The sequence below is a fragment of the Thalassophryne amazonica genome, chromosome 1, assembly GCF_902500255.1.
Source record: "Thalassophryne amazonica chromosome 1, fThaAma1.1, whole genome shotgun sequence".
NCBI lineage: Eukaryota > Metazoa > Chordata > Actinopteri > Batrachoidiformes > Batrachoididae > Thalassophryne > Thalassophryne amazonica.
Window position 1 is genome coordinate 150,316,048 of NC_047103.1, and position 72,089 is coordinate 150,388,136.

Consider the following 72,089-nt stretch of genomic DNA (forward strand, 5'->3'; position numbering starts at 1 on the left):
ACTGAACATAGCCAGTACAGCAATTTGAAATGTGAAAAAGAAAGAAACCACTGGTGTGTTGACCAACAGACAATAAATGGGTCAACCAAGGTAAACAACAACAACTACTGACAGAGAGATCTTGAGAGCTGTAAAGATAAAACATGAGTACAAGAAATCAGGGACCACATCACCGATCCACCAGTCAAAGGAATCTTCAGGAGTGCAAATACTGAGGCCATATCGCATGATGTAAGCCACTGATCAGCAGCCCCAATTGGAAAGCCGGTGTCGCAGACCGAACAGTCTTCCCCTAAAAAATTGGTCCGCCTTTTGCATCTGCGCATGTGTCATTTCGGACCACAGCAGCATTTCTGAGACGGAGGCTCTTCACCCAAAGCAATCAGATGGATTAATGTGATTATTAACCATCAGATGATAAAGGTAAAACCACTTAAATCAGATTTAAGCAGAAACAAGGCCGTTTTAAGCAGAAATGAGGCAAAATTCCGTGACGCTTTGAAATGACTGATGCACAGTGAACACATCAGCTAGCAGCTCATTTAGCTGCGGTGCTCTGATTGCTTCATCTGTCCTTTGTGATGAAATAATGCTGAATTTATGTGGAAATGATTGTTGTACAAAAGCTTCAGATATCTGTCGCTGAGATAGATGATGACGGGAGTGTAGTTTTAAGCAGAAACGGGGTTTTAATCCATGAACCGCAGCTAATGACGCATGCGCAGATGCAAAAAGCGGGGGACTGTTCGGTCAGTGACAATGGATTGGAATTTGCAAAGTATTCGAGATGAGAGTCCAAAGTGAGGAGGAAGCAAGTATTTCCTCATAAGCCAAAACAAGCTCATCTGTGAGACACGGTGGAGGTCGCACCATGGCTGCTTCTGGAAGAAGCTCATTAGTCTTTATTGGTGATGTTGGCAGCAACTCATGTTGGTAGTAGCAGAATTAATTTAGGAATATTTTTAGAGAAATGTGTCCAAAGTAGTCTGGAGGAGCTTCATCACACAACAAGATAATGATCCAGAACACACTGCCAATTCAACAAAAGGCATCATCAGGAGGGGGAAGTAGAAGGATCTAGACTGACCAAACCAGTCACTAGACCTTAACTGAGCATGTATTTCATCTGAAAAGAAGACTGAGGGGGAAAAACAACTACCCTGAAACACAATTGAATGTTTGCTGGAAACGCATAAAAAAAATTATTTGGTGAAACTTCTCTATTGCAAGCAAGCGCTATGCAACCAAATTATTTATTTTATTTCCTCAAATTTAAGAATCTTCTGTTGCAGTATTTTTGTTATCTTTTATGTCTAGTAGATGTAAATACCAGGAAATAAAAGATGAAATTCTAAATTGTATTTTCATATTCTTCCATTAATCTCAAACCCGAAAGTTTTCAGAATAGCATAAACACAACTCAGCCATGTTGTTCTAATATTTTGGGGGTATGAGTTCTTCACAGAAGTGGTCTCCAATTTACTTTTATCATAATTCCAGTTTTAGATGTCTAATGTTTTTACTTAGTTTTGGATGATTGAAAATATACTGGGCTTCTTGCAAACAGGCTGTCTTTGTCATCTTCTTCGTTTTGTTTAGTTCTCAGGCGTCCGTCTTGGCCAACACACCCAGTTCCATGAGGACAGGTCCGAGTACACCGGTGACTCCCTGCAGACTGAGTCTGGGTGATTCCTTCCCTCCTCGACGCACCCCTGCTCCTCCCTGTGGCCTGGCCAAGCTGATACTGGAAAAGGGCATTTCTGCACAAGTCTCCACTGAGAGTCCTCCTCCTTCACCTAGACCCACCCACCGGAAACCCCTCTTCTGCCTACTTCCAAGCACACCTCCCAACTCCCCCTCCCACACACCCGCTCCTTCCCCAGTGCCCCCAGAGACCCGCCAGCAGCCAGCTGACAACTTCCTAGCCTCGCGTCCCGCAGAGCTCTTCCTCCAGGATGTTTATGGCTTGAACCTGGGCCGAGCCCCGCATCCTGACCTACCAAGTCCCACACAAGATACTCCATCATTCACCTCATCCTCCAAATCTGGCCATCCTAAGGCCGACCCAGTCAGCATCAGCTTGGTGGAGAGGCTGCACCGACTGGGGTTCACTAAAGTGCTGCAGGGTCCAGACTGTGAAGCTTCACCACCACGTCAGGATTCTTCCACTTTTGTGTCAGCAGGTGGAGGAAGCCTTTTGGATGGTCTCAGGCGTAACCAGAGCCTCCCGGCCATGATTGGTGCCCGAGCAGGGAGGCTACACACTGCAGCGCCGCCTCCTCACCCCACATCCCTGGATCTTCCTCCATCATCGTGGGGAAATGTCAAAGAACGACGCCGTCGACTTGCCTCTGTCTGCAACGCCCTGCCAAATTCAGCTCAACGCTGAGGAGACGGGGTGGATGAACCGGGTGAGCGCCAACCTCTTCTCTCTGCTCCTTATCCTCCTCCCTCTTTGCACCCTTCTACGTCTGACAAGAGGAGTCTGAGCAGAACAAGCCCTCCTTTTATGACTTCATTTTAAAGCACAAATAGACTGAACTGTTTTTAGACATATGGCTGTGTTCTTTGTGTCTATGTAATAATGCTCGACATGAAGGCCTTAGCCTGTAAATCCATTGCTCACCTCTCACATTCTGCTTGAAAACCTTATTTAGGTTCTGTATGTTTCCTATAAGGCTCTGGATGCTCAAGCACAGGCAGCTGGTGAAGAAGAAATGACAACATGGAAGTGAACGAGGGTTTGTGGAGGTTCTCATAAGAGTGTTACGACTCGTTTGGTGTGTAAATGGAAGAAAAAGCACGGACTGTGCGTGGATAATTGTGCAAGAATAGAAAGGAAATGTTTGACTGGAGAAAAGAGGGAAAATGAGTGTACAGAGTCTTTGAGTGTCGAGGACTTGTTCTGTAGTGTTGCAATAAAGCTTTAGTCTTTGGCCATATACCATGATGCTACCCATATGTTTGTCATCATGGACCACCAGGAGCACAGCGGAAGGTTTTGGGACATAAACTGAAGAGAGGGTTCTCTTCGCTTTAATTTTTTTTTTTTTTTTTGAGTGTAAGACAAACAGCAAACACATAAGCACCATACTGCCAGGTTCCTTTGTGGACTGATTGTCAGTATTGCAATGACTGTAGTGACCAGGCCAGAGTTTTGTGTCTCTCCGTGTGCATGATGTGTTAATATTGACGTGCTAGTTGACTTGCTTTCAAATCCCAGCATGCACCTATCAGTAGGTGTAAAGGCAGGTTCAAACCTGGATACCAGGCACGGCCAGATCTGCCTTTTGTGTGTATTGTTTAATGTTGAGGCCTTACACAGAATCAGCTTTTTTGCTTGCTTGTTTTGTTTGTTTGTTTTTTTTTTTGGGGGGGGGGGATGTTATTTGCACTCTTTGGAATTTTAAGTTTGTGTTATATGAGGATTACAGAGGCTCATCGGGCTGTTTATAGGAAAATAACAGCACAAAAGTGATGCCGCTGTTTTCAGACAAAAACCTGATCTCAGGCCTGTGGGAACGTCAAAATCAAATGTTAAGGGGCAAAGTCACTGCTGTGTCATTTGAAACTGTCATATTCAGGTTTATCTGATTACAATAATTTTTGTGTGTATGTTTTCTCTCAGGGACATACAGTGTTGTGCAAACATTTTACGGTATATGTCTGTTGGAAATCATTAAATTAATAAAAAAAAACTGCTGTCATTTATAAATAAAAGGAAATGTGTAACCACTTTTCAGCTTTTAATGAATAATTTTGTTTGCGTGGTTTCCTGTAATAAGCAAATCTGTATTTAATTTTACTGTAACATTCATATTAATAATGCGTTTTCAATCTATTGGAATCGTATGCCTCAGGCTAAAACAATTGATCAAATTAATCTCCCACATTTTGTTAATCAAATAATCACTGAGTTTATGTCCAAATTTTCTGATTTCATGTTCTTAAATCTAAATACTTACTTTGGTTTCGATTGGATATTGGATTGTGGATAAAACAAGACCATTGAGGGCATCTTCCTGAGCTTTGCTAAACAGTGATAGGGAATCAGTTAATCAATAGACTAAAAAAAAAAAAGTTAGAAATTCCTCTAATCAGTGCTGCCATGTTTTGTCTGACAACTCGATGTTAGAAAAACATGCACATCATGACGGAAAACTGTATTGAGCAACATGGAAAATAGCTGTGCTGATGCTGAAAACCTGTGCAGATTACTTTTCCTCACACAGAAAATTGATAAGGAATCCATAAAAAAAGATTACAGCAATAATCTGACTTGATAACACCATTGACTGATTAAAATCTCATGGGTTTATTTTTTGAATGGGTGTAGTAACCTGTTTTGTTTTTGAAGAGTTTGTGTCCGTCCGTCCATCTGTGCTCAGCATAACTCCAGTCCCATTACTGCCAGGGTCTTTAAATTCACAGGGAGCATTCTTGGGACACAGACCATGGACAAGTTCAAACATGGCTAACCTTGACCTATTTTAAGAGGTCAAAAGGTCACATTGTTTCCTATTTTTATGCTCATCTGGCCGATGGTATTTTAGCATTGCGTTACATTTTAATGTTTAAACACTTATATTTTCTGTAATCCCAAAGATGAGGTGGAATCAAATATTTAATTTTCACAAAGAGGTGCCTAAAATGTTTGCACAGTGCTGTATGTGGCTCACACATTGCTCATTGAGCAAAGAAATATTTAGAATGAAGGAAGTTTGGGCATTTGTTTTTGCCATTGATTTGTAAGCTTATTTTACCCCGTGACCTTTTTGCTAATAATAATAATATATATATATCATGTTCTTCCTTATTGCACTTTTGCTTTATGAAAAAGGATAATTATGTAGATGCGTATTTAATGATGAACACGCTTAGCATTATATATACAGTAGTGTTCAGAATAATAGTAGTGCTATGTGACTAAAAAGATTAATCCAGGTTTTGAGTATATTTCTTATTGTTACATGGGAAACAAGGTACCAGTAGATTCTCACAAATCCAACAAGACCAAGTATTCATGATATGCACACTCTTAAGGCTATGAAATTGTGCTATTAGTAAAAAAGTAGAAAAGGGGGTGTTCACAATAATAGCAGCATCTGCTGTTGATGCTACAAACTCAACTCTGTTAAATAAAAGACGTGCAGAAGAGGTTACAATTTGCCAAAGAACACATCAACTGGCCTAAAGAGAAATGGAGGAATATTTTGTGGACTGATGAGTAAAATTGTTCTTTTTGGGTCCAAGGGCCGCAGACAGTTTGTGAGACAACCCCCAAACTCTGAATTCACGCCACAGTTCACAGTGAAGACAGTGAAGCATGATGGTGCAAGCATCATGATATGGGCATGTTTCTCCTACTATGGTGTTGGGCCTATATATCGCGGATATGTCAGAATATTTGAAGAGGTCATGTTGCCTTATGCTGAAGAGGACATGCCCTTGAAATGGGTGTTTCAACAGGACAATGACCCCAAGCACACTAGTAAACCAGCAAAATCTTGGTTCCAAACCAACAAAATTAATGCCTCGCAGATGTGAAGAAATCATGAAAAACTGTGGTTATACAACTAAATACTAGTTTAGTGATTCACAGGATTGCTAAAAAAGCAGTTTGAACATAATAGTTTTGAGTTTGTAGCGTCAACAGCAGATGCTACTATTATTGTTAACACCCCCTTTTTCTTTTTTTTTTCTTTTTTTACTAATAGCCCAATTTCATAGCCTTAAGAGTGTACATGTCATGAATGCTTGGTCTTGTTGGATTTGTGAGAATCTACTGGTACCTTGTTTCCCATGTACCAATAAGAAATATACTCAAAACCTGGATTAATCTTTTTAGTCACATAGCACTACTATTATTCTGAACACTACTGTACCTGCCAATAAAGGCTGCAGCTTATTTAATATTTAAATTTATGTAGGAGGTAGTTTTTTTTAAGTTGTCAACACCCACAAAAATGGAATCCAAATCTGTTAACACTATTTATTTATATTTGGGGCATTTTTTATGGTGGTTGGGGGGGGGAATCACCACTCTGCATGTGATGCAATTTGTAGAATTTTAGACTTCATGTTTAACAAAACTGACTGATATCTTGGACTGTAAAGGCTTTTTTTCTCCTGTCATCATATAGTTTAAGGATCATTTAGCAGGAACTATAAAACATCCTGTGTTGCCTCTTCATGCCTCTCTTATAACGTAAACTACTCATGGCTTTTATGCTGTTGCCTCATTAAAAACATAAACTAATGAACTTGATGGTTTATTAATAATGCTTTATATCCTGATATAATGTGCAGAATTTTGTGATTGAACAAACTTCAACATCAAGAAACATGTTTATTTCCTAAATTTCATCATTAAAAACCTTTTAAAGATGTGTCAGACAAATTAAAAAAAAAGGCATTCATGTTTAAACTGCCCCACAACACATCTGAAACTACAAGGTTTATCTGCTGCTCTGCTTTCAGCTGGTGAAACATCTCAGGAAGCTCATCAGTAGGTGACAAGTACTTTGTGAAACTTAAATGAAAAATTACATGTAGAATATAAAATCAGTTGAGGATTAGTACAGTGTGTAGATGCGTTTCTTTCTTACACTGAACAGAAATGTGTCATTAAGTGCAAATAGGGTATGAAAAACAACATCAGGTGTGATCAGACTGTGCAGAAAACTTCAGTCACAAACTCTTACTGACAGATCTTGATACTGTCTGAACCTGAGCTGAACTTCCCAAGAGCGAAGTCCAGGCCCACACCGATCCCGCTGCCCACCCCAAAGGCAGCGTACAGTGGCTGCGTGAAGTTTGCGCGAAAGGTGTGAAGGTGTGTCATGCTGTCTGCCACGCTGTAAAAGGCCAGCGTTCCCGCTGACATGTCCACGTAGATGCCCACACGGGGGGAGTAGGTGACCGGTATGTCCTTCTTCTTGTTGTCGTACATGGCAGAGCAGCAAGTGTCTGACAGCTCCAGGGTCCAAGACTGGCAGTTGTAGCCGAGCCCCGCCCTGCTGTCTGAGCACTTCCTATTCAATGAGCCATAAGCCACACCCATAGAGGAGCCCCGCCCTCTCCACTCCACCTCCCAGTAACAGCGACCGGCGCTGAGGGGACCCTGACACATCACCTGGGTCCAGCACTCAAAACGCTGAGGAGTGTCAGGGTAGGGCTGCGCTGCCACCTGCAGGGTGGCTTTGGTGTTATCCTCGGAGAGAACTAGCCGTTTGTGGGCTGAGTTCGTGTCAAGGCACAAGGGCACAGAGTCTGGGGGAGAGAGAGAGGGTGTGTGCGTGGACAGTTATTCACATCATAGACTTCTCAAAATGTAGTTAACATGAGCAGTCAAAGCCAACATCACCGAGCATTAGCGTGCCACTCAAAAATAAAGTTTCTAATCTTTATTGTCCCTCCCTCCAGATTTGTTCATAATGTGAAAAGAAAAAAGCTGACAAAATTTGGATGTATTATAATATTTACTGGTGATGCAGCCGGTCTGCTCTGTGTAAGCCTGATTCCAACAGATCTCAGAAGCTAAGCAGTGCAGGATCTGGTTAGTGCTTGGATGGGAGACCTCTTAGGAACTTAGCAGTATGTCAAAGATCCTGAAATGTGCAGGGAATGAAGACATCATTACACTCAGAGCTGAAGACAATGCTGTGTGACAAGACAAACTGTGTGTGTTTCTCCAGGTAAAACTGGAGTTGTGTCAGGAAGGGCATCCAGCATAAATCTTGTGCCAAAATACCAGTGCAGATCTGAGTGCATCTGCTGTGCTGACCCGGGGCAAAAGGGGAGCAGGCGAATGGACAGCAACAATAATAATAATATTTACTGGTAGCTCAACAGCATCAAAGTTTTGTAATTTTTGAAAAAAATTTGGATATGATAAATAACAGTTGTTTTAACATAAACATAAAAATATAGTAGAAATAGTTAAAACAGTGAACTCATCCCATCTGCTCAAAGTGACGTAATCAGTGAAATCACATGCTGGAGTCAGTGTTTGCAAAGAAAACCTGCACCCTCTTGGCCCTTTCTGGAACACTTTGGACACCACTGACTTAAAATGGAGACTAGTGGCTCCTAGCAGTTACTTCAAAACTTTAGTGCTTTTTGAACAAAAACAGATGAACACAAAAAAATGACTGAAAATGCCGCAAAGCACTGTCCAGAGAATGAGTTTACTGCAGCTTTAGCAATAGCTTAATTTGTCCTCTTTTAGCTGTCCAGCTCACGTAGTAGCTGCAGATCATTTTGTGGAGCAGATGACGCACACATACATGCATGTGAACCAAGCCGGACCTTTATCACAAATGTGTAGAATTGGCCAAAAGACAAGAGTTCACGTGGCAGTCAGTCGGAACTAGGGATGGAAAGATTGAGTATCTTCAGAGCTGCATATGAGCTTGCCATCATCTAGCTCGATGTGAATGCCAAAGGAGCCTAAATGTGTACATCACCATTGCAATCAGCTCCTCAAAACAGCAGTGACAAGTGCAGGAGCTCATGGTAATCATCTCAGGAATGAAACTCTGTTAATGTTGCCAAATGAAGTGAATGAAATGACCCTTAACTGGATTGACAGCTAATGCTATGAATCTACATCTCGTCCACTGTAGCGAACATGGCCTCATTTAGACTTAATCCTAATAAAGTACATTAATTCGCTTTCCAAATTTCTTTTGTCTCAAGCTGAAAAGACTGGTGTTTACACTTTTGACCTGACATCCTGGTTCCAAGTGGGGATGTCTCCTGAATACTCCCCATCAGCCACATTCCAGCAGAGTGATAATTTAGTTTTCTTCAAAGGTGTTCCTGAAACTAGCTATATGTGAAATTCCAGTCAGAGTAAGTTATCAGACATTTTAACAGCCAAGCACAATAACAACGTCTATAAACCCAGAGAATATATTCACAAGAGTTTAGGCACAATATACAAAGGGTTTAATGCCGTGTCCGTGTGGAGCCTGATCAGAGCATCTCAAATGCATTTCTCCTGTTGTGAATGTACTGAGATTACCCATAATGCACTTTGTGAAAACAGCATGTCCACACTAAAACCTTCAAAATTAGTGCATTACTTTAAAACTAAAACATATATCTGATATTTTCACTTTATAAAACTTCAGACGTGACGTTAATTTAATAACTTGTCCAAATTAGTTTGGTTAAAATGTTAACCATAAGTTAAAACTGTATCCCTCTGGATGACTTGGTGATATTGCCAGCAAGTTAGCATGGGGTCAAAAGAAAATTTTTTTTTTTTCCTGTTTTCTTTCTTTTCTGTGACCAGTTCTCCTTTGCCTGCAGAGGATAGAGCAGTTTCTCCTGGAACTAGCTCTCCTCTGTTTGCAGAGGATAGAACTGTACATCTACTACAAAAGATTTAACAGGTAGGTACTCAAATCTTTGATATCAGACTTCATAAATGTTTGTAGCTGTTAAGCTTTGTTCACCACACTAAAAAATTATCGGACCAAAATTTATCGGAAGATAATTAGTCTGCTGATGGTTTTCAAAATTATCTGAAAAGCTAATCTGATAATGAAAACATTAGCTTCGATAATTAGCGGAACTGTGTCCACCACTGGCAACGCACCAGCTTTGATAATTCTTTTTAGGCTTGTCAGGTTTTTCACGTTTATAGACAACTTCCACCACAGTTTTTCAGAATAAGAGCAAATTTACAGAAAATATATATATATTTTTTTCTTTTTCCTTTAATTTTTCAACATCATTTTCAAGCCTTTAACTTTTTCTAAGTTTACAAAGACTTTTAATCTGGTCCCACAAGTTTTTGAGGACACCGGACTACCATTTTTAACAAACACCTAAACCTTCATCCGTGGGTCAAGTGAACCAAGACGGATCTGCAGAACCACTGGTCTGTCCTGCCAGCAAACCAAGCCGAAACCATGTCTGGTATCACTGGGGAAAACCAGAGGTTCAACACCAGAACCAGTTAAGCTCAGGCCGAACCCGGCCCATCAACCACCAAAGCTGATCGGAGCGTTATCATCTTCAAAGGGAGCTAAGTGACCCATCAAAGGTTCAGCAGGGCTTTGTTAAGTGGTACAAGGTGGCTTCATACAGATTTGTTGATTTGATAATTTTCTTAATAATAATACTTAGCAAACCAAATTTCATCACTAAATTCGAATCGGATTTAATCACTTAATTCCTTAAACTTCTTACACTGCTTTCACTTTCAACATCTCATGAATAACAAAATGTGTCCATAATATAACTATTTAATCATTGTTCATATCCTCAAAATGCTGATAACCTGTTCATCTCTTGTATATTTGTAAATACATGGTATGTAAATATCCCTGCAGTGATTTTATTGTGTTCAGGTGGAAACAGTGTTGGTCAATCGTATTGTAGAAATTATGACTTTTAGATTTGAGACTGATTAATGATCTGAGACTGATTAATGTTTAAAGTTCCTGGTCTTTAAAAACTAGGTAGTCCCCTTACAACTTTGAGGTAATTAAATATCATTCCAATTAAATATTGCTTTACTAATGAGGCATGACTTACCTTGGTCCCCACAAGGACATTTCAATATTAAAGATTAATAAATGTAAAAATTCAAATTCATTACATTTTTAGTCCGCCCATTTGATCCAACTAATTATTAAATCTTAAAATTGTTAATTATGTTGGTGCCCCACTGGTGAGGCCTCTTACAATTTTGGATCTTAATAATTACTAAATATTTAAACTTGCTACATCTTATGTTGCCGCCGTGTGTGGCCAAAGTTTAATAACAACTGCAAATTATTTTAATTCCGCTACACCACTTTCATAGCCAGACGGATCAATTGAGCCCCAATTATATTACGTGATATAGGAAACACTTCAGATCATTGCGCTACCAGTAAATATCCATATATCTGAATAAAAGTTGTAGCAGTTAATATGCTTCATAAAAGGAAGAAAAAATAGGGAGTGGGACCTGGAAAAAGTTGAAAAAAAATTTTGGCCATAATATTGAATGGCACCCTACTGAGCATTTAACCAAAGGCAGCATCTAAAATGTAACATTACACATAAACATAAAGACTCACACTGGAGGAACTCCTCTCTGGTCCTTGGTTCTGGAGCTTGGATGCTGTCAATATTAATTTCTTTCACTGCAAAAACAAATAAAAAAAAAACAAAGACATTATATACGTAGACGCCTCATAACTTCCTGCAACATAATCCAGTGTCACTGCCATATTGGCTGGGTTTCTTCACAATAGGCTCGCGGTTGCAATAACCGGTGCAGTATAGAAACCAGATCGCGTGGGATTACCTTTCACAAATAAGACTGAACAATAATTTTGGCTATTTTACCATTTGTAATATTATATTATGGTAACAAATGGTACTTATGTGTAACATTATTACAGCAGGAACTGGTACTCTCTCTCATTAGCTATGTTTCCATCTAAATAGTATCGCAACTCAAGTGAATTTTCGTTTAATGCGGCAAAAGGAATTTGTGCGCATTTCCATCCACTTGCTATGCGCTTTTGTTTCACAATTCTTTGGAATTGAGTGGTGTCTGCATTTCACAAAATAAGGCTGCACCACATTGCAAAATTAACTCCATTGGAGTTACATAGTGCCAGCACACACAAGAAGCTGTGCAACACAGTTCTTTTTCAAAGCTTTTAGCTGTCCAGCCCCAGTCAAAAGCCTAACAAGGTAGTTTAAGACCCTGGAATGACCTGGAACTTTCTTTTCTTGGCGTTGAAAAAAATGGTCATCTTTGTAACAAATATTAAAGCAAAAATCTGCACAGCCTAAGCGTTCCCATGCAAAAAACAAACAAAAAAAACAAACTATTTTTAATTTTATTAGGGGTCTCTAATATTTTGAATGTGCGTGTCTTTTTGATTGATCTCTGTAACAAAACCAGGTCAGCAAAGCAGAGGAAATTAAAGTGATGTCCCGTGTGTGTGTGTGTGAGAGAGAGAGAGGGAGAGAGAGAGAGAAAAATAAATTCAAATGAACAATCCAAACTTGTTTCTTTACTAAATTCTAAAATTAATTTATACATTTATCTACAGCAGTGTTCAGAATAATAGTAGTCTATGTGACTAAAAGATTAATCCAGGTTTTGAGTATATTTCTTATTGTTACATGGGAAACAAGGTACCAGTAGATTCAGTAGATTCTCACAAATCCAACAAGACCAAGCATTCATGATATGCACACTCTTAAGGCTATGAAATTGGGCTATTAGTAAAAAAGTAGAAAAGGGGGTGTTCACAATAATAGTAGTGTGGCATTCAGTCAGTGAGTTCGTCAATTTTGTGGAACAAACAGGTGTGAATCAGGTGTCCCCTATGTAAGGATGAAGCCAGCACCTGTTGAACATTCTTTTCTCTTTGAAAGCCTGAGGAAAATGGGACGTTCAAGACATTGTTCAGAAGAACAGCGTAGTTTGATTAAAAAGTTGATTGGAGAGGGTAAAACTTATACGCAGGTGCAAAAAATTATAGGCTGTTCATCTACAATGATCTCCAATGCAAACAGATGTGTGGAAGAAAACAGAAAACAACCATCAAAATGGACAGAAGAATAACCCCATTGATCAGCTCCAGGATGATCAAAGACAGTCTGGAGTTACCTGTAAGTGCTGTGACAGTTAGAAGATGCCTGTGTGAAGCTAATTTATTTGCAAGAATTCCCCGCAAAGTCCCTCTATTACATAAAAGACATGTGCAGAAGAGGTAACAATTTGCCAAAGAACACATCAACTGGCCTAAAGAGAAATGGAGGAATATTTTGTGGACTGATGAGATTAAAATTGTTCTTTTTGGTCCAAGGGCCACAGGACGTTTGTGAGACGACCCCCAAACTCTGAATTCAAGCCACAGTTCACAGTGAAGACAGTGAAGCATGGTGGTGCAAGACATCATTGATATGGGCCATGTTTCTCCTACTATGGTGTTGGGCTATATATCGCATACCAGGTATCATGTATCAGTTTGGATATGTCAAAATACTTGAAGAGGTCATGTTGCCTTATGCTGAAGAGGACATGCCCTTTGAAATGGGTGTTTCAACAAGACAATGACCCCAAGCACACTAGTAAACCAGCAAAATCTTCGTTCCAAACCAACAAAATTAATGCCTCGCAGATGAGAAGAAATCATGAAAAACTGTGGTTATACAACTAAATACTACTTTAGTGATTCACAGGATTGCTAAGAAAGCAGTTTGAACATAATAGTTTTGAGTTTGTAGCATCAACAGCAGATGATACTATTATTGTGAACACCCTTTTTCTACTTTTTTTTTTTTACTAATAGCCCAATTTCATAGCCTTAAGAGTGTGCATATCATGAATGCTTGGTCTTGTTGGATTTGTGAGAATCTACCGAATCTACTGGTACCTTGTTTCCCATGTAACAATAAGAAATATACTCAAAACCTGGATTAATCTTTTTAGTCGCATAGCACTAATATTATTCTGAACACTACTGTATATAATGTCTATGGCTGTGGCGCTCTGATCGCCTTCCTCCGCCTTTTCTGATGAAATAATGCTGAATTTATGTGGAAATGATTGCTGTACAAAAGCATCAGATATGTCTCACTGAGACAGATGATGACTGGAGTGCAGTTTGAAGCAGAAACGAGGTGATAATCAGTGAAACCGCGGCTGATGACGCATGCGCAGTGAAGGCAGGGCGGACTGAGTTTTAGTTGGACCGTTCAGTCAGCAACACCGTCTACTCAATGCAAGTGGTTTTACTGCAATAAGAGTTGATTTTACACTATGTTGAGTTGATTTATCCCTGTGGTAGAGTATATTTTACTCTATTTAGACTGGGACCAAATGTTATTCCAGCAAAGTAAATTTTACTCAGCAAAATTTCCTGTGTATTTGAAACCTTTTCCTGTCTTTATAAATGAAGGATCTTACATTTATTTATAGTCTTGCTGGTCTAAAAATACTGATGATATGAATAACGGTAGATTGAACCACGGTCAGATATTAACTCACATGCGGGGAAGACAGGAGTGTGATTCATGGTGTCGGAGCTGGGCAAGTCCAAGAAGAGACTGGGGTTGACTGTCCAATGAAAACACAGTGTCAAACACATGTTAGTTAAATACACTTGTTCAGGTTTAAGTGAAGGAATCAACAGCCCGTCAGGTGTCGGGCTCGCCTGTGCCACTTGGGGGTGACCAAAGTTCACTTATATCATTTGAATAGTCTACTCATAATCATAATAGCAATGCATTTTATTTATAGGGGTCTTTCTCAGCACTCAAGGACACTGCACAGGAATAATAACAAAATAATCAACAATAAAAAACAAATTAAAATAAATTATAAATAAAGAACAGATTAAAATTAGGCAGTGCAGTTGTCAGATAGTGAAAGCTGTCTTAAAACAGATGGGTTTTGATTTGAAAAGTGTGAGAGAGGTTTCTTACTAATTCCGCTATGGTGGTGTACAGAGGCAGCAAAATGTAAAAAGAAAAAAAGATTATACAATACTGTCCAAATATTTAGGTACTTAATAGTTCTTTGGTTTCCCTCAATTATGCTCAAATGTTTTCATAATGTTTAATAAAGATTTTGCATATTTGGGATGCATCTGTTCATATTTATGGTAATTCACCTAGTTTTTGTGATCATTAGCTACTCCAAAAAAAACAACAACAACAACAAAAAAAAACTATAAACCTCAAATGGGTACCCTTCATGAAATTAAGAAAAAAATTGGTATATTGGTCACCCCGAGTGGCACGCATTGGCAAACATTTGGGAAAGCATAAAAGTTGTCACTGTACCTTCTGTCGGTGTTTCAGACAGAGCATCCATCGCCCCTGTTTATAGTACACAGAAGAAAATTCATTTAAATACAGTTTGCATTGGAAGCAACACGCTACACCTGTATATGGCGCTACAATGGTGCCATAATGGGAGGTGGTGGCGTAATGGTTTGCACTTTGGACTGGGATGTCAGTGATCCAGGTTCTCTTCCCGATTGCAGCCACGCTCCCAACTGGCACTCTCAACAACAGTGCTGGGGAGGAGTGAGAGACACGTGTCGTGGGTCCTTCTGGAAACAAGCTTTGCGCTTTCTTTGGCTACCCACGTTAATTATGATCCTCTTATTAGTATTTCATCTTTAAAGTACTAGAAATTTTCACATATTTGTCATGTGTGACGTGTAATGTAGAGAAGCTACACTTTGAATTCATGGATTTGCAGCAGGTTTGTTGTGATTAAGAATAAGATGAAATGCTGACACCTGAACAGACTTAAGTTAATATTCATCATTTCCTTTTTAAAAGAGAACCCTGACATGTTTCAAATTAGCCTCTATTTTTAGATTTGTTTACTTGACTTGTTACAATTAAAAAGGCTAAAACATCATTAAAATTGTCTTTAAGCATGGAGATTATTCTTCATGCAGGTGAATGTGCACATGTTTATGTCACTAAATGTAAAACTTTTCAAGATGACCAAGGGCGCAATTTAGAACTAGAAATTGCAGGGGGGGGGCAAAGTACGAGGCCCGCAGGGCTGAAGCCCATAGGCCAGGGGGCTGGGGGCCGCTTTAGGCCCCCAGAAGCCAACGGTTTCTAGATAAGCTCAGATGCATTCTGAGCATCCAGAAATTTTAATGTTTTGAGAAGACCATAAAGTGGACACCATTTGACTTATACAATTTGAAACTGTGGATATAAGTACTTTATTCTGAGAATAGCCAGCACTGATTTTATTAACATCCTGGTGTAAATAAGGTATCACCACATGTGTAGAACTCAAAAAGAATAATAGGTTGAGTTTTCATTTAAAAAACAACTGCAATGTAGTAAAATGTATTCATAAATATGAAAGAACAGACTCTTAATAATTATTAACTATCACATACTGTATTTTTTTCTCAACATTTGTTTTTGCATAAGTTTGAAAAAACAACAGATCATAAGTTTAGGATAAATTACTTATCATGAATTTAATTTTTGAAGTGGCACTAATGACAACACTCATACTGAACATAATTTCACTTGCATAGACTGATTTTTGGAGATCAAGCAATAATTGCAGATAGCTTTTCTGATTTCCTTTTCTAACTTTCAGAATTTAGTAAATTAGCATATGGTCCATTGATACTTATGTGTAGACACTAGTCCCTAAAGCCAACTACACTCAACAAAAATATAAACGCAACACTTTTGGTTTTGCTCCCATTTTGTATGAGATGAACTCAAAGATCTAAACTTTTTCCACATACACAATATCACCATTTCTCTCAAATATTGTTCACAAACCAGTCTAAATCTGTGACAGTGAGCACTTCTCCTTTGCTGAGATAATCCATCCCACCTCACAGGTGTGCCATACCAAGATGCTGATTAGACACCATGATTAGTGCACAGGTGTGCCTTAGACTGCCCACAATAAAAGGCCACTCTGAAAGGTGCAGTTTTATCACACAGCACAATCCCAGAGATGTCGCAAGATTTGAGGGAGCGTGCAATTGGCATGCTGACAGCAGGAATGTCAACCAGAGCTGTTGCTCGTGTATTGAATGTTCATGTCTCTACCATAAGCCGTCTCCAAAGTCGTTTCAGAGAATTTGGCAGTACATCCAACCAGCCTCACAACCGCAGACCACGTGTAATCACACCAGCCCAGGACCTCCACATCCAGCATGTTCACCTCAAAGATCGTCTGAGACCAGCCACTCAGACAGCTGCTGAAACAATCGGTTTGCATAACCAAAGAATTTTTGCACAAACTGTCAGAAACCATCTCAGGGAAGCTCATCTGCATGCCCGTCGTCCTCATCGGGGTCTCGACCTGACTCCAGTTCGTCGTCGTAACCGACTTGAGTGGGCAAATGCTCACATTCGCTGGCGTTTGGCACGGAGAGGTGTTCTCTTCACAGATGATGCGAAGGAGATGTGTTGCACTGCATGAGGCAAATGGTGGTCACACCAGATACTGACTGGTATCCCCCCCCAATAAAACAAAACTGCACCTTTCAGAGTGGCCTTTTATTGTGGGCAGTCTAAGGCACACCTGTACACTAATCATGGTGTCTAATCAGCATCCTGATATGGCACACCTGTGAGGGGGGATGGATTATCTCGGCAAAGGAGAAGTGCTCACTATCACAGATTTAGACTGGTTTGTGAACAATATTTGAGGGAAATGGTGATATTGTGTATGTGGAAAAAGTTTTAGATCTTTGAGTTCATCTCATACAAAATGGGAGCAAAACCAAAAGTGTTGCATTTATATTTTTGTTGAGTATATTTTTGGTTTCAAATCTGGGAAAATACAGTCAAATCAATAATGCACTGATAAAATTCACTTTAGTCCAGATGAAAAAAATAAACCTCCAAATACATCTAAAAATAGAGCCTATGTTGAAAAATGTCAGAGTTCTCCTTTAATATTATTAATTTTGCTGTATTATCTGCCAAACTAAGCTAGAAGCACGAGAATCAAACTAAGTGGCAACCTGTGTTATATATGAGACTATGTGGTAAAAGATGTCAAAAATCTGATACTTGTATGATTTGAATGCCGTGATTAAAAAGTGTTAGAGGGTCAGTCAGGCCTCACATGGGTTTCCCCCTGCAAAAGGTGTGGCTGGCATGGATGACATGGCTGGTGTAGCTGGAGTCAATGACGTGGCTGGTGTAGCTGGAGTGGCGGGAATTGATGGAGTGGCTGGAGTAGCTGGCGTGGCGTTGCGACGATGGGAGCGGAACATGCTGCTGATGCTGCTGTTAATCGATGCCATCCGAGAAAATCCTGATAATCCAGGAAGGAAAAAACGTCGTCGTAAGACGCAAAAGCATACCGAACACGCACACAAGTTTGTACGTTAGCAGTAGAAAAACACAAGCAAGATATGGCTTTAAATCATAGCATGATTACTCTAACCATCAACAAACAGGCAGGTCTTTGACGGCTGAGCTTATCTGTGGCATTTCGTACCTGAAGACAGCAACAAGACAAATGGTGATCCCATTTTTCTCCCAAACTGCCTTATTTACAAGACAGTTTATGTCACTGTTACAAAGGTGCTCATTGCAACCATGGCTTGAATTACAGGCAGTACTAGGGGCTCTGACAGCCCCAACAAAAATAACTGTTTTTTTTTTTTTTTTTTGCATAACCTTTATATTACCTATACCTGTAAATATTACAATATATTTCCAATATTCATGCCTGGAATAAAACTGAAATAGAATTTCAGACATCTTTAATGTGGACTGGATCACTGGGGTTCATCTTTTCACTTAGTACAACAGCAAATTTGCAGTTTTGAATTAAAATGCAAACATCATGATTTGTATGGGGCAAGCCAAAAATACTGACTTCTCACCAATGAACAGCCAAAAACGTGACAGCATGAAGTGGTAAACGTGCAGATGTTTATCTCACTACATGTAAGATAAATGACTAATTAAATGACTAATTACACCTGTCTCCACTGAGTTACTACCAATTTGACTTGAGACGAGAGCCTCTCATTACATTATGTAGCTTAGCCTGTGACAGTGTTAGCATTTTAGATGCTGCACCGATTAAAACCGCTTTTGTTCCAAATGAACAAACAGATGAACTCCAAGACATCTGAAAATAGAGCCCACGTTTAAAAATTTCTGGCGTTTTCCTTTAACCAGCATTTATCAACAATGCACCCAGAATCAAAACTTGACACATTCTTGAGATATGATGGTTTCTCAGAATGGGAAAAGATGGAGAACCACACACTACATTTCTGGGTCAGGATCAAAACGTCTGAACCGCCCTCACATCTTGCTTGTTAACACAATTTCTACTTTTAGAAACTCTGAATTAGATTGTGTGCGAATTTGGTCGATTTACCCAGAAAGTGCGCATGAAGCAGGAATTGTGTGCAAAACGTGTAATTTCATAGCTGCCTCCAATGCCTCATACACCTGCTACAACTATTTGCATACACCAGCAGCTGAAAGACACAGTGTGTGCTGTGGGAACCCATCAATCCCTCTTGCTGCCAAATTCCAGCTGACATGCACAAACATTTAACACCGCTTGCATGGCACTTAGAAAATGTGTGGCCATTTGCAGTATCATCACAAAAACAGTCTGCAGATGATCATTGTCGAGCTGGATTGTGAATTTGTCTAAGTGCCCCACGACTGTGAAATTGCTGCGTGCACATGTGGCGCGCCAGAATGTCTGCTCCCCCCCACAACACGTGTGTGTGTGTGTGTCCCCCCACATCTGTGCGTGTGGGGGGGCATCTCTCATCTGATCACAGAGTGACATCTTGGTCTGTGTGCTGACAGGACAAGAGGCGTGGCTGGCTGCCCGCAGCTGTTGGGTCATCTCAGGTTCTGGGCATCACAGCTGCAGCACACATCCCATGTTTTGACAGACACGCGCATGTGTGTGGGCTTGTGTGGAAATACATAAAAACATATATCGCTTTTGCGATGGGAGGAGAAGCGGGCTGTCAGTCCGTTTGGACATGCAGCAGGCGATCTGAATGTCACATCTGACAGGACACGTGTGTTGGGCCGTGATGGCTGTGAGCGGCACGCCGCACGACCAGGACAAGCCAACAGTAAGACAAATCTGCCATTTTCAGTTACGTATCAGCAGAAATACGCCATACCAAACAATGTTTGGTCAGTTATTGCAGCGCTTTTTTTTTTCTAAAATACGTTTATCTGCTTGTTTTTACCCATTTCACGCTCCTCTTACAAGACAATGATTGTAGCGCAGTGGTAAAGTTTCAGTCTGGTAATCAGAGCATGTGGGTTTGAATCCTGTGGTGTTTTCTCCTTTTATTTAAACAGGGTTATTTAATGGCCTCTTCATGACTGTATGTCTGTGACCATGGCTCATCTACGGAGGAACAGATGGATCATATTTGTATTGCCCGCTTGATAAATGCGGTGTTTTTATATGGTGTGTGGGTTTATTTCATTTTAAATATGTCCATCTCCTTCCTCACATCAGGCAGGTTCCCGCAGCTTTCACATGACTGTGACTGTAGCTCAGTGGTAAACTTTCTGACTGGCAATGAGAGCTTTTGGAAGGCATGGGTTCGAGTCCTGTGGGTGGCATGTAATTTTTATTTATTTATTTTTTTTATTTTCAGAAGCTGCTGTGTTCCTGTGCGCACAAAACCGCTGCAGCATGTATTTATTTATTTATTTATTTATTTTTTTCTTCATGTGTAACCACATCGTGCAGCTACCGGCAGTGTGTTCCCACGTGCATGAACTGTTGCACCGGCATCGTGCATGCCTGCCTGTCGGCGCGATGTTTTGTGGTTTGATCATACAAGCTGTTTCGCTGTGAGTCGCCCTGAGTTGTACTTTGTACTATGTGTGGAGGGGCCCTTAAAGTTAGCAAATTGCTAGCTCCAAATTATGGTTTAGCTAATGTTAGCTAGCTAAAGCTAGTGTTTGCATATGCTTTCCCTTGCATTTGCTAAAAACTGGTAATCACCCTGAGACCCAGAACAATGAAATTGCTGCAATTTATTTACTTTTGCATTAAATAATCATCTTGGCTGAAAACAACAGAAACAGTCAGAAACATTTTCTTTGGAATGTCTTCTGCAGTGGTCAGTGGGATCTAGTGATAACGGAATAATTATTTTGAAATATTAGACCCTTCAGCTCTTCTCCCTGTGTGCAGTCGGGGTCACCACAGTAGATCGTAGATGGATCTGCATGCTGATTTGGCACAATTTTTTTTGCTGGATGTTGTTGCTGACACAATTCCCTATGAAGAATGGGAAGGGACAGCACTGAACCAGGAACCTTCTGCTCTGGAAACGAGCGCACTAACTGCTTGGCCACCAAGCTGTGAAACCCGTGTCCCTTGCAAGAGGACAAGAATGGGTCAAGAAGGTATAGAACCCCCAAAATGTAAGCAAAAACATCCATCAGTATGTCTGCTTTTCATGGCAGCACACAATTTAACTGAATTGAAAATATGTTTTTTCTTGGAAGGAAACATTCTGTGAGGTCAAATTCAAGGTAGAATTGAGCTCAACTAGGAGTTGAGCTGTAGCCTCCTAGTTAAGAAATTTTGTTATTGAACATTAGGTGATGGAGTTGGGTCACTTCACTTCTCCTCTCCTAATCAAACTCAAACCCTCATCTTCTGCTAAAGTGTTAAGTGACCATACACGTCAGTGAAACTGCAGTTGAGGTAGCTGTGTTACATCTAAAAGTTGCTTTTGTACCTCCAGTCGATGCCGGTGCAGCAGATGGCGTTGGTGCCGGAGCTGGCGTTGGATCAGCTGCAACTGGAGACAGGTTTGCCGCAGGAACAGCCAGGCTCCGATTAGACCTGTTCCAGAGAGACTCTCTATGACTGGAAGCTGGACTGGGACTGGGTCTGGGGTTTGTGTCCCTCACTATTTGGAAAACATGAGCAATGTCAAGACATCAGCAACAAGAAGGCAGACTCACACACCATGCATTCCCCTGATGGAAATTTTAACCATTTTAGGATAACCGATGGAAATGTTAAGTTTCAGGGCCTTTTTAGGACTGACTTGCACTGGTTGCTAAAACCAAGACAAATCAAGACAGAAAACACTTTGGACATAATGCACAGTGAGTTTATAGAGTGAATAATGTGATTTATTCCCAACAGGTACTAATCTGTTTAAATTAAATATGGAAAAAGAATTTCTGACCTTGGAATGGTTCCCAAATTTTTTCGGCATAGCCCCCTCTTCTGTAGATAAGAATATTTTGAGGCCCCACCCCCCTCTCACTGACACACACAGACACATCTTTTGCTTCCAAACTCTAATGAAAATTGCCATGTCCCCTGCAATACCGCTGTGCCTGTTCCCCATGGGGCATGCCCCCTACTTTGGGAAACACTGGTCTAAATGACATATTGTGAGAAAACTAAAGAGGTATGGCATCACAATGACCAGAACATCTGGGTTTGTAATAAATCAAAGACTATACTGGAGTCTCTGTCGTCCCTCCTCCGTCGTTCCTGAAGTCTGGGAGAGCTGCTTGAGTTTCCTCTGTCTACAGTGAACAAGAAATTTTAAAAACACAAATCAACACAATTTTTCTCTTGGAACAGTGTGCCACAAAACACAGCTTTGGTTACTTTAGTAGATTTTTATGCACGCACCTCGTGGTGTGTCTCTGCTTCTCACGTCTGGATTTCTGCTGCCAAACCCTGAAAAACAAAAAGGTAGAATATGAAGTTCAAGCTGCTAATTTTGAATTCATTTGTGGTTGGTGGGAGTGTAAAATACCAAGCCCTCGTCTTTCTATGCTCCGACCTCCAACTGAGATACTGGGAAAGGAAGCTGTGAAACATAAGGGGGGGGGTGAGACACACAACATACTATAGTCAGACTAAAATTTGAGAAATACTTGTGTGTGTGTGTGTGTGTGTTCTACTCTTCCTCCGATGTTTGTTGTGTGGAAAGTCGGTATTTCTGAAGGTCAATCATTAGGGCCAAGGTCATTGAAATCATAAGTTTTTCAATATGATTTGCATCAAATTCGTAACATATATGGTGCTGGGTTCTTGAACTGCCCAGCAAGGTCAAATTTGCTAAAGGTCAGTCACTGGGGTCAAGTTCATGTCTGCCCACTGGTTTGTTGGCGAACTCCTGACATGTGCTTTTGCTGATTTCTAACCAACTTGGTATGTCAACTTCAGCTTGGGACTCCGGCAAGGACGGTCACATTCCTCCCCTCTCCTCTCCTCCTTCCCCTGTGTCTCTCCACTCCCCTCACCCTGGCTTCCTCCCTGCCACCTCAAAGGCAGCGTGGTTTTTACTACTGCAGCCTTCAACTCCCCAAGCTGGGCGGCGCGGGCCCCTCCTGCTGCAGCCTTCACCCACTTTACCTCAATTCGTATGACGGACTGCTTCGAGTTTAGTGCACATAAACAATGTCAAATGTATATGTGTTGTCTTTAATTCTGGTGTGTGCCATTATTATGGTAAACAAGTAATAATTGTGGATAAATTGCTGTATTTGTCTGAGGTAATTGGAGTGTAAATGTAATTTCATTGTTGGCGCACTCGTGTAATGACAATGACAATAAATCTCATCTCATCTCATGTGAGTGAAATTTGACCAAGAAATTGCCAATAAAAACATTAATTTGGGTTAAAGGAAAATCTAGGAATTTGATTTTCAACCCAGTTTGGACCAAATGTTGCACATACTTCAATGGATTATTGAGAATTGTTATGGAAATGTCAGTCAGAGGTCAATCATTTGGATGAAGGTCAAGGCAATTAGGGTCAAATGCCAGCTTGTCGTAGCTCTGACTGTTTTCACGCCCATGTCTACTATTACCTAGTTTTAAATAAATAAGATACAGTGATAGTTGAGAAGGTGTCGACACTTAATCACAGAACACACCTGGAGAACGGCTGCTTGAGTTCCGAGAACCCAGACTAGAAAACACTGTGGAGAAGAAGAAACTGAACAAAAACTGCTTCACATAGCATCCATTATTTCATTTGTAATGATGATGAGTTTGAAAGATGCAATTCAGAGGTAGAAAACTCACGTTTAAGAAGCCCTGCTTTAGGTCCTGTCCGATTGGCTGTAAGAAGTAAGCAGAGTTAAGTGAGAAAGCACCGCCCCCCCCACTATGACTTTCATGTAGCATGTTTGAAAAAGAACAAAGTAAGAGAAACTCACAGTCTCCCAGAGTGAACAGAGTTGTTTCTTTGACTGGAAAACAACATAATGAGCATGAATAAAAGAGAAAATCAAACAAAAAGAGGTCAAAGATGGCAACAGACCTTGTTTGGTGATCTTACTGAGCTCCTGGTTGCACAAATCCTCCACTTTGTCCCTGAGGTCTAGGATGGCATCTCGTATGGGCTCAAAAGAGGCATCCTTGTTGACCACCACATTGGGAAGGTCCCCCGACTCCAGAGGACTGCACATGGACTCATATGTCTACAAAAAATACGGTACTTATTTTGAGTTTAAGAGGAAAGCTATTTAGTTAAGTGAAGTCCTGCAAACAATTGTGAACATTGAAGACGTGTTAGTTACACTAATACACATCCTGGGCCATGGTATTACATGGGCGTTATTTTCCTTGCCACCTAATACCTCCCCAACTAAAATCAGTCACGTGCCACTTTTAATGCTGGGTGATCTTATAGTTGAGATAGAGGGGGTAGTTTGGTCACAATCAGGCAGCTGGGTCTTGCTCTGGCATCCTTCTGCACCGAAAGACCATGGCCTAACTGCCAAGCCACTCCCACTCCCAATATGGATTCATGTATGTCTTCTTTAATCTTGATTTTAATGGTAGAAAGCATTGTTTTGTAGGGTATGCACCATGCTCCAAAGGGTAACTTCAAGATTAGGTCATGCATAGGGGCATACATAGGTGTTGCACCACCATCCTCTGGAAAAGACTTGAATTCTGAATCACAACTACTGAGGCAGACCAATGGTCCATATCCATCTCTCAAACATAGCCATCTATTTGTCTGCCAGGTGATACATGGTCCTCCTCTTGGGCTCGTCCAGTTTGTGGGATCCCCAACACTGCAACATTTCAGCACCTATGCTGTGATCATGCGCAGGGAAATGTAACACACGTCAATCGTGTCATTATTCACACTCCCTCATGATCCTAATACGCGTCATCTGAGTCTCCGCAGGTAACTGAATTTAATCCAGCCATACATACCCAAGGTTTCTCCACAGAAACCTTGTAACAAATACAAGTTATCATCAGGCTACTGGTTCGCATCCAGTTCTCAATACTAACACGCTAACATAAGATGCATCAACACTCGAAAGACTTGGACCACTATGTTCCTAAGATATCTACATCACAATACACCTTTTTCCAGCGACCTCATAAATCCATAGGGTTTGTCCAGACATCACTTGACCTCCTAGGCTGAGGACTAGAAACTTGAATGTCAGTGCTGAGTTAAGTGAATCTCTACATAAGTTCAACACTTTTGCCAGATATAGACACAGTACTGATAGCTGTCACTGAAAGGCTGGATGTTTGCCTTGATCAAGGACAGATTCAAACCCAGATACTCAGGAAACATCAAGAAATTTGCACACTAATATTATTTCACCTTTCATTGGAAATGACAGCACAACAACACGACAGAACACCTTCTACCTATAATGGGAGAATGGGCATCAGTGAGCATTTCTATACCTGCAGGTAGTGGATGTGGTCCTCACAGCGGGCCAGGTCCTTCATCTCAGTGTCTCTCTTCTTCAGCACCTTGATCTCAGCCTCCAAGTTCTCAGTCACCTCTTGCGCTTGGTTCAATTTATCCAGGCTGGTTTGCTCCAGCACCTCCTCTACTAGCTCCTGGAGGCGCTCCACTGAGCGCTGAAGGTCCAAGAGCACCTGTTCAATGTCATCTTGAACCTTGCCTGTAGAACGCTGCTCGTATACAAATCATGTGAGAGAAAGGGGAAAAAAGGATCAATCTCCAACATATTACATAACTTCACTGTGCAAAAAGTTCAATGTTATCAAGAAAATCCTTCAAATTCACAGTCTGTCACTTCTGGATACCTCCTATCTGAATGACTGAAATCCTGCATCTCCATAAACAGTCCATATAGGATTTTTTTTTCAAATGAAGAAGTCGACTAAAATACCAAAATCTCTTGAAGTTCAAAAATAAATCAAGTTGGTGTGAACTTCTAGGCATATTAGGTAGATTCAGGTTCTAGGTAGATTTAAATCTGGCATCAACATACAGACCTGAGGCACTTTGTTCCTGAGACTCTAATCTACACCTTGTTGCTATACATTCGGTTATATTATTCCTTCATTGTGCACAATCAGCTATATCTGGTTGAGTGTGTTGAAGTTTCTCTATTATAAGTTACTGCATGCTTTGTCAATCTTGTTTTGTGTCTTCCATTCTGACTAGATAGAATGATCATAGCAGATGGCCACCCCATTCATTCTGGTCTGCTTGAGGTTTCTTTCAGTCAGTTAATAATGATGGCCTTGGGAGTTTTTCCTCTCCACTATCACCAATGAGCTTGCTAATGAGGAAGGGAAGGTCCAGACCTTATACGTGCATAGTACTTTAAGGTGACATGTCATGATTTGGAAAATGTTTTTAATTAATAAGTCTGAGTCCGTGGACATTTTTAAGTCAAGACTCAAAACCTATTTTTATTCTCTTTCTTATGAATAGTTTTTATTTTATTTGTTTTATTCTTTTACTTCTGTTTTTATTTGTGTATTTGAATTTTTTTTTATTCATTTTTAATTATTTATTCAATTTTATGTTGACTTGTTTTATGTAAGGCGCCTTGAGACGGCTTATGCTGTGATTTGGCGCAATATAAGCTAATTAAATTAAATTAAAATTAAACTGAATTAATATTTTTGTAGTATGGATTAGTGTGAAAAGGTCCAAACATTGCAAAAATATGAGTATCAGGTAAAGTAAGTATTTAATTGTTTTAGATTGTATATAACAAAAACATGCCCTTTGTAATATGTGAGGTTAAGTGCTCTTGATCTGAAAAGTACTGGAAATTTATTTCTACTTATTTGTACAGAAAGAACCTGCATCTACAGTATAACAAAAGATTTTGAAACAAAGCCAATTGATTATACTTGAAGATCAATATGTTGAAACTGAAATATGTTGAAAGTTTAAAATGTTGCTACATTTCTTGACTGACATTTGAACGTCTTGGAAAATACAGAATATATTTGAAGGAAAGGCTCTTAGTGGATTTGCCTCCTCAGAAGACTTTGTAGTCGTGATGTGAATCAAAACATTTTAGACATAATGCAAAAAGAAAAAAAAATAGTTTGCAAAGCTAACTTAAGTTATACACAAATACTCTCAAAGCATTAACAACAACTTCTCCAAACACAAAGAGTTCAGGGGTACAGTCCTCTACTTACTGTATTTTCCAGAGTATAAGCCACATTTTTTTTACTAGTTTGGGAGGCCCTGCGGCTTACTGAAAATTCACAAATTTGTTATTAATAATAGTAATTATAATGACTAGTTATACAGACCTTTTCCAAGAATCAAAGCACTAAACAAAACAAACTCCAATAATAAAAGAATAAATGCCAGTAATAAAAAATACACTTCAATAATACACAAAAATCCCAAATTAAAGAGCTCATAACACTGAAAAAGGTGCGACTGATAGTCTGGCGCGACTTACACTCTGGTGCAACCTACTACATATGGTTTTTTTCTCAAGATACCGGTGTGGCTTATATTCTGGAAAATACGGTAAGTCAATATTTTAACTTCAGCTTCCATAAAGAGAAATCTGATTTAGAAGAACAATAAAAGAATCTCCTCATGCTGCATTTCCATTGGCATAACAAGAACCCTTATCTGAAAGGTGTTTCCTCACTTATACTGGTTGAGGGTAAGTCAACAAATTGTGTGAGAAAGCTGCAAAAAGCTTTTCCCCTACATATTCTGTAAGCATACCAACATAATATGTATTTACAACTATAAGTTGTGCTTGTCAATGTGACGGGGGCTTTAAACTCTCAAAATCAGATTTTTCATATATTAATACTGGGAGGTCAAAGCGCTGCCTTCCAAAATAAATAAATAAATAAAATCATGCATTTCTGACATTTATAGCTTTTTTAAAAGACTGAACTTTGGGTTTCAAGTAGGAATGTACCAGAAGCACTGAAATGCTCACATTGCCTGCTAGATGGCGACAAAGGCTGTTCAAATGTGAGCCAAGGTCTGGACCATTTATTCATTTGAGAAATTAACTTATAGCAAAAATAAGATGCGCTGACAGCCAAAAATCAATTTTCAGTTGTATCTCTTACCCTCATGGGCAATTTACTTGTTTCTGGTGGGGTATCATAACAGTCTAATCATTTTGTTGTGTTCACTGTGGAGTCTATTCTGAAAGGTGGATGTAAACAGCATGCTACATAGTGTGCGTCTGTTGTTCTCTCTTATAATTTAAAGATAAAATCTTTTGTGATGCAGTTTGAGCAGAGAAAATAATGTGAGTCCATTGTTGGAATAAAACCACGATGGGGGGCGCACAGGAGCTACTTTCTATCAGTCCCGGCAGTCAGGGGATGAGTTCATTTTGACATGAGCCCAAGGACTAACTCAAAATCATTGTCAGTTATTGTGTTATCTGCGAATGCTTTATGCTGGTTCTTATGGTGATCGTGTTAAAGTTAAGTAAATAAGTGATTGTGTCATTAAAATACAGAGAAGCAACATTTGGCACCTTGAATGTAAATTCTACCTCACGACCTCAAGACTTTTGTCTCTTCTTAGTTATTATGGGTGGCTGTAAGCAAAAAAATAGTTCAAGAGGAGTATATACACTCTTTTCAAGGGTTTTTCTCGCTACTTACTGTTGTGAATGTATTTGACATTTAAAAGTCAAGTCAGTGATTATAAGCACACCACATATTTTTCCATGCGTATTTCCAGGAAACACAAAAAACAAAAACAAAACACCATCTTATATTCGGTGCCGTATGCTATGTTACTGGATGCAATACTGCCAGTTAAAGCAGATTAAACTCAATAAAATAAAGGCTGAGTGGAGGACAGACCGTCACCACATCCATCATGGTCTTCATGTCTTTCAGTTCCTGCTCTCTGGCTTTCAGTCTCTGCTGATTCTCTGTCTGGATATCTGCCAGCACTTTCTACACAAACACACAGAAGGACATCAAATGAATTGTGTGGTTTTATATGCACAGATACTCAGGAGTAAGAGGAAAGAGCCGACATCGAGGCCCACGTGAGAGGGTGGAGCATCGTGGACTAGACTGGAATGTAGTTAGGAATGTCCTCGGCCTGGCTGCAACTTCTGTCAGTCACAAAAGGAGAGAGGATGACGCCTCATGAGGAACAATAAGCAGAAAAGATGTGTTGGTGATACTAAGTGTGCCGTCATTAAGGAACACCCATTAAAAGGGCCCATTTCAGCATGTACGACAGCCACGTCTGACTGAAACGTCAGCTGTAACTTCTACATGCAAAATTATCTCATGACTAAGCATTATTGTGTTAAAGCCACAGTGTACAGGATTTGGGGTGTGTATTTGCAGAAATGAAATACAGCATTCATAACCATCTGTTCATTAGTGTATAAATAACCTGCTACAATGATTCAATGTGTTTTCATAAGTTCAGAATGAGCCTTTCATATCTACATGGGTTGGGCCCCCACTCATGGAGGCTGCCATGTTGATAGAAGTCCAAAAGGATCATATTTATTCTGTCTTTCACAGACTGGAGTGTGATTGGAAGATTGAAGATAAAAGAAAAGGAATCAGTGGTTACTCCTCTGTACAGTGTTACCTGGTTGCTAGTAGGCGAACATGTTTGAGAACCCTAATTTTGGTGAAATTAAGGATCAGACATACAGTATTTATCCTAAGAGAAGGCAAGGAAACATGAATCTGTGGCCAAAGAAGAGATAATGTGAAGGGAAACAAAATCCTAACTGGTGATGACATTATGCAATCTGCAACCTCACCACTAGATGACACTAAATTCTACACCCTGTAGCTTTAAAGTTATATGGGTCATACATCTTTATTAGTTAATATGACTGTATTGCATTTAACTGCAAGGCTGCAAAGTGGTCTCCCACACTGTGAGATTACAAAGTAAAAAAATAGTAGAATCTGACTGGATTCATACCCCCTACCACACAGCTTATACAATTAGTCAAGTTTTTCTCGTTGGGTTTTTTGGGACAGTACAATACCATTTCTGTCCGCCACAAAAGCTGGAAAGCAGTTTGTATCTTTTAAGGTTGTGGAGGATGACAACTGGTGTTTGAGGTGCAATTCCACCAAGCTCTCAGATGGTGGCACTAGAAATCAGTGGTGAGTAGAGTCCCTTAACTGAGCATCAACTGAGAATATGACGGCATTTTGGGTCCAACTGTGCTGAACTACTGAATGAACCTTTTATGTTTTCAACGTTTTTTTTTTTTTTTTAGCATTTAACCACATACAGCAACATATCCAGGTACAGGTGCTATCAAAATAAATATAAAAATAATTAAGCTATCAAATTTACATAAATTTACGATGATTTATTTAATTAATTTAAAGCCTGATTTATGCTTCTGCAGCTCTGTAACTCTGTCATGACGCAGATGTGCGTGACATGACAGTATTAAAGTTCTCCGTTGCTGAATTATGCTTTATTATGGATTAATTTGACCCTCAACAAGCTTTTCTTTCTACAATCATCACCTCCAATTCAAAGGTAAGTTGTACAATTTCATCTTTTTCCGACATCGTGTTGTAAATTTGCAGACTTTTCTGCCAAATGTACGTGATCCCGAAATGTAATCAGCGTGAAGACTGCAAAAACTATTAAAATATGATGGCAAACAATGGACTGAAAGCAGAAAAGTGTCAAATTACAGCCTTTTGTGTCCGATATAACAGGTGCCGGTAACTGGCTGGGCTTTTAATCACAGAAATGACTACGCCCTTACCAAGAAGTAGTATATGCAAGTATGTTTCGTACTTCTAGTTTACTTTTATATACTTATCAGTACTATTTTTTGGTAAGGGCGGCCCCACTTTCCTCAAATCGGTGAGTGCCTGCCTTGAACTTTAATTTGTACCTCTGTTACTTTGCACGTCCATTCGGGTTTTTAATGGAAATACATTATGATCGGACAGGACATTTTATCCGACGTGAGTGAAAAAGTCGTCATACAAAATCCGTTACATAAGGTGTTTATTACATGGAAAACAATACAAAAACATTGGGACTTTTTTGTCCAGTGACTGTGAAAATCTGGTTTATACACAACGGTTTAGGTGAGTTTTACTGTACATGGGACTGAACAAAAAATTTATCTCTCAAAACTTTGACAATGATGTTGTCTTCCATCCCACATGGCTGACTTTATTTTCCCAAATTTTTCTTCAGTTCGGATCTGAAGGGAATCTGTACATCGTGAGGCCGTTGCTGTGTGTATTTGTGCATCCAAATGCATAGCAACCTGGCATTTTCAGTGAATAAATAAATAAAATAGCAGGATTTACATGCAGACAGATTAACAGCGAACGCCATTTAAAAACAAGTAAATACAATTATCTTAGCTAATTAGTTGTTAGCTGAACTGTACCCACCACTGCTAACACACACACGCACGCACGCACGCACACACACACACGAGTGGTTGTAATGGTCCAATGTGGTCTTCACATAACCAGTAGGAAGCACTAAATGCCTATGGATACAAAATTTACATCACGAAATTTTAATTTTCTAACAACAAATGGGCAGTGTGGATGCTGTGTAAACAGTAACTTTAACAATATGCATCACGATGGTGTAATTTTTGTTTGGTTTAGTCTCAATCTCAATTTTGCCATTGAAATGTTTTTTTTGTTTTAGATGATTAAATATAGTAAAATTTCAGAGAACTAACTTTACAGGAAATTCTTGTTTGACAGACATTAGATTTATTAACATCAAACCAAATATGAAGGAAATTCATTGAATGGTTTCTGAGATCTAAGTCTAAACTATTTTCAGTACAAATTAAGCTCTTGTCCAGAGCTAAGACCTTCTGTGACCATCATGGCATTTGACAACATATTGGATCAGACAATGGTTACGGTCATCTGGAAAGTATTCACAGCGCTTCACTTTTTCCACATTTTGTTATGTTACAGCCTTATTCCAAAATGGATGAAATTCATTTTTCCCTCAAAATTCTCCACACAATACCCCATAATGACAATGTTTTTGCAAATTTATTAAAACAAACAAACAAAAAACAACAACTAAGAAATCACATGTACATAATTATTCACAGCCTTTGCCATGAAGCTCAGAATTAAGCTTACGTGCATCCTGTTTCCACTGATCATCCTTGAGATGTCTCTAGAGCTTAATCGGAGTCCACCTGGGATAAATTCAGTTGATTGGGCATAATTTGGAAAGGTATACACCTGTCTACATATAAAGTTCCACAGTTGACAGTGCATGTCAGAGCACAAACCAAGCATGAAGTCAAAAGAATTGCCTGTAGACCTCTGGGACAGGATTGTCTTGAGGCATTCATCTAGGGAAGGGTAAAGAAACATTTCTGCTGCTTTGAAGATATCAATAAGCACAGTGGCCTCCATCATCCATAAATGGAAGAAGTTTGGATCGACCAGGACTCTTCAATTTAGCTGGCTGCCCATCTAAACCGAGCGATCGGGCTAGAAGGGCCTTAGTCAGAGAGGTGACCAAGAACCCGATGGTCACTCTGTCAGAGCTCCAGCATTTTTCTGTGGAGAGAGGAGAACCTTCCAGAAGGACAACCATGTCTGCAGCAATCCACCAATCAGACCTCTGCGGTAGAGTGGCCAGACGGAAGGTACTCCTTAGTAAAAGGCACGTGGCAGCCCGCCTGGAGTTTGCCAAAAGACACCTAAAGACTCTCATACCATGACAATCAAAATTATCTGATCTGATGATACAAAGATTGAACTCTTTGGTGTGAATGCCAGGTGTCATGTTTGGAGGAAACCAGGCACTATCCCTACAGTGAAGCATGGTGGTGGCAGCATCATGCTATTGGGATGTTTTTCAGCAGCAGGAACTGGGAGACTAGTCAGGATTGAGGGAAAGATGAATGTAGCAATGTACAGAGACATCCTGGATGTAAACCTGTCTAGAGCGCTCTTGACCTCAGACTGAGGCGATGGTTCATCCTTTAGCAGAACAATGACCCTAACAGACAAGATATCAAAGGAGTGGCTTCAGGACAACTCTATGAATGTCCTTGAGTGGCCCAGCCAGAGCCCAGACCTGAATCGGATTGAACATCTCTGGAGAGATCTGAAAATGTCTGCGCACCGATGCTCCCCATCCAACCTGATGGAGCTTGAGAGGTGCTGCAAAGAGGAATGGGCAAAACTGCTCAAAGATAGTAGCACTAAGCTTGTGGCATCGTATTCAAGAACACTTGAGGTTGTAACTGCTGCCAAAGATGCATCAACAAAACATTGATCAAACTGTGTGAATACTTATGTACATGTGATTTCTTATTTTTTTTATAAATTTGCAAAAATTTAAAAGTTTTCAATTTACTCCATTTTGGAATATGGCTGTAACATAACAAAATGTGAATACTTTCCAAATGCACTGCATATCCTTATTGAAGGCTTATCTCATTTAGAAGGCAGCATGCCACCCGTCTTTGCCTACCTGCTTCTCCAGACGCTCGGTTTTGGTTGAGACACACTCGTGGTCTTTGTGCTGGTTGCTGGTGCACAGCCAGCAGACGAACACATTACACTGGTGACAGACAAACTCCTGTAGGTACTTGTGCTGGGTGCAGATCTTCTCAGACAGGTTTCCCGTGGGGCGCAATCAGTTCGTGCTGCATCAGAGCCTCTGGGTCTTGTGGGCTTCAGGTGGGTTTCACAGTATGAGCTCATACACACCAGGCAGCTCTTGATTGCTGCATGTGGTTGTCCGTGGCACATGTTGCATGGCACGGCGGAAGTAGACAGCTTTGCAGTGCCTTTGGATTTGGTTACGGACATCATGGACATGCGAGCACTTCGGATGGAGTCACGCACATCTGATTTGAGAGCCCCTTTGCGGAGCTGCTCCACAGCATCAGCCAGCATGGTGTTCCTAGACAGGGAGGGTTTGGGGCAGAAGGTCTGGCGGCACTGTGGGCAGCTGTAGATCCCCTTGGGGTCGTCCTTGGTCCAGTAGTCCTTGATGCAGGCAATACAGTAGCTGTGCCCACAGGGGATGGTAACTGGGTCATTGGGGAGGTCCAGGCACACAGGGCAGTTGAACTGCTCCTCCGTCCACAGATTGTTACTCATGTTGATGCTGTCAGAAGGAAGGAGCTGAGGACAGGTGGAGGACAGTTAGTAGATGGTTACAGAGATTTAAATACCTACAATAGAACCATAAAAGTGAGAGATGGATGGCAGCAGTAGTTTCGCCTGGACACGCAGGAGGAAAATGTTATTTTAAGACTGTTCAACCCAGGTAAGAGAAGGAAGTGGTGAATAGGGAGGAGTTGAAGCCACCAGGCAGGTCGAGCGAGGAAAACTGGTGCTGGTAGAAAACGTCTACCAGTGAAGTGCAGGTGTAAACGGACAGATTATCATCTTCCCACTAAAACCACAATGAAACAAATATATAAGAAGTCTGCAAGGTTGACTGGACTGACAATTTAAGGGTGCAGCCAGGATATCCTGAAGTGGATAGTGGGGGTGGTTCTGTAATCACCTGACTGAGTTTTATCCACACACAATGATATGATTTATTTTAATTATTAGAATTTCAAACAGGCAGTGCTGGCCACTAGACCTTGAATTTGGAAAACCCTAATTTCAACACAAGCAAAACCAAATTGCTTTTTCGATATATCCGGCACATCAAAGTTCATCAGCTTGTAATCGCTTTTTCCTTATTGTATAGCCTTTTAATCCTATCCCTCCCAACTCTTCTGTACTTTGCTGCACGGTGAACCCGTCTGATAAGACCGATGATTAAGTTGTGCATATATCATTCATCACAGAACCTACTGTGGACAAACTGTATCTGCATGAATTACTGACCAATTCCCATTTAAGTCAAAATGGGAGCCTTGCTACTGTCAAGGCATGAAGTTTGTAAAATGTGTAGAAAAAAAAAATTATAATTTTGCATGGGAGGAATTTGTAGACATTCAAGATTTTAGTATCTACTGCTTTTGTCTTATGGTGTAAGCAACTTGGAGTGGATGGACTCAATCATTTAGCCATTTCTTAAAGTAACAACAACCCCAGCAGAATTACGTAAGTCATCACACCCCCCAAAAATACAGCTGCCTTGGTTCAATAATTACTTGCATGACCTCAGGCATAAGGATAGAGGTCTAGAACGAAAATGTCGTAGTTCAAAATGAGAAGAATTCCACCTCGCATGGCGTGATGCTATCTCAGACTATAAGCATGCACTACTGTCTACAAAGCGGGCCCATTACTTTGATTTGATCAACAAAAACAAGCATAACTCAAAGTTGACACGGTTGGCAATACTTATACATGGACAAGTACATGTAAGTCGCTCTCCTTTTACAGCACAAGATTTCTTAGATTACTTCAAGAAGAAAATAAACATGAGGTTAAACATATCCCAGCATGCCTTAACCCAGCCACTACACCCTGCTATTGAGGTGGGTGCCATCACTGAGGTATTACCTAGATTTACAGAATTTGATTGTATTTCAGTAGGCTTGCTGACAAAACTTGTAACGTCTACAAAAAGCACAACCTGCTTATTTGATCCTATACCAACAAAAGAGTTTAAGGACCTGTGGCCCACTCTTGGGCCGACTGTGTTGGAAATTAATAATCTCTCATTAACCTGTGGATCTGACCCTAAATGTTTCAAATCTGCAGTGACTAAACCATTACTTAAGAAATCTAATGTTGACCCTAGTATATTGAAAAACTGTAGGCTGATATCAAATCTATCATTTTGCTCTAAAATTCTGGAAAAAGTGGTTTCACAGCAGCTCGTGGACTCAGCCAAGATTGTTTTAAGCTAAGCGACGTTGCCGCTAGTGTAAGCGCACGCAGTGGTGGCGCCATACAATTATGGTGCAAAACATATGGAGCCAAAATTGCACAGTAAATGGAACCAAATTTGCACAGTTAATGGAACACAATGGCAGATGGGACAAATAATCCATATCATGTGACATAGAAACCACCAATCAAACAACAAGGATCTATTCAGGTTTTAGAGAAAACATTACATCTTTCACTTCATGAAATATTCTTACCATTGCACTCATAAACATTCATTAATTGTATAATAATTTACAAGTACTTTGTATGGTTGATTTTGATGGAGTAAAAGCCATTAGTATGTCACAGGTAATACACAATTTTCAATATTTCCAGTTGCAAATGCAAGCTTGATGCTAAAACTAGCCTCTGAATAAACAGATGCTTTTCACTCTTCAGTAAAACTGAGATTTTCGAGGTCTGAGTGAATTTTAGACTAGTTTTAACCACGGTTTAAAATTTTTTAGAGTTATTACGTTAAGATTTAAACTGTCTTTAAATACTTGTATAATGTTTTTTAGCACCATATCAGCATAAATGGGGGGGGGGGGGGGGGTCGTCTACCATCATTGCAGAAATTTACGGGTGCTGTTGTTTACCGCTGCCCACCCTCACATCTAAAAGCCCACACACACAGATATAAAGTTCACAGACATCTAAAGTGTCACCTTTCAAGAGCCATTTACTTCAAAGGTAAATTGTATTACGTCTTTAAAGGCAATATGTGCTGTTTTCCAGCTGTTTGCTAAACTCTATTGAAAGAATAACTGCTTTACCAACTATGGATGTGATTTCAATATGGAACACTTTTTTTTACGATAAAGGTACAAATTAATAGGAAACATTTCAGTTTGACATGCAAAAAAAACCCCCACCCTGAGCTTTTTACCTTTTCACATTTTCTTCAGTGCAGGAAGCATGAACCTGTTTTAAATGACCATTTGTCATAAATGAGCAAGCTGACTGATGATGACATTTGTACTGAATACACCACAGTATGAAACATGTTCATAAAAAGTATGTGTTTTATTGCATCAATACTTCATCAAAGGGGAAAGGCTAAAGTATTATGAATCTTCAATATTTCCAGTGGAGTTTGGAACATGTGCCTTTGTTATTATGTCTTGTGGGGGTGAAAATAACCTCGATGATAATTGTTGACTGTAACTGTGTAAATGTATCTGCATCTGCTATGTTAAAGGATGTGTCTGATTGTTCCCCCTTCTAAGTAACAGCCATCAACACTTTTATTCACTGTGCTTTTTTTTCTCTACCTACAAGCTTTTATTTCTATAAGTGTAGCTCAAAACCATTGCTTTTGCGAGATGCTGTTTTTGAACCGAAATCAGTTCATTCATCACCTTAATACGTAGCATCATTCCCTTCCTGCAGTGGATCAGCCAACATACCATGATGTCAAAGTTGATGAAGGTGATGATGTTGATGCTGCAGCGCAGAATTTGCCTCTGTCTCCATCACTGGGTGATCAAAGTAACGCAGATCCGAGCCAAAGTCACACACTGACTGAGCTACAACATGGACATCAGTCACTTCAACAAATGTACCTGCAGCAATTACAAACAGCGAACAAACCTCAGATGACCCAATAAAGTTACATCCAGCAAAACGTGGAACAGAGAAAAAATGTACAGCGTGTCTGCAATGCAACTTGGTGAAGCACAAAAAAAAAACAACTTAACATGCACATGAAACTGAAACACTCCAATAGAAGTGTACTCCTCTCTTTGAGTTCATTCATTAAAGGAAGGTACTTTTATTTTATTTAAAATCAAAGCCACAGTTTGTAGGATTTAGTGTCATCTCGTGGCGAGGCTGCAGATTGCATTATGCCATTGTGATGGGGAGTCATGCACTCTCGTCTTCTCTTGCGATAAGCAATATGTATGCCTGCACTAGCATCCTTTAGACAGTGTATAGGGGAGCAGCCTCTGATTTCTGTTCCTTTGTTGTCCGATTTCACTGCAAAATGCCAAAGTAATCAGACCAAGTACGAGGTCTATTAGAAAAATATCTGACCTTTTTATTTTTTTCAAAAACCATATGGATTTGAATCACGTGTGATTGCGTCAGACAAGCTTGAACCCTCGTGCGCATGCTTGAGTTTTTCCACGCCTGTCGGTTGCGTTATTCGCCTGTGAGCAGGCTTTGAGTGAGGAGTGGTCCACCCCCTTGGCGGATTTTCATTGTCAGGAAATGGCGGAATGATTTGGGCTTTTTTCCATCAGAATTTTTTCAGAAACTGTTAGAGACTGGCAGCTGGAAACCATTCGAAAAATTTTCGGTGAAAATTTTACGGGCTTCACAGAGAATAAGGAGTGTTACTACAGCTTTAAGGACGGCTTTAAGAACGCTCGGCGCGCCGCGCTCCGTGCCGCCATCGAGAGCCACAAACCACCGTATCATTTCTAAACGGATGGCTCTGTGGATCCGAGACCGTCGTGTGCACTTTCTCTGGTTATCACAAGAGCTGGACATCAGCCATTTTCTGGCAGATTTCACTTTTAACAAGAGATTTTGTCATGGAAAGCCGAGCGGAGGCTTCGCGCGTCACGACCGATTTGCTGATGGAGCGAGCGTTTTGGTATCACAGGACGGCTTTGAGATGGCGTTCAGACAGCTGTCGGTGGTTTTTCCATAGAGTGATTATCCGAGAAATTGTGGATGTGCCTGGACATGCCAGAATATGTCCCGTGAGGCTTCATCACGGCGTTGCTTTGCGCCATGCGGCACCGCCGCGATGCGCGGAATTCCTCCGCACGTCTGTCTCAATGTGCCGAAAAAGTGCTGATGTCCACGTCTTTTCACAATTCCTGTGCTAGTCAGACGACGTCCCGGATAAAACACAGCGTCCAGTTTGGAAATGAACGGCACATTCCACTGTTACAGTAGCTTTTGTCATGGAAAGAGGTGCGGAGGCTTCGCGCATTGCGGCGGTGCCGCATGGCGCACAGCAACGCCGTGATGAAGCCTTACGGGACATGTTCTGGCATGTCCAGGCACATCCACAATTTCTCGGATAATCACTCTATGGAAAAACCACCGACAGCTGTCTGAACGCCATCTCAAAGCCATCCTGTGACACAAAACGGAGGTGTTCCTTTGTCTCGCTCCATCAGCAAATCGGTCGTGACGCGCGAAGCCTCCGCTCGGCTTTCCATGACAAAATCTCTTGTTAAAAGTGAAATCTGCCGGAAAATGGCTGATGTCCAGCTCTTGTGATAACCAGAGAAAGTGCACACGATGGTCTCGGATCCACAGAGCCATCCGTTTAGAAATGATCCGGTGGTTTGTGGCTCTCGATGGCAGCACGGAGCGCGGCACGCCGAGCGTCCTTAAAGCCATCTTTAAAGCTGTAGTAACACTCCTTATTCTCTGTGAAGCCCGTAAAATTTTCACCGAAAGCCAGATAAATTTTCTGAATGGTTTCCAGCTGCCAGTCTCTAACAGTTTCTGAAAAAATTCTGATGGAAAAAAAGCCCAAATCATTCCGCCATTTCCTGACAATGAAAATCCGCCGAGGGGGTGGACCACTCCTCACTCAAAGCCTGCTCACAGGCGAATGATGCAACCGACAGGCGTGGAAAAACTCACGCATGCGCACGAGGGTTCAAACTTGTCTGATGCAATCACACGTGATTCAAATCCATATGGTTTTTGAAAAAAATAATAAGGTCGGATACTTTTCTAATAGACCTCGTATATCCCTTTCGGAGTACTGTATCAACATGGCAGCCTATATGAGGAGGCCAGATCCCATATAGATCTGAACAACTTATTGTAAAACTCATGAAAACACATAATTTTGTTGTTGAGATGGTTACGAATACTATATTCCATTTCTGCTGATAAACACCCCTCAATCTGGAATTGGAACTGTGTTTATCTTGGTTGTGTTTGATTCAACGGCTGCTTTTGATACGGTTGATCACGGTATTTTATTATCTCGACTACATCACTTGGTGGGCATTGGTGGTACTGCGCTTGAGTGGTTCTGGTCCTATTTGACAGACAGGACATTTTCTGTGAATATTGTTGGCTTCCAATCTTCTGTAGTCCCTTTGTCATGTGGTGTTCCACAGGGCTTTGTCTTGGGCCTTTGCTTTTCTCTCTATATTCATTGCCTCTGGGGACTATTTTTATAAGATATGAGATTTTATTGCACTGCTATGCAGATGACTGCCAGATTTATTTGCCTGTGACAGCCGGATGGTCAGTCATTGAAACAGCTACTGGCATGTTTACAGGAATTAAAGCCTGGCTTGACTTGAAATTCCTAAGTAGAGGTGGCGGTTTTTGGACCTAGTCTTTGTGAGCCCTCCTCTGTCGATTCAGGACCCCTGGAAGCATATTTTAAACCAGTTATTCTTAATCATGGTTTTAAGATGGATGGCGATCTTAAATTGGACAGTCAAATTGCAGCAGTGGTGAAATCTAGTTTTCATCATTTAAGATGTTTGGCAACAGTGAAACATTTTCTTTCCAGGCAACATTTTGAGATGGTTATTCATGCTTTTGTGTTATTCATCTGGATTACTGCAATTCACTCTATGTGGGAGTAAATCAGGCATTTCTCTCCTGTCTGCAGTTGGTCCAGAATAGTGCTGCGTGGCATTTGACAGGGGCTCGGAGGAGGGAGCATATGACTCCTGTCCTGGTTGCACTTCACTGATTGCCAGTTCATTTGAGGGTTCATTTTAAAATTCTTATGTTCATTTTTAAGTCCCTCCATGGTTTAGCTCCACCGTACCTCTCTGGGCTTCTTCTGCCTTAGGTACCTAGTTGGTCTTTCAGGTCAGCTGACCAGCTGCTCCTGCAAGTGCCTAGGTCGAAAAGAAAGCTCAGGGGGGAGACAGCTTTTTCTGTTGTTGCTCCCAAACTATGGAACAGCTTGCCTTCGGGTGTTAGGGAGGCACCCTCATTGGTCATTTTTAAAGTTTGTTTAAAAACGTATCTTTTTTTTCATGGCTTTTGACACCAATGAGTCTTAGTTTGATAAATTTTTTAATTGCATTTTAGTGGTTCTTTTTATTTTTATTTTATTGTGTTTTAAATGGTATTATGTTTGTAGTGTATAGCACCTTGTGTCAGCGCTGACTGTTTTAAGGTGTTTTAGAAATAAAGTTGGTATGGTAAAGTTGGTATGGTAAATTCTACGTACTGTACCTTTTATTGAAACTTAAAAGGGAGTCAGTCAAGTGCTAATTTGCAAAATACAGATTGGTTTTGTGTACACCTGCAGTGATAGAAATTTTATATATATATATATATATATATATATATATATATATATATATATATATATATATAACCTGGGCTCTGGCCTGAGTATCCTTTGGCTGTCAGGGGAGTGAGGCCTATTGAATATGCATAGTGACTCCTGCTGGCCTCCATCACGCAAGCAGAAGCTAACTGGCTAATTTTTGTTTCTCTGTTTCTTCTGTTTGTAAGGAAGTTATTGTAAAATTTGTCAAAATCAAAACAAAACAAACAACTGTTGTAACTCTTAGAATGGCCTAAGGCGTGGGTCACCTCCGGAACATCCGGGAGACTTGGGATGTCTGGGTCTGGTCTGCTTGAGGTTTCTTTCTCATTATCATCAGAGGGAGTTTTTTTCTTACCACTGTCGCCTGTGCGCTTGCTCAGGAGGGGTTGGTAAGGTTAGACCTTACTAATGTGAAGTGCCTTGAGGCAGGGATGTTGTGATTTGGCGCTATATAAATAAATAAATTGAATTGCTAATTTATCCTATTGGATGGGGCAGTAAAAACTTGAGTAAACAAATTATTTTGGCCACTGATGAACATGTCTTTAGTGTCCGGCTGCACCTCATTAAATGTAAATACATTTTTTTAAGACGACTCACAAAGTTAGCTGCTTACCTTAGTGGCTTGGCTGCCAGCTCATGCTGGTGTCCACTGACGCATTACAAGTTGACAGGAGAGTTGGGGCTGGGTCTTACAGAACCCCTCCTTGTTAGATGATTTGTAAAGCCTCAGTGGACAGCAGCACTGGGGCAGGACGGTTAGTGTAGAGTAAGCAGCTGGCTGTGTAATCGGTTGTTTCAAAAATATATATTTGCATTTAGTTTATGCATTGAAGCGTTCTGTGCAACCAGACAATTCCAACATTTTTGCCAGTTAAGTGGCAACAAGAAATGGACTGCATTTATATAGCGCTTTTCCATCTGCATCAGACGCTCAAAGCGCTTTACAATTATGCCTCACATTCACCCCGATGTCAGGGTGCTGCCATACGGGAGCAATAGGGGATTAAAGGCCTTGCCCAAGGGCCCTTAGTGATTTTCCAGTCAGGCGGGGATTTGAACCCATGATCTTCCGGACTCAAGCCCAACACCTTAACCACTAGACCATCACCTCCCCAAGAAGCAGTTTATGCCATTAATGTTAATTAGGCACCTATAGGTTCTGCTTACTCGCAGTGGTGTTTGGGCTCTGAATCAATAAGGTGCCAATTAAATTCTTTATTGTCCCTACTGTGAAAAGATGATCCCCAAAACATCTAAAAATAGAACCTAGGTTGAAAAATGTGAAACATCTCTGTAGTTTTTAACTTCGACACTTCACAGCAAGCAGGATTTGACCCAATAACACATAAGTCGATCACTTTACCAAATTTAAATCTAAATACCTTTAACTTTAAACTGTAGGTCTTCTTCCGATTGGCTTTCATCTTCGCTATGTGTACTAGGTCCCTGAAATGGCGTTAACTTTGCAAATGTTCAACTATTTATGGATCTCGACAACATGTACACACTTTGCTGGATGTTCTGATGCTCTGTTTCGTGTCTCACAGCAGTGGAGCTAGAGATCTTGACCCAGCTGAGAGTGCGCCAACTGCTGTAAAAGCTGATCGACACAGATGGTGTTCATGACTCCACTCCAGTGTCTCTGAGTGCCATCTTCCCCATCCCAGATGAGGAGGAACTCACGGCCTTCGAGCTGAGACTCTATGAAAACCCAGACTTTAAAAAAAAAACTGGCTGAGGAAAATCTATACTGTTTTGATCTAAGAATGCTGTTGCTTAATTTCAACAGCAGTCTTTTTTTTAACAGTCAGTCTGCTTTATATTTCTTTTTTTGTTTTAGTTTGTTATTTTCATATGTAGTTACACTTTTATTTTCAGTTAGATTAGATTAGATTATATAGAACTTTATTAATCCCTTGGCAAGACTCCCTCAGGGAAATTAGCTCTGATTTTTATATTCAGTTACATTCATATACAGTTATGGATTCATCGAACGTCAGAATATTGACAGCACATCTTTGCAGAAAATGTTGAATTTCTCAAAGTTTTCGATTCAGTTGATTGAGCTGCTCTCTGGGACACAGAATTTGTGGGATCACCAAGTAGTTGCTGGACAGCATATAGCAAGTCTATGCACAGGTGCTGTGAGTGCTCTAGGCAGAATCTCTGACTTCTTCAGAATAGAATAGAATAGCCTTTATTGTCATTATACATATATACATACATATAACGAAATATTTCCTCTGCATTTAACACATCCTAATTACAGTTAGACACAATCACCCACTAGGAGCAGTGGGCAGCCACAGTCTGGTGCTCGGGGATATAGAGACTCTCCCTTGGTCTGGGGCAGAGAAGGAGCAGACCCTAAATAAGCATGTTTTTTGACTGTGGGAGTAAACTGGAGTACCCGGAGGAAACCCACGCAGACACGGGGAGAACATGCAAACTTCACACAGTAAGGGTGGGAAGTGATCCCATGACCTTCTTGCTGTGAGGCACCAGCGCTAACCACTAAGCCACCATCCGCCAGTAAATTCCCAGTGAATTCTGGCATTCCTCAGTGATGTGTTCTGGGTCCTACGCTGTTGTATGCTTGCAATGACTGGGTGCTAGGCAGGGTTGTGGAGAACAGCAGCATAACTGTTTTTGTTGGCAAAGAAAGGTTTGCTGACCTTGACGTTGCACATGATGCAGTGATCTCTGCTTGCAGCACTTGAAGAATAGTGGGGTGTTGGAGTGTCTGGGTTTCTTATTATCCAAGATTAATAATAAGATCCAGGCTTTCACTGACTTCCTGGATTCTGCCATCACAAGTGTGAATGCGTGCGATGAAAGCGGAAAAACTGTTGAAGGATTCACTTACTACAGTGACATTTATGTTGCTCACATAGGTAAGGTCTAACCTTACCAACCCCTCTGAGCAAGGACATAGGCGACAACGGTAAGGAAAAACGCCCAGTGTGCAAAGCACAGTCACTTAGGGAGACTCAAGGGACACATTTTGGCCATGTAGTGAGTTTGTTGGCATGATCCAGTAAGTAGATGTCTTAATGTTGAGGACTCCAGTAACTGGAAAAGGCCAACCTGGCCCTCTTCAACCTGATCTGATCAACACCTATTAAATAAAAGTTTTGGAATAGAATGTGACAACCCAGAATTCACTCCAGGGCAGTGTTCAGATTTCTGTGCACTATGTGATATTCATGGAACCATTTTTCTTTTTTCAATCTGTGGTTTTAGGTTAGGTTTTTTTTTTTTTTTTTTTTAGGAACATAGAGGGTCTTCTTCTTGATCAAACTGTGCAGAGAATACTACAGATGATCCTGTCTGTCACATTTGCTCAGAGAATGTCCTGGAGTGGGAAAAGCAAGAAGATTTGCTTTGGATCTTCATGCTTGAAGGACATTGTTAACAGTAAGCACCGTGACCGTGGTCCAGTAAAAAAAAAAAAAAAAGATGATGCTTTGGAGTCAGAAACAAACATTTGCTTTTCTGACGCCATGAGGAGGAACAGTGTGTGCGCCAGAGCTGCAGACAAAGGAATCGAGTCTGTCGCCGAGTCTGTTCCTCAGGATGAGGAACAGGAAGGACATCAGAAGTGAGGATCTCCACTACCTGGCACTCAGCGGTGGGCCCAGCTAATCTAAAAGTTAGCTTCCATAACCGCTACTCTGCTGACTGAAAATAATTTTCTTGGCTCTAAAACCCTGAAAAACAGAGTTAAAAGCTGATGTTTTTTGTATGTTGTAGCTTAAATATGGTGGTTCCAAAATGCAAAGATCAAATGATAATCAAGATGTTCATAAATAATTAAATATAAATGAAAATGGAAAAGTAGTTTCCATTTATCAAACAGTTTATTCACAATACACTGAAGTATTAAAAAAAATGAAAAAATAAATATACACAAGGGAAATAATTTTAATTATCTAATGAATGCATTTACTATCTCCTTGATATGACGCTTGTTGTCTTTGTGCAGTGTTTTTGATTATTTTTTTATTAGTGTATAAGTTCCAACAGCAACAAATGTAAGATTTTAGGATTTGCAAATGTTTATGACCACTAGACTTTATTTCAATTTTTATTTGTGTATTTAGCTGATTTAAAGTTAGCGTATCTAAAGTTAGTGGATGCTAATTGATCTGCTAAGGTTTTCAAAGACACCTGAAAAGCTAATCTGCTAATGAAAAAGTTAGCTTCTCTAATTAACACTGTTAGATGTTCTAGTTAACTGTTGGCAGTTAAATTTTTTTTTTATGTTTTTTGCAGCATCATTGATATTGACACTCTAAAAGTAGACGTGCTGGTAAGTTAATATTTAAGCAGCTGGCATCACCCTATAATAAACGTCACAAAACAAAATGAATGTTTTCTGCAGGAAGAAGGCCACTCGCGCCTGCATCTGCTCATTTTCTCCTTTTCCCATCTCGGGCCCCCTCACATTCTTTTCCTTTGAGTTAAATGACTGAATCAAATGGATTTAGCCAAATGAATGGGTTCAATAAAAGTTGTGTTGTAGGGGTTTACAGCCGAGGTTGGTCTGTTTATCATGAATGAAACTCTATTTGAAGGCAGAGTGAATCGTGACTGAGCAAATTACTGAGAAGTCGTCCTTCGTGGTAGTCCATAATCATCTCTGTGGTGTGATCACTCGTCAAACTGTCACGATTTTCAGGGACATGAAGACAGCTGGGAAATACAGCCTAATTTCACATTCAGTCAGGTCCATACGTTTTTGGACAGTGACAATTTTTGGAATTTTGCCTCTGTACACCACCAAAATGGAGTTCAAATTACACCACCAACAAAAACATCACATTAATCATATATGTCATATTAATCACACACACACAAAAAGTCAAATACTTATGGACCTGACAATACACATTTATACTGACGTTTTGATTCTGATTGTTTCCTAAATTAGTGCATATACAATTCCACATGAGCTTAAATAGCAGTTTACCTTAAGTATGACTGCTGCACTGAGGTAAAACTAAATGATCGGGAATTTGCTTTTATCTGGTAAAAAAAAGTATTTTTAACCAAATTAAGATTTCCTGGCATTAAAGAGCTCTAACCTAACTGTTAAGCAGTTTTAAATGATTACACTTATAACAAACAGGGTCTCATGGTTGTCACAAACCACCAGGAAAAGGAAAAGTTTGTGTTGTTAATACACACAAACAAACAAACAAACAAACACACACACACATATATGTGTGTGTGTGTGTATACATATATACACACACATATATGTGTATATATACAACCCCTGGCAAAAATTATGGAATCACCGGCCTCAGAGGATGTTCATTCAGTTGTTTAATTTTGTAGAAAAAAAGCAGATCACAGACATGACACAAAACTAAAGTCATTTCAAATGGCAACTTTCTGGCTTTAAGAAACACTATAAGAAATCAAGAAAAAAAGATTGTGGCAGTCAATAACGGTTACTTTTTTAGACCAAGCAGAGGAAAAAAATATGGAATCACTCAATTCTGAGGAAAAAATTATGGAATCACCCTGTAAATTTTCATCCCCCAAATTAACACCTGCATCAAATCAGATCTGCTCATTGACATTGACCCTATGTGTCTTTTTGCAAGGAATGTTTTTGCAGTTTTTGCTCTATGGCAAGATGCATTATCATCTTGAAAAATGATTTCATCATCCCCAAACATCCTTTCAATTGTCCAAAATATCAACATAAACTTGTGCATTTATTGATGATGTAATGACAGCCATCTCCCCAGTGCCTTTACCTGACATGCAGCCCCATATCATCAATGACTGTGGAAATTTACATGTTGTCTTCAGGCAGTCATCTTTATAAATCTCATTGAAACGGCACCAAACAAAAGTTCCAGCATCATCACCTTGCCCAATGCAGATTCGAGATTCATCACTGAATATGACTTTCATCCAGTCATCCACAGTCCACAATTGCTTTTCCTTAGCCCATTGTAACCTTGTTTTTTTTCTGTTTAGGTGTTAATGATGCCTTTCGTTTAGCTTTTCTGTATGTAAATCCCATTTCCTTTAGGCAGTTTCTTACAGTTCGGTCAGACATTGACTCCAGTTTCCTCCCATTCGTTCCTCATTTGTTTTGTTGTACATTTTTCGATTTTTGAGACATATTGCTTTAAGTTTTCTGTCTTGACGCTTTGATGTCTTCCTTGGTCTACCAGTATGTTTGCCTTTAACAACCTTCCCATGTTGTTTGTATTTGGTCCAGAGTTTAGACACAGCTGACTGTGAACAACCAACATCTTTTGCAACATTGCGTGATGATTTACTCTCTTTTAAGAGTTTGATAATCCTCTCCTTTGTTTCAATTGACATCTCTCGTGTTGGAGCCATGATTCATGTCAGTCCACTTGGTGCAACAGCTCTCCAAGGTGTGATCACTCCTTTTTAGATGCAGACTAACGAGTAGATCTGATATGATGCAGGTGTTAGTTTTGGGGATGAAAATTTACAGGGTGATTCCATAATTATTTCCTCAGAATTGAGTGATTCCATATTTTTTCCTCTGCTTGGTCTAAAAAAGTAACCGTTACTGACTGCCACAATCTTTTTTTCTTGATTTCTTATAGTGTTTCTTAAAGCCAGAAAGTTGCCATTTGAAATGACTTTAGTTTTGTGTCATGTCTGTGATCTGCTTTTTTTCTACAAAATTAAACAACTGAATGAACATCCTCCGAGGCCGGTGATTCCATAATTTTTGCCAGGGGTTGTATATATATGTGTGTGTGTGTGTGTGTATGGACAAGATTAGGAATGAACATATCAGAGGGACAGCTCAGGTGGGACGGTTTAGAGACAAAGTCAGAGAGGCGAGATCGAGATGGTTTGGACATGTGCAGAGGAGGGACCCAGGGTATATAGGGAGAAGGATGCTGAGGATGGAGCCACCAGGCAGGAGGAGAAGAGGGAGACCAAAGAGGAGGTTCATGGATGTGCTGAGAGAGGACATGCAGGTGGTTGGTGTGACAGAGGAAGATACAGAGGACAGGGTGAGATGGAAACGATTGATCTGCTGTGGCGACCCCTAACAGGAACAGCCGAAAGACAAAGAAGAAGTGTGTATTTTCACAGATGTGCTCTGAGAAACGAACTAGTGATGAATCGAAGTGTGAAAATAATTATTAGTTGCATTCATACGATAATTGAAGCTGTTCATATTTAAAGTCTAAGCAAGTGAGCACTTCTGCTTCATTTTCTGAATAAATTATGGGATGACACAATATTCACACTCATCACAATTAACCGCTAGGTGGCACTGTTGCCTCTCTTATAGCAAAGAGTCTGCGGCCATAGAGTATGTTCAGCTATCAAGATAGTTCACGAACTCGTCCAAACAATGAATCAACTCAGCTGTTACTAACTGCATACTGAATTACCCACTGCGCGTTGTCGTATTCTTATTGTTTGTAAACCACATCTAAAGTCAGCTGACGAGAGAGTACGGGTTTACAACAGATTTATAGACGAAGATGGAAGTAAACGTAAGTTAACTCTCACTTGTAGTGAATGCTCTTTGTTGTAGTCTTCTTGGTGGAGCAGCAGTATGGCGGAGTGAAGCGTTTTTAGCGCGTCTTATTTAATTTATGAGAAGCTGTTCATTGCGGCCAAATGTCCGGCAATGCTGTGAGACGGCCCGGGGTTGGAGTCGGGGTACTGGTGACAGACTCAGACCACCCAGGCTGCGTTCTCCTGGGCAAACGGAGAAGTTCAGTCGGCAGAGGAAAATACCAACTTCCAGGCGGGCACTTGGAGTTTGGGTACGTCATTAGTGTGACTCCGCCTCTTAAAGAGGAACTGCTTCTTCCTCACGAAAAAAATAAACCCGAGTTTCCGTTTTGAACTTGAAACTGAATGTGAAACCTTAATTGAGACTAAATAAAACGACAAATGCATAAATACATTCATAAAAATGTATAAATAAAATATACAAATACATGCATATATTTATCTATAAAATCAAGGCCCATTTAATAGGGACGTGTATAAAAATTCTATCCCATACAAATATAAAATCTGACTGTGAATTCAGAAAGAACATGAAAATCCCTTTAAAATGACCTGAAAATCATGTGATTATCTTAAGTATTAAGGAAGTTATGGGGATTTTTGTGCTGGGAATCAAGCTTGGCCTTAATGAATACAAGTAGATGAAACAATAGGGCCTTTGTGATGGAGTTGGACTTGTTCCTTCATATTTTTTCTCATAACTTCCTTAATATCCAAGATATCTCCATGAAATTCTCCATGAAAGAATGATGGCATACCACCTCTCCTTCATTTGCCTTCATTTTAAATGGTATATCATCTCCACTCTGGCAGTCACTGGATTTTGGCAATCAACCAGAATCTTTCTGAAATGGCCAATCCTTCTGAAAATCAGCAAAAATGAAGAGATATGCTTACTATTTATTCCCTATACATTGATTTTTAAGCTCTATTCTTCCTTTTGGTGCAATTTATGTGACTTTGACGGGGGGTGAAGGACAATGGAACGACATAAAACAGACTAAAAGTAGAAATGACAAGATTAAAGAATCAAACGTTTGACTTTCTCAAGCAAAACTGTGAGATACGACCTTTTTAAACGGAGGTTAAAAAAATGTGAAATGTTGATGTTCTAAGTCAAAATTATGAGACAGTAAATCAAAATTTTAACATTTATGGTTGTAATTTTGAGGAAAAAATTGAAAATGTTGACTTTTTCGTCATTAATAGATGACTTTTTAAATTCATAATTATGAGATTTAAAAAAAAAAAGGGATCGATCTATGTTCCGATCCTCACCTATGGTCATGAGATTTGGCTCATGACCGAAAGAACGAGGTCGCGGGTACAAGCGGCTGAGATGAGTTTCCTCCGCAGGGTGGCTGGGCGCTCCCTTAGAGATAGGGTGAGGAGCTCGGTCACTCGGGAGGAGCTCGGAGTCGAGCCGCTGCTCCTCCACGTCAAAAGGAGTCAGTTGAGGTGGCTCGGGCATCTTTTCCGGATGCCCCCTGGACGCCTCGCTGGAGAGGTGTTCCGGGCACGTCCCATTGGGAGGAGGCCCCGGGGAAGACCCAGGACACGCTGGAAGGATTACATCTCTCGGCTGGCTTGGGAACGCCTTGGGGTTCCCCCGGAGGAGCTGGGGGAGGTGTGTGTGGATCGGGAGGTGTGGGCGGCTTTGCTTGAGCTGCTGCCCCTGCAACCCGACTCCGGATAAAGCAGAAGAAAATGGATGGATGGATGGAATTATGAGATTTTTAAAAAAAGCCTAAAAGGTTTGACTTGCCCAATCATAATTTCGAGACATGAGACACTGAAGAAGCCCTTTATATTTTGGGGTGGAGCTTTGAATTTTTTTTTAATTCATGCATTAACAAAACAAAAACACTAATTAATTGTGAAAGGGTTGGAGAATGGGTTGGGCTTAATAAGGTTGAGGGCATGACATGCTGTGGCTTGGCAGAGATGCACTCTTCAGATTGTCCTCTCAAATTGGAAATTAGTCAAAAATTTCTGTCTTCACTTTCATGTACAGGCTATTTTGCGCTGCTTCTGTTATAAATGAGTTGAACTTAGTCATGAGTGTGTCGGTTTTTATAGAGCTTGCAATCATTCTTGATTTCTGAAATCCCCGCTTCCACCACATTCACAGTTTTTAAACAAAAACAACACCCTAAAGACCCTTAAACAGTCACTGTTTATGGCAAAATTATCTGTCCTTGGGTAGTATTTTTTATTATTAATATTATTATTCATAATTCCCTAAAGTATAGGCTGGGTGTTATTAATGTGTATTGTTGTAAACGTCTGCTAAATACTCATTTACAATAGCTTACAAATGGAGTTTGTGCTGTGCTATTAAGGGAAGGTAATTGTTACAGATTTTTCAAATTAACAATACAGCAAGCTACATACCATTTAGAAAACATTTTGGTTTAATTGAGAAAACCTAAATTGATGGTAAGTGTCAAGCCATTGTTGTAATTTACAGTGTTTATGGATTTAGCGGCCATAAAAATTTGATGTGCCTATTTTTACTGCTGGTGTAGCCACTATGTTCTGTGTGCTGTTTGGAAACAGTGAATCAAAACTGAAAATCATTGACATTAGTCGGTTGATAAGAGACTGTCAGGTGGAAGCAACCAGTGGTGTAATATGTAATAAGGAATGGGCTGTTGTTGTGCAGCCGTGCATTGTCATCCAGTGGAAAGTGATGTTCTGATTGATGTGTCTTTGAAAGAGAGACATGGGAGGAGTGCGCCATGAGAGAAGTGATGGAGGAAGCGGGTGTGCATTTGACGAACATTTGCTTTGCGTCAGTGGTGAACTCCATCAGACTGGTGGAGCAGTACCACTATGTCACCATAATTATGCAAGGGGAACTGGACAGGGAACTCTCAGGAGAACCGGCCAACCTGGAACCAGAGAAGAATGAAGGTACGCAAAATGAAACAGTAGTTTGCTGTGAGATTTTGTAACTTTTTTCTTTTTTTTGGACATACATACCATGCTACAAACATTCATCGCTGACCTCTTAAGTTTCCTAGCATCAGATTGAAGTTTTGAGACTGAAAACTTCCCTGTAATGCTGCGTTTACACATAGGCAAAATGCATTACGAATGTCATATTTGCGTCATTCTTGGTACATTCCTGACATTCTTAACGTGACGTAACGCATCTGAATAGGTTGCTTAATAGTGCGTGATATTCTTGATTTTCGTGGAGCATGTTTTGGCTGTGAAAAAATCTTCCACGAATGTCACGCACCACCCTCATTTCGCCTCATGTCGTGGAGGTCGCAACTGAGTGTATTGATCCATCTTGATTAGTGGTGATCCTTAATAGAGCGTGACAGCGTTCTTCTCTGACGTGCACACAATTAAACCCTGCTGTACCATTTTTCCGTTAGAAGTGACACTGTTTTTTGGGAGAGACTAATCCGAGGGCGGAGTGTGGGAGTGTCGGCACAGACCATTCAGAAAATAGGGGTTTCAGCAGAAACCATATTAAACCGTTGTCTTCGACTGAACGATTCACCCTGCCTTCACTGCGCATGCGTCATTTCTGAGCATCATCAGCATTTCACTGATTATAACTTCGTTTCTGCTTCAAACTGCACTCCAGTCACCATCTGTCTCAGCGACAGATATATGAAGCTTTTGTACAACAATCATTTCCACATAAATTCAGCATTATTCCCAATAAAAGACGGCAGAAGTGATCAGAGCGCCGCAGCAGCACATCTGAGTCTGACGTGCTGCTGTGCCGACATCATTTCAGAGCGTCAGTAAAGACTTGCTGATTATGGCCTTGTTTTCTGCTTAAAACAGCCTCATTTCTGCTTAAAACTGACATTAGAATGATTTAAGAGGTTTTACTTTGTCATCTGATGGTTAATAATCACATTATTCCCTTTTATGGCTTTGGGTGTAGAGAGTCAGTCTCATGCGTGCTGCTGTGCTCCCAAATGATGCATGCACAGTGAATGCAGGGCGGACCGATTTTTAGGGGGGGACCGTTCAGTCGGGGACACCGGCTCATCCGCTAGATGGTGGCGAGTATGCTTTTAAGTTTACCGAGCCGGGCTGAATGGTTTGTGCTGAAACTCCCACACTCCACCCGTGGATTCGCTGCTGTGTTTGTGCCGGCTGTCCCCAGATGTGGTCAAATCCCATAATATCATGTAGGGGTTCAAACAAGACTGTGCTGCCCTGTTGTATTTGAAAATAGCACAATTCCATATGCATTTTTTCTCGAGATGATTAAGGCTTTGAACCATCAAGGTCAAAGGCAAGGCATCAAAGGGTAAGGCCTGGAAAAAAACAAAATTGCGTTAAGGAGCCTTACGCAGTAAAATCACCAGTGTTAAATTAACGCTGACAGTGAACAAATAGTCCCACTCTGACCAGAGTAGGACCATATGTACACTGGCAGTGTTAGTTTTACACTGGTGAATTTACTGTGTATGGTCAAGGCAGAGCATCAAGACACTGCAGCACTGATGGGAAAGAAAAACCACAAAACAACCAGAAGTGTTCTTCATTAAAGTAGTTTAAATGTTCTTCAGATCATCGTCATCTGTCATGACTGTTGAAAAGCATATATTTTTTAAACATCAGGGCAAAACGATCAGGTAAAAAAAAATAGTGTTTGTTCCAGTAGACCTCCCTGCCAAACTGTCAACATTTCTGTAAAAATATCTTGAGGTGATTCAGGGTGAGCCATTCCTGGCGGCTAATGAGAAGAAGTCAAAGTCATCATCATCATCATTATCATCAAAGTCTGGTTTGAGTCTTTGATTACTTGGTTGGAGAACATTTTCAAAATAAAGATATTATATTGTTGTTTTCTGAGACCACTGCAGTTTGTTTAATGTTTGCAATATCAGATAATTACTACGTACCACAATTAGACATTATATTGTTTGATTTTTAGTTTTCCAATCTGCTGACTGATTCTTAAGAATGATCAAGAAAAAAAAATCAGATTTGGACTGGTTCTATCTTCTTAAATATATATTTTATTTTTAATTTAAATGTATTTTAAATTTGCTGGAAACTGTGATACACAGTCCGACAAAAAAAAAAAAGGTGTCTAAACTAAATAGCACAGTTAAGCCTAAAACGTAATTTGCACATGAATTAATAGTGAGCTAAATCATGTCTTGGTTATAAAGGATTTGTTGTTTTTCTCTTCCAGGGTGGTGGTGGACACGATGGGATCAGTTTCCTCCTGAGGAGCAGCTGTTCCTGCCGCTGGCCACTCTGAGACAGCAGGACTTCAACCCTTTCAGCGCTGTTACTCACAAACACTGAAAGTAAACCCACCTGTTCTCCCTCATCATACGCACTGTATAAAACAGAAAAATATCTTCTTTTGAGGTTTATATGAGTGATCATGCTGCATTCTTGATATATATATATATATATATATATATATATATATATATATATATATATATATATATATATATATATATATATATATATATATAAAACTTATAAAGGAAAATCATGGAAATCATCAGAGGTACCCAAACTTTTACACACAACTGTATATATATATATATATATATATATATATATATGTGTGTGTGTGTGTGTAGAATTTGCATTTTGCATCACCACTCTTAAGGGGCATTTACACGAGCATGCCTTTGCTTCATGACACATCAAGACCTGTGTCGTGCTGGAGAGTAAACTCTCTTTAACGGGTGCAGACAGGATGCCACAGGGGCACCGGTGCATGCTATTGCACAGAGAATTTTGAAATGTTCAAAAAAAAAAAAATCTTTCACGCACAAATATTGTGCTATATGGCACGATCTAATCTCCAACACGACGTGCAGCTCGTCAAGTGGAGTAAACAAGAAGTGAACAGAGCGAGTGGTGATGTCAGCGGATCGCATCAGAGCGCAGCGCGTCTGAACGATTATAACAAGAAGTAAAATCTGTTATAAACATACTTTAACAGCTGCAGACAAGAAGGAAAAAACACGCAACTGTTTTATCAAACCATGACGATGTAAAAAGACAAATTACTATTTTAGACGGCTCAAAATGCCTTCTGAAGCTTGTTACAAGCTTTATGGCGCTGAACGGCTCCGGCTGCAGCCTCCTCTGTGATTCAGGAAGTGATTAGAGCCGTTTTCAATGGCCAATCTGCAGAAAAAAAATGATTAATCTGCCACAAAATAATTATTTTATATATGCAGTGTCCAGTGCAGAGTGCGTGGCAGCCGGTAAAACAAAGAACGGCGTCCAGCTGTGAACACAGCAGGTGGGATCGTCACGACGAAGTTCGTGCTATTGTGTGAAGCAAATGCATGCTCGTGTAAATGGGCCTTTAGCTTCATAGTCGAGTAGAGCAGAGAAAGATATTCTTTCACCAAAACAGATGAGATCTAGGCTTGCATCTCAGATGTACCTTCTGGTAATTTGTAGCTAAACTTTCAGGTCTTCTTTTTAAGAAAATCCTCCTCTATACTACTTTATCATGAAGCTGTATAACTGATGATACAAAATGCAAAATTTGCAATGTGTACAATTTCTCCAGTCATAGCCAGGGAAGACTGCAACGTCTGGGTTGTCTGGGTGTCCTGGTGGCTTTCCTCACTCTTCTCCTTCTTGCACAGTCACTCAGTTTGTGAGAACTGTCTACTCCATGCAGATTTACCATAGAGTGTCATACTGTTTGTATTTCTTCATAATTGATGGAAATAAAGTCCGAAACATATTCAGTGGCAGCTTTACCATCAGAGCACCTCGTCCAGAATGACCACAAAAGATTCCAAGTTGTTATTTATGTTAAAGGGGGCAATACACAGTATTAAGAACAGGGGTATGTAAACATTTGATCAGGGTCATTTGGATAGTTTCTGTTGTCATTATGATTTAAAAAGAGTAAACAGTTGTTTGACAATAAATGCTTCACCCAACCACTAACAATGAGTGAAAACAAAGTTTATATGTGTATACTGTAAAATTTGACAATGATTTTAATTAGTGATTCGGGTACAGTAAAAGATATTATGTTGGTAACATTAATAATGAAATTATTATTATTATTATCATCATTACCACCAACAACAGCATCTCTTTTTTATATAAACAATGCACATGTTTTCTCCATGTTTTTGAAATTGTTCCTCTGCACATGTAATATTTTGTAGTTGGAGATGTTGGTGTGAAATATAGGGCATGCATAGAGTTAGTCATTGGGTCTGCAAAATTTTCTTAAATAGCTTCATAGAAACTACTTCATATTTAGCTCTCATAGATACAAATGAGGACCAGTGAACTTTGTATTTTGGGCCATAATGGAATATTTTAACATGCATGCTGAACATAACATAAAATAAACACAGACCTATTATGTTGATTGTGAAATTTTGTTACTAATCCCAACGTCCAGCTCAGAACACTTGCTTACTTGTTGCTTATTAACAAAAGAAGTCTGAATTTTTACTGTGCTTTCCGGTAGTACAGCAGGATATTGTAATCCTTCACGTGTGTCTGTCTGTGTACAAAATAAGAATTCAGAAAAGGGTGAGAAGATGTTCACAAAATGGTAGAAATTTTTCTTGGGTGAGTGTCTCCAAATGTTGTGGATTTGATCATTTAAAGGTCAAAGTCTTTAAAAATATAGTCAGAAAAACACCTTTTACAGGATATCTAAGAGGCCATGTAAATAATCCTATGAGTGATGTTCTGATGATGTTACAAAGACAACATGAAATGATGTAACTATTTTCATAAAAACATATTTTCCATGATATCCCCACAACCAACAGGAATATAAATAAGAATGTCTGATTTTCTGTTCTCGCAACTAACAGTATCTTGACCACAGTCCTACAGTGCAGTTTTATGTGTACGTGCAGAATTTTAGTTACTCCTCTTACGCCTTTCTTTCTATTTTGGTTTGACAGCATAAAAAATAAAAACACGTAAAAGTGCTTACGTTTGAAGAATATAGTTAAAATAATAAAATCACACACACACACACACAGGAATTTATTCTATCTTTAAAAAAATACTGCTCTCAGATACTGAAGGATTATTAACTGAGTGAGAGGTCTGTACGGGGAAATATCAGACCGAGGTGTGAATACAAAAACACAGAGGTCTGATATCCCCATACAGACCGAGCAAGCAAGGTTAATAATTCATTTATTATATAACTATTATATATATATATATAAACACACAAACTTACAGTATCGCCCGAATATGCTGCTGACGGTGTTGGGCTCGTTCACTTTCTTCACCTCCATGAAGAACTTGCTAACAGATGATCCAGTCGTTAGCTGGTTAGCTTTCGATCTGTGTGTTTTTTCCAGTGCTGTTTATATATACATTCATGTCCGACTTGGTTTTATAATCGTGTTTTTAGCTTCCTGGTTTGTAATGTAAATACGCATTGCGGACAGATTGTCATGGTAACTGGTCGGGATATGGGAAAATATCCGACCGGTAATCAGCCAATCAGAGCGCATGTAGCATTGCAGCCATATAATAATTTATCCGTTACTCATCACAGATTGTATTTTCCTTTTGGAACTCGTAATAATAAAAAACATAAAAAGGGTTATCATTCCCATAGTTAAGAAACACACTCCTTTATAAGTGTTCAAACTGAAAACAGCGCCCCCATATCCTAGAGTTCAGCCTCACACTCTGTTTATCTTTTGGGACTAATGCATGTCCAAATTCACTTTCCAAATAGAAACTATGGAGTAGAAAAGTAGGATTTAGGAATGTTGTTTGGGCATACACACTTGGGAAAGAGGGGCCTTTTGGACTTTTTTGGGCAAAGTTTGGAAGCAGATTTGTCACCTCACACCAGAGTGGCGCCACTGACAAAAATGGCCAGTATCATGAGCCACAGGGTCATGGTGGTGCTGGCTGCAGCGTTATGGTCACTGTGGAAGAACTTGTTGTGAGCGTAGGTGATGATGTGCAGGGCTCCGCTGTATGCCTCTTCACAGGCCGGCTGGATCTGGTCCTCGGGAAGCAGGAAGCCGTGCGTTCCGTTTTCCTTGTGGTCTCTGAGCTCAAAGGTGTAGGAATAAGGGATTCCTATCAGCCGAGCCCAGTCTCTGGATGACCCAGAGTTGGGATCTTTAAGAGAGAGTGAAGTTGACATAACGAGAATATATTAAAGTTGTCCAAACAATATTTTCTTTTCAGCTTTTACAAGAATGCAGGGCTGAATTTGACCAAATGGGAAAAGAAGCAGGTAGAGGGGTGGTTCCAGATGTATCCAACCCTCCCTGGGATACTACCATTCTTGGCGGTATTGTGGCAATTTCTGTCCGTCAGAGAACTTTACAGATCTTGGTTAGGAGTTGGGCCTAATTAGTCTAAAGTTTGCCAAGAAGTATCTATGAGTGTATGAAGGATGAGTCTGCTACACAGGAAGTTTGCTGCGTAAAAAATTTCCTCTGTTGGGATAGCATTTGATCCCAGTCCAAATAGAGTGAATTACACTCTATCACAGAGCTAAATTAGCTCAAAACAGTGTAAAATCAACTCTTATTGGAATAAAACCACTTGCACTGAACAGATGGTGTCGCCGACCGAACAGTCCTCCATCATCCCTTCCTTCACTGTGCTTACGTCATCAACCATGATTCACTGATAATCATCTCGTTTCTGCTTCAAACCGTACTCCAGTCATCATCTATCTCAGTGACAGATATCTGAAGCTTTTGTACATCAATCGTGTCCACATAAATTCAGCATTATTCCATAATAACAGACGGAGGAAGTGAATAGAGCAGCACAGCTGCACAAGCTGTTAGCTGATGTATTCACTGCATGTCGGACATTTCAATGCGTCACTGTTTAAAGCCTCGTTTCTACTTAAAACTGACTTCAGAATGATTCAAGAGGTTTTACCTTGTCATCTGATGGTTAATAATCACATTAATCCATTTGATCACTTTGGGTGGAGAGACTCTGTTTCACATGGGCAGCTGGGCTTCAACATGACACATGCACAGTGGAGGCAGGGGGACCAATCTTTAGGGGGCGGACCATTCAGTCTGCAACATCTGTCAAGCTGATTCACTCTATGATAGAGTGTAATTTACTCGATTTAGACTGGGATCAAATGCTGTCTTAGCAGAGTAAATTTTACTCAGCAAAATTTCCTGTGTGTGATCATGAATGATGTAGACAAAAGTGTTCCATGAGTTCCAATGAGTGGCCACAAATTGATATTATTACAATGCATGAGTCCTGCAAGAATTACCCCCATAAATACAAACTTGGAAGCATGTTGTACCATTCAAGAAAGAGTTCAGCTTGGATGTATTTGAGCTCAGAATTTGTGGGTCCACAAAGAACCACATTGAAGAGTTTCAAGAGCTTTTGGAACAGGATCGGGCCCAAAGGAACCAGGTTGGAGCTCACATACACAGCATTTGTGTTAGCCTACTAAGTTAGCATATATTACAGTCAGGGGCGCCGCCAGGGATTTTGGGCCCCATGAAAAGAAATCTTACCGGGCCACCCCCCATATTATTTTGTCAGTATTATAATTGTATTAGGGGCCTCTCTGGGCCCTTGTCAATCATGGGCCCCTAGAATCCTTCTCCTTATTTTCCCCTTTTCGACACCCCTGATTACAATACATGTCACCCAACTAAAGCCCTGCCTGGAGGGTGAGGGACTTGGCATTTACCATGTCTCATTTGTACCGATTGTACCAATGATTCTGTGAGTTCCATGATAATGGAGACTCCCAGATGAGTAACATGGCCTGGATGAATTATTTGAGTAAAGGACGACTTGCCACACTCTGTTACACATAATGAAAATGACATAAAATTTGTGTGAAACTCTATGGAGACTTCACTGTATTGAGATATTGGTTAAATACTTTTCTGCTGCCACGTTGGTTACCAAAATAAACATAAAAATCTTTGCATAATACACCTACATAAAATAATAATATTCTTTGTATGCATTTACAATCAAATGTAACATAAGGTAATAATTTTCACATTGTAATACTTTGATTACTTAAAATATGCTCTTTGAATAACTATTCCAAACCTGTCTTGTACATATTAGAATTTGTGGATTTATCATGAAAGGCCATCACATATTTACACTTAGTACCTACACAACACATCTGGTGAGGTTCCCACAGTGTAGTGCCTCCCATGGACCTTCTTCATGACCTCTGCTGCACCCAAACCCACCTCCATCTACAAAACAAGAAACGAACTGTCATCACATATAGCAAGAGTATTTTACTTCAATAATTTAGCACAATTTAGCAGCTGGTCTGATCTGTGTCAGCCTGATCCCGTCAGATCTCAGAAGCTAAGGAGTGCAGGATCTGGTTGGTAATTGGATGGGAGACCTCTTTGGAGCACCAGTGGTGTGTGTTTCTCCAGCTGACACTGGAGTTGTGTCAGGGGGGCATTCGGCGTAAAACTTGTGCCAAATACCAGTGCGGATCTGGCTGTATCCACTGTGGCGACCCCAAATAAAAACAGGAGCAGCCGAATGGACAACAACAACAATTTAGCACAAATTAACCCCCATAGGTAGTGCAACAATTTAAGGTATGTTGACATTATTGGCATTAAACACACCACGCCATTATTGCTGAATTAACCAAACAACTGTTGCACAACTGGAACACCATTTCCAGTGCACTATGCAATCAAAAGGCAGGTTTGTCACCAGTCGGTTGAACTTGCGCCTGGCTCCCATGGTGGAGGTTTCTCACTGGACTGGAGGGGAATCTAATAATAACACAGGTCAAATATAGCACCGCCAACAGTTCTGGAGCAGTATACAGTATGTGTTGCTGACAAATATGGGGTGCATTGTGCAAGAACATGGTTTTTCTGGACACAGCTTCAGTATGTTTAGATGCTTTAATGCTAGCTTAAAAGTGTAGCTACATTAGCTTAGCGGTCATTCACAATATGACGTAAAATGGCTGATGCTGGTCAGCATAGCAAATTCTCAAAAACCTCTGAGAAACGCCCAAGAAGGCTTGCTCCAGTAGTCCAAATTTCCTGTCTTCAACAAAGGTTGATGTAGCTCAGTGTTGAGAAATGTTGGTTTCTCAGAATGCTAACGATTGAGAACTACACCCTAATTTTTCTGGGTCAGGCTCAAAACCTCTCAATCACCCCTTGTACAACCCCAATTCCAATGAAGTTGGGATGTTGTGTAAAATGTAAAAAAACAGAATACAATGATTTGCAAATCCTCTTCAACCTATATTCAATTGAATACGCCACAAAGACAAGATATCTAATGTTCAAACTGATAAAATTTATTGTTTTTGTGCAAATGTTTGCTCATTTTGAAATGGATGCCTGCAACACGTTTTAAAAAAGCTGGGACAGTGGTATGTTTACCACTGTGTTACATCACCTTTCCTTCTAACAACACTCAATAAGCGTTTGGGAACAGAGGACACTAATTGTTGAAGCTTTGTAGATGGAATTCTTTCCCATTCTTGCTTGATGTACGACTTCAGTTGTTCAACAGTTCGGGGTCTCTGTTATCGTATTTTGCGCTTCATAATGGGCCACACATTTTCAATGGGCGACAGGTCTGGACTGCAGGCAGGCCAGTCTAGTACCTGCACTCTTTTACTACAAAGCCACGCTGTTGTAACACGTGCAGAATGTTTCTTGGCATTGTCTTGCTGAAATAAGCAGGGATGTTGTTGATGTATGGCTTTTGCTTTCCATGGTAGAGTTTTAACTTGCACTTGTAGATGTAGCGACGAACTGTGTTAACTGAATGGTTTTCTGAAGTGTTCTTGAGCCCACGTGGTAAGATCCTTTACACAATGATTTCGATTTTAATGCAGTGCCACCTGAGGGATCGAAGGTCACGGCATTCAATGTTGCTTTTCAGCCTTGCACTTACGTGTAGAAAGTTCTCCAGATTCTCTGAATCTTCTGATTATATTATGGACTGTAGATGATGGAATCCCTAAATTCATTGCAATTGAACATTGAGAAACATTGTTCTTAAACTGTTGGACTATTTTTTCACGTAGTTGTTCACAAAGTGGTGATCCTCACCCCGTCTTTGCTTGTGAACAGCTGAGCCTCTTGGTGATGCTCCTTTTATACCCAATAATAACACTGACCTGTTTCCAATTAACCTGTTCACCTATAGAATGTTCCAAACAGGTGTTCTTTGAGCATTCATCAACTTTCCCAGTCTTTTGTTGCCTTTGTCTCAGCTGTTTTGAAATGTGTTGCAGGCATCCATTTCAAAATGAGCAAATATTTGCGCAAAAACAAAAAAGTATCAGTTTGAACATTAAATATCTTGTCTTTGTGGTGTTTTCAGTTAAATATAGGTTGAAGAGGATTTGGAAATCATTGAATTCTGTTTTATTTACATTTCAAACAACATCCCAACTTTGTTGGAATTGGGGTTGTAATATTGTCTTTTAAATAGGAACTCAATCAAAAGGCATGCCATGTAGTCTTGCAAATATTTTTGGTGTAGGATAAAACTTTTTTCACATTGTCATTATGGGGTACTGTGTGTAGAATTTTGAGGAAAAAATGAATTTCATCCATTTTGTAATAAGGCTGAAACATTACAAAATTTGGAAAAAATGAAGTGCTGTGAATACTTTCCAGATTCACCGTATAATGTGGAGTTGTGTCAAGAAGGTCATCCGGTGTAAAACCTGTGCCAAATCAATATGCAGACCCATATCAGATCCACTGGGGTGACCCTATGCAAAGAAGGATAAGCCCGAAAGAACTTTCAAATCACAAGTGATAAAATGAAGCCATGGGATTTAAATTAAGTGCTATCTGAACTGGCCTCACATAATATATACGTGGAAATTCATCATCTTAGTCTCATGTGTCAATCAAAATTTTGATTAAAGGTTTGGGTGTGTTGGAGAGGATTCTGAGATTTTTAATGTGGCCACAATCTTAAGTTTGGTAATGGCTGCTTTAGATAATGACCTTTTTTCCCAACGCCAATCAGCCACTCGCAGTCTTTCACAGTTCAGTTCATTTTTGGCAGGTGAGCCAAAAACAGACAAGGTGTCTGTTAAAGGCAACTGTTACACTGTCACCTATGGGCCTGTCACACCTGTCGAATAAGGTCTGAGTGTATCACTTAAGCATTTGCACTTTTAAAATCTTATTTACAGTTTTGTGTGTGTGTGTGTGTGTGTGTGTGTGTGTGTGTGTGTGTGTGTGTGTGTGTGTGTGTGTGAGAGAGAGATCTGCAAAGTCTCTTTGGTTTCCATGGCAATGAGCAAAGTATGCATTTACTGATGCAGAGATATACAGTGAAAATCAGAAGTGTGAAACATGCAAATGTGCACGAGTGCATTGGTAGACATAAATACCAGCTCGTTGTAGTTGGGGGCGGTGATGTTGGGATGTCCGTAGGGAACCAGGAGCAGTTGTCCGTAGGAGTGGATGGTTAGGAAACACAGGAAATCGTTCTTGTGGAATTCTACAAACTCAGTAACAGCCTGGGCCTCGGGTTCAGACACAGGCTTTTGTCCACAGTAAGTTTGGGAGCAGCAGTCAAATGACACACCAACAGCTAGAAGAACAGTCAAATGCACAAAGAGTCTGAGTAAAACTGTCAAAAAAACTGTGTAAAATTTAGAAACGATTTTAAATGGTTTCTAAAGTAAGGACGCAGCAAAACAATTAAAATGTCTACATATTAAATCACTTCTAATAACAGGATAAAGACCACTGAATTCAGATTTTATATCGCTCAACACTTATCAGAGTAAATTTAACATTGTAGCCGAAAAGTTAATCATACAATAACTTGACCAGAAAATCAGATTTTTTGTAACTCAGAACAGTATAATTTTCAACACTGTAGACAATAAAATTGTAAATGTTTGACCCTTGACTACACGAACACCTCAGACAAAGGCCTCAGTATTGAACCCATGACCTTCTGTTTAAGATAACAACTTTATCTCATTTTTTCCTCAGTTTGTAGACTTAAAATTACACTTGCAGAGAGTTGACTCAACAAATGATCAACTCCAATACCCGGAAAGGTTTAACAAGAACAATGATAGAATGACAACCTAAAAGACTATAAGTCAAGATCACAAAATATGAGCCCCCCACCACAAACACACACCAACTCCTACACAGTAAAATGACAAGTGCAAAATTAACACCGACAGTGTTAAATTAACACTGCCAGTGTACAGTGGGGAAAATAAGTATTTGACCCCCTGTCAGTTTTGCAGGTTTTCCCACCTACAAAGAATGGAGAGGTCTGTAATTTTTATCGTAGGTACACTTGAACTGTGAGAGACAGAATAAAAAAAAAAAAAATCCAGAAAATCACATTGAATGATTTTTAAATAATTAATTTGCATTTTATTGCATAAAATAAGTATTTGACCCCCTACCAACCAGCAAGAATTCTGGCTCACACAGACCTGTTAATTTTTCTTTAAGAAGCCCTCTTATTCTGCACTCTACCTGTATTAATTGCACCTATTTGAACTTGTTACCTGTATAAAAGACACCTGTTCACACACTCAATCAATCACACTCCAACCTGTCCACCATAGCCAAGACCAAAATGCTGTCTAAGGACACCAGGGACAAAACTGTAGACCTGCACAAGGCTGGGATGGATGACAGGACAATAGGCAAGCAGCTTGGTAGAAAACAACAACTGTTATGATTATTTATTAGAAAGTGGAAGAAACACAAGATGACTGTCAATCTCCCTCGGTCTGGGATTCCATGGAAGATCTCACTTTGTGGGGTAAGGATGATTCTGAGAAAGCTCAGAACTACACAGGAGGACCTGGTCAATGACTTGAAGAGAGCTGGGACCACAGTCACAAAGATTACATTAGTAACACATGATGCTGTCATGGTTTAAAATCCTGCAGGGCAGCAAGGTCCCCCTGCTCAAGCCAGCACATGTCCAGGCCTGTTTGAAGTTCACCAGTGACCATCTGGATGATCCAGAGGAGGCATGGGAGAAGGTCATGTGGTCAGATGAGACCAGAATAGAGCTTTTTGGAATCAACTCCACTTACCATGTTTAGAGGATGAGAACAACCCCAAGAAAACCATCCCAACCATGAAGCATGGGGGTGGAAACATCATACTCTGGGGGTGCTCTTCTGCAAAGGGGACAGGACGACTGCACTGTACTGAAGGGAGGATGGATGGGGTCATGTATTGAGAGATTTTGGCAAACAACCTCCTTCCCTCAGTAAGAGCATTGAAGATGGGTCATGGCTGGGTCTTCCAGCATGACAGTGACCCCAAACACACAACCAGGGCAGCTAAGGAGGGGCTCCGTAAGAAGCATTTCAAGGTCCTGGAGTGGCCTGGCCAGTCTCCAGACCTGAACTCAATAGAAAATCTTTGGAGGGAGCTGAAACTCCAAACTTGAAAGATTTGGAGAAGATCTGTATGGAGGAGTGGACCAAAATCCCTGTTGCAGTGTGTGAAAACTTGGTCAAGAACTACAGGAAATGTCTGACCTCTGTAATGGCAGACAAATGTTTCTGTACCAATTGTTAAGCTCTGTTTTTCTAGGGGGTCAAATACATATGCAATAAAATGCAAATTATTTATTTAAAAATCATACAATGTGATTTACTGGATTTTTTTTAGATTCTGTCTCTCACAGTTGAAGTGTGCCTGCGATAAAAATTACAGACCTCTCCATTCTTTGTAGGTGGGAAAACCTGCAAAACTGACAGGGGGTCAAATACTTATTTTCCCCACTGTACATATGGTCCTACTCTGGTCAGAGTGGGACCATATGTACACTGTCCTACTGTGTCTCACTGTAATCACTGGTGATTTTACTGTATATCTCCTATGGTAGTTGTTTGCATGTACAATCCCAATTCCAATGAAGTTGGGACGTTGTGAAAAATGTCTTTCTGAAATAAGCAGGGACGTCCCTGAAAAAGACGTTGCTTGGATGGCAACATGTGTTGCTCCAAAACCTGGATGTACCTTTCAGCATTGATGGTGCCATCACAGATGTGTAAGTGGCCCATGCCATGGGCACTAACACACCCCATACCATGACAGATGCTGGCTTTTGAACTTTGCGCTGGTAACAGTCTGGATGGTGTTTTTCCTATTTTGTCCAGAGGACACGATGTCCATGATTTCCAAAAACAATTTGAAATGTGGACTCATCAGACCACAGCACACTTTTCCACTTTGTGTCTGTCTATTTCAAATGAGCTCAGGCCCAGAGAAGGTGGCAGTGTTTCTGGATGTTGTTGATGTATGGCTTTCGCTTTCCATGGTAGAGTTTTAACTTGCACTTGTAGATGTAGCGATGAACTATGTTAACTGACACTGGTTTTCTGAAGTGTTCCTGAGCCCATGCGGTAAGATCCTTTACACAATGATGTTGGTTTTTAATGCAGTGCTGCCTGAGGGATCAAAGGTCACGGGCATTTAGTGTTGGTTTTCGGCCTTGCCGCTTACATGTAGAAAGTTCTCCAGATTCTCTGAATCTTCTGATTATATTATGGACTGTAGATGATGGAATCCCTAAATTCCTTGCAATTGAATTTGGAGAAACATTGCTCTTAAACTGTTGGAATATTTTTTCACGCAATTGTTCACAAAGTGGTGATCCTCGCCCCATCTTTTCTTGTGAATGGCTGGGCCTTTTGGGGATGCTCCTTTTATACCCAATCATGACACTCACGTGTTTCCAATTAGGTGTTTTTTGAACATTCATCAACTTTCCCAGTCTTTTGTTGCCCCGTCCCAGCTTTTTTGAAACGTGTTACAGGCATCCATTTCAAAATGAGCAAATATTTGCACAAAAACAACAAAGTTTATCAGTTGGAATTACATATCTTGTTTTTGTGGTGTATTCAATTGAATATAGGTTGAAGAGGATTTGCAAATCATTGTATTCTGTTTTTATTTACATTTTACATAACGCCCCAACTTCATTGGAATTGGGGTTGTATTACGCACAGATCAGCCGTAATATTGTGACCACCTGCCCAATATTGTGTAGGCCCCGTTTTTGCCACCAAAACAGCCCTGAGTCATCAAGGTGTGGGCTTCATGAGAACTTTGCATCACAACTAACATTAAGTTTTTCAGCAATTTGAGCTACAGTACACAGTAAATTTTGCAGAGTAAAATTTACTCTGCCAGGATAACATTTGGTCCCAGTCTAAATAGAGTAAAACGCACTATTATAGAGTGAAATCAGCTCTACCGTCTTGTCAAATCAAGTGTTTCTACTCCAATAAGAGTTGATTTTACACTGTGATAGAGTTGATTTAGCACTGTGATAGAGTATATTTAACTCTGTTTGGATTTGGACCAAATGTAATCCTAGCAGATTAAATTTTATGCTGCAAAATTGACTGTGTAGCTCTCTTCTGTTGGATTGGCCCACATGGGCCAGCCTTCCCTCCCCACACACATCAATGAGCTTGGCCACCCATGACCTTGTTGCTGGCTCACTGGGTTTCCTTCCTTGGACCACTTTTGGTAGGTACTGACCATGAAAGCCCGGGAACTGGAGCTCCAGTTTTTGAAACCATCAGACTCAGTTATCTAGCTGTTACTAATGTTACTTGTAAAAGTCACTCAAATCTGGTTTCCAGCTTCACACACATCATCTTGGAGGACAAAATGTTAACTTGCTGCCTAATATATTCCACCCAGTGACAGGTGCCATTGTAATGAGATAACATTATTCAATTCACCTGTTAGTGGTCACAAAGTTATGGCTGATTGGTGTATCTCAGCTCATATACTCTATTCAGAACACAAAAAACAGTCCATAGCACAAAAAAAAAGTATATCAGTGGTAGTCAAACACGTAACAAAGTGATCTACCTCTGTACATGTAATTGAGAAATATGATGCACTAAAAAACAAACAAATATACGAGGTCTGTCCAAAAAGCGTACCTTTTTATTTTTTTTCAAAAACTATATGGATTTGAATCACGTGTGATTGCATCAGCCAAGCTTGAACCTTCGTGCGCATGCGTGAGTTTTTCCACGCCTGTCGGTTGTGTCATTCGCCTGTGGGCAGGCTTTGAGTGAGCACTGGTCCACCCCTCCCGTCGAATTTCTTTTGTCTGAGAACTTGCTGAGAGACTGCCGCTTTACTCCATGAAATTTTTTTCAGAAACTGTTAGAGACAGGCAGTTGGAAAGCATTCGATAGATTCAGTTGGATATCGGTGAAGATTCTGTCAGCGTCACGCGGATTATGGACTGTTAAAACCTTTTTAAAGACGGCTCACAGTGGTGGAGGGCGGGCGGCGCGCCGAGCGGCCATTTGACAGGCTGGATCGACCAGATCATTTCTAAACTGACTGCTGTGTTGATCCGGGGACATCATGTGACTACCACAGAAATGGCAACAGAGCTGGACATAGCACTTTTGCAGCACATTCCACTGTTACAGGAGATTTTGTAATGAAAGACATGCGGAGGATTTCGTGCGTCGGCACGAAGCAGCTCAGGACGCGCAGCAAAAAAAACACCTCCGTGTTGGAAACCATTCAGAAGATTCAGACGGCTTTCCATGGCTTTCAGTCGAGTGAGTATCCGAGAAATTGTGTAACAGCTGGACATGCCACAACATGTCCTGTGAGACTTCCAAGACGGAGGTGTTTTTTTTGCTGCGCATCCTGAGCTGCTTCGTGCCGACGCGCGAAATCCTCTGCACGTCTTTCATTACAAAATCTCCTGTAACAGTGGAATGTGCCGCAAAAGTGCTATGTCCAGCTCTGTTGCCATTTCTGTGGTAGTCACATGATGTCCCGGAACAACACAGCATTCAATTTAGAAATGATCTGGTCGATCCAGCCTGTCGAATGGCGGCTCGGCGCGCCGCGCCCTCCGCCACTGTGGGCCGTCTTTAAAAAGGTTTTAACAGTCCTTAATCCGTGTGATGCCGACAGAATCTTCACCGATATCCAACTGAATCTTTCGAATGATTTCCAACTGCCTGTCTCTACCAGTTTCTGAAAAAAATTTCATGGAGAAAAGCGGCAGTCTCTCAGCAAGTTCTCAGACAAAAGAAATCCGACGGGAGGGGTAGACCAGTGCTCACTCAAAGCCTGCCCACAGGCGAATGACGCAACCGACAGGCGTGGAAAAACTCACGCATGCGCACGAAGGTTCAAGCTTGGCTGATGTAATCACACGTGATTCAAATCCATATAGTTTTTGAAAAAAATAAAAAGGTACGATACTTTTTGGACAGACCTCGTACACCTGTCTCCCCTTGAAGACACTGAACAGGAGTTATTTTCCTTCGTTCACATCTTCACATGGTGCAATATCACTGTGACATTTAATTGAAATACATAAAGTGGTTGTGGAGGAGTTGCACTTTTGATACATCAGTTAAAATAACTGTAATGATCTCCATTTGACAATGCTGAACCAGAGTAATTTTCCTCCACCAAATGGTACAGGGTGAGTTGTGCCTAAGAGGTCAATATCGGGTCATGTATTAATTAAAAAAAAAAGTCCATTGATTTCCCCTTGAAGACATTGGACTGGAGTCATTTTCATTCATGCACATCTTTATATGATGTGCTCTGTGAAATTTCATTGAAATCCATACTTATAAGGTTCATGGACAGACGGATAGACACGGTGAAGCATATATACATATACACCTCCGAATTTTGAAGTGTGGTGGTATAATAATTACATTTTTAATAACCTGATAAGGTCGTTATTTTTATTAATTTCAATATAACAGAAATTCTCTGAAACATTTGATTTCTTGTTTCTTGAAAATCAAAGAATTTGCTCACATAAAATATAATTGTACAAATGGATACAGTCATATATGTTGTCATTTAAAAATGATTCACACGCTTGGTTTCAGTTCAGACGGCTCCGGGTTGAAATCCCACCCCTGCCACATTTCTCTATGTAATGTGGAGTTGCGTCAGGAAGGGCATCCAATGTAAAACCTGTGCCAATTTAACATGCAGATCCACCTTGGATTTGCTGTGGCGACCCCGAGTGCAAACAAGGGAGCAGCCGAAGGGACTTACTTTTTGGGTAATGGTATGTACTGTGGAATTGGAATGCTTCTTTTTATGCTTTCATAGTATTCACAAACACATACCAGAGCAGAAGTGTGTGCTCTGTCTGTTATTTTGCGTGTGATTTGTTCCGCAGTATTGAATTATAAGTGAAGGAACTGTGTCAGTTTGTTGGTGTTGAACCACCGTGACACTTACTGCCCCAGTTGGCGTAAAAGTTGCGGTTGAGATCGGTGCCATAACAGTCACAACCCGCAGGTCCTGGAGACCTGGATTTCCTCCACAGTCGATTCTAAAACATTTTGAAGTTGGTCAAATATCCTGTTAACAGGCACCTTGAGAGCTGCAGGAGGTGAAAGTGCATTTTCAGAAACTACCCAGATATGAGTACTGACCGTTTCGTTCTCCCACGAGAACATGTAGCCGTCGATGTTGAGCACAGGCGTGATGTAGAAGTCCATGTTCTTCATCATCTCGTGCATGTCTGGGTCTGTTTTGTTTGTTTGCAGAATCTTATATGAGAGAGGAAGCAAATCGGGATACTCTGATTGATTAACTCATGTTGACCACATCAGATGTGTTTCATGTGCTGGTGTGTCTCCAAACATCTACTGACCTGTCTGACGAAGTACTGACAGAAGGCCGGGGCGATCCATTCTCTGGCGTGTATGCCACAGTCCATCCAGATTGCTTTCTTTTTCTCTGCAGTCTTCAGACCAATCTGAGATGCACATTCAGATGCCAAGCGCAGACATGTCATTAGTCAAGGTTTACCAGTTTATTGTTTTCACTGTGTGTGTGTGTGTGTGTCTAAATTAATATTTCAGGAACTGCTTGGCCAATGCTTTCCTAGAATTCGTACACTACAAAAACTGTTATCTAAGAAAGTAAAAAAAGACTTGTTTCAAGAAAATTTGACTTAATTTTTGTCTAAATAGAAAAATAATCTTGTCTAGCATTTTTTACATAAGAAAAAATGTCTTATTTTGGGAAAATGTATCTCACTTTTTCTTCACAAGTTTTTCCAGCAAACATCAAGCTGTATTTAACCAGTAACAAGGATAGGTGATGGATTTCAAGTCAAGTTTTAAGGCACATTTTGGTTATTCAGTACCTAGACATTTTGCTGTTTTTGAGAATTCTAACCAAGTACATTTTTCTTACCCCATTGGCAGATTTTTTTTTTTTTTTTTTTTTGCTTAATAAAAGACAGCTTGGCTAGATTTCAGATTATTTGTCTTATTTTGAGAGGGACAGTGTTTGCAGTGTGGGGTAAGAGGTGAGATACACCCTGGACAGGACGCCAGTCTATCACAGGGCAATCTGATATATTCAATTTATCACAACTCACCTTGAGCAATCTGATAGTCCTGTTCTCGTAGGTCTTGCCATAACTGATTATAGTTGCCATCTCAGGATTTTCCTTTACAATCTGAGCCATCCATGCGGTGATCTGCATGATGCAGCAACCGTACACGTCATAGATTTATTTTTTTTTTTCTTTTGCAGTGCTCTGTAAATGTGAGCTGCAGTTAAGCTTTCTTACCTCTGACATATTATGGTACTTGTAGTAGTCATACTCAACTCTGTTGCAAAAAAAAAAAAAGCATATTAAATACATTTCTATGGTGCTTTAGTAGTCGTACCATCTAATAGCCATAATTCCTGGTGCTCATATATTTTTAAGTACAGAATGTAAGTTACATCATCGCACTTGTAGTACACAAACTTCCAGCAACACGAGTTTCCAATTCCAAAAATTTGCACCTTGGAAAAAATTTTCAAGGTCAAAGTCCTGTTAGAGATGGAAATATAATTACAAAATATAAATCAAAAGGGCTTTTCAATGTTAAAATCAGATATCCACTAAATCCGCAATACGCATCAGATGTGGATCAAACTTAGTCTGTTCATTGGTAGTGCCAGTTTGCGCCTCATTTTCACAAATGAGAGTGATTGATGTACTTTTGATAGAGATATAATGCAAAACGTACACCAAATTGGCTTTTCAGTATTAATTTCAAATGCCCAAAAAAATCCACAATCTGGATCAGCTCTGGATCAAACTTTTTCAGGTGATAGTGAGTCTGCCCCTCACTTTCAAATATGAGAGTGATTGCGGGGTGTTTGATTAAGATATAATGTAAAATACACATTAAATGGGGTTTTTAATGTTAAATTTAAATGGCCATAAAATCTGTAATCTGGATCAGATCTGGATTGAACTTTGTCAGTCAGTAATGGATACCATCCTACAAAAGAGCATTCGGAACTGGTAAGAGCCAGTTTTTTTCCATCTGAGACTCTTGGCAAAAGTCAAACCCTTTCTAAGCCAAAAGGACCTTGAAAAGGCTATGCATGCTTTTATCAGCTCCCGGATTGACTATTGCAATGCACTCTATGTTGGTATCACTCTAGGCTCCCTAAACCGACTCCAACTGGTCCAGAATGCTGCTGCTCGCCTGTTGACCAACACCAGGAAGCACAGCCACATCACTCCTCTACTTTGCTCCCTGCACTGTTAATGTTTGTTTTTGAAGCTGTAAATGGCATTGTACCTTCTTATTTATGTGACCTGTTAAAAACACACAACCCTGTCAGAGCACTTTGGTCTGCTGACCAAAACTTT

At 40.2% G+C, this 72,089-nt stretch overlaps 4 protein-coding genes across 8 annotated transcripts in view; 2 read left to right on the plus strand and 2 right to left on the minus strand.

Moving 5' to 3' along the window:
• Positions 1 to 3,051, plus strand: part of trak2 (trafficking protein, kinesin binding 2) — a 36,093-nt gene extending 33,042 nt beyond the window's left edge. For all 5 annotated transcript variants that reach the window (XM_034176007.1, XM_034176014.1, XM_034176030.1 and 2 more), the window contains one exon: positions 1,600 to 3,051. In XM_034176007.1, the coding sequence (XP_034031898.1) occupies positions 1,600 to 2,389 (790 nt within the window). In that variant the 3' untranslated portion in view covers positions 2,390 to 3,051. The remainder of the gene's footprint in view (positions 1 to 1,599) is intronic.
• Positions 3,052 to 6,379: 3,328 nt separating this feature from the next.
• trim25l (tripartite motif containing 25, like) lies at positions 6,380 to 37,161 on the minus strand. Its single transcript, XM_034176044.1, is given in 19 exon segments — positions 6,380 to 7,272; positions 11,082 to 11,147; positions 14,018 to 14,086; positions 14,815 to 14,850; positions 17,609 to 17,800; positions 21,246 to 21,419; positions 21,988 to 22,053; positions 22,163 to 22,210; positions 22,290 to 22,343; positions 23,416 to 23,460; positions 23,567 to 23,602; positions 23,701 to 23,733; positions 23,805 to 23,964; positions 25,205 to 25,438; positions 28,598 to 28,693; positions 33,228 to 33,386; positions 33,388 to 33,427; positions 33,429 to 33,886; positions 37,012 to 37,161. Coding segments are annotated over 19 exon segments (2,541 nt in total). The 5' UTR covers positions 37,015 to 37,161; the 3' UTR covers positions 6,380 to 6,700.
• Positions 37,162 to 48,449: 11,288 nt separating this feature from the next.
• Positions 48,450 to 53,810, plus strand: nudt15 (nudix (nucleoside diphosphate linked moiety X)-type motif 15). Its single transcript, XM_034176056.1, has 3 exons — positions 48,450 to 48,682; positions 51,151 to 51,347; positions 53,611 to 53,810. The coding sequence occupies exons 1-3, from the start codon at positions 48,534 to 48,536 to the stop codon at positions 53,724 to 53,726; spliced, it is 462 nt and encodes a 153-aa protein (XP_034031947.1). The 5' UTR covers positions 48,450 to 48,533; the 3' UTR covers positions 53,727 to 53,810.
• Positions 53,811 to 57,096: 3,286 nt separating this feature from the next.
• LOC117520641 (carboxypeptidase O-like) lies at positions 57,097 to 71,036 on the minus strand. The gene is made up of 8 exons (XM_034181954.1): positions 71,007 to 71,036; positions 70,812 to 70,913; positions 70,077 to 70,181; positions 69,856 to 69,972; positions 69,659 to 69,752; positions 62,785 to 62,987; positions 59,545 to 59,629; positions 57,097 to 57,533 (listed from the first exon to the last, which is right to left on the minus strand). Exons 1-8 carry the CDS (start codon positions 71,013 to 71,015, stop codon positions 57,250 to 57,252), a joined length of 999 nt encoding a protein of 332 aa, XP_034037845.1. The 5' UTR covers positions 71,016 to 71,036; the 3' UTR covers positions 57,097 to 57,249.
• Positions 71,037 to 72,089: the final 1,053 nt, after the last annotated feature.

What these genes read in the sequence shown, in the direction of transcription:
- LOC117520641 (XM_034181954.1), bottom strand. An exon ending in GGACTATCAGATTGCTCAAG is followed by an intron (nt 70,182 to 70,811) that starts GTGAGTTGTGAT and finishes TGTGCATCTCAG; the next exon opens with ATTGGTCTGAAGACTGCAGA. An exon ending in AACCTCACCAGATGTGTTGT is followed by an intron (nt 57,534 to 59,544) that starts GTAGGTACTAAG and finishes TCTCTCTTAAAG; the next exon opens with ATCCCAACTCTGGGTCATCC.
- nudt15 (XM_034176056.1), top strand. Translation starts at nt 48,534, where the DNA reads ATGTCCGGCAATGCTGTGAGACGGCCCGGGGTTGGAGTCGGGGTACTG. An exon ending in GGCGGGCACTTGGAGTTTGG is followed by an intron (nt 48,683 to 51,150) that starts GTACGTCATTAG and finishes TGTCTTTGAAAG; the next exon opens with AGAGACATGGGAGGAGTGCG. An exon ending in GGAACCAGAGAAGAATGAAG is followed by an intron (nt 51,348 to 53,610) that starts GTACGCAAAATG and finishes TTTCTCTTCCAG; the next exon opens with GGTGGTGGTGGACACGATGG.